This window comes from Triticum aestivum, chromosome 2A (assembly GCF_018294505.1).
Source record: "Triticum aestivum cultivar Chinese Spring chromosome 2A, IWGSC CS RefSeq v2.1, whole genome shotgun sequence".
Taxonomy (NCBI): Eukaryota; Viridiplantae; Streptophyta; class Magnoliopsida; order Poales; family Poaceae; genus Triticum; species Triticum aestivum.
The window spans coordinates 707,013,584-707,084,180 of NC_057797.1; the positions used below are offsets into that span (position 1 = coordinate 707,013,584).

The 70,597-nt window shown below is 48.5% G+C and overlaps 3 protein-coding genes across 3 annotated transcripts; all 3 read left to right on the forward strand.

Moving 5' to 3' along the window:
• The first annotated feature begins 36,577 nt into the window (after positions 1-36,577).
• LOC123191883 (stress-response A/B barrel domain-containing protein At5g22580-like) lies at positions 36,578-37,102 on the forward strand. Its single transcript, XM_044604447.1, has 2 exons — positions 36,578-36,693; positions 36,907-37,102. Exons 1-2 carry the CDS (start codon positions 36,578-36,580, stop codon positions 37,100-37,102), a joined length of 312 nt encoding a protein of 103 aa, XP_044460382.1.
• A 6,784-nt stretch (positions 37,103-43,886) lies between these two features.
• On the forward strand, positions 43,887-45,382 carry LOC123186068 (FCS-Like Zinc finger 2-like). The gene has a single exon (XM_044597860.1). The coding sequence runs from the start codon at positions 44,760-44,762 to the stop codon at positions 45,048-45,050; it is 291 nt and encodes a 96-aa protein (XP_044453795.1). The 5' UTR covers positions 43,887-44,759; the 3' UTR covers positions 45,051-45,382.
• An 8,089-nt stretch (positions 45,383-53,471) lies between these two features.
• Positions 53,472-54,249, forward strand: LOC123186069 (FCS-Like Zinc finger 2). The gene has a single exon (XM_044597861.1). The coding sequence runs from the start codon at positions 53,583-53,585 to the stop codon at positions 53,871-53,873; it is 291 nt and encodes a 96-aa protein (XP_044453796.1). The 5' UTR covers positions 53,472-53,582; the 3' UTR covers positions 53,874-54,249.
• Positions 54,250-70,597: the final 16,348 nt, after the last annotated feature.

A 70,597-nucleotide genomic window follows, 5' to 3' on the forward strand; every position in this document is an offset into this window, starting at 1 on the left:
ACAGCAAGTAAAGCTTTGGAAGGACATGTAACAAGCATAGGCTCCCCCTACATGTATGCACTCATGTAAATATGAAATATAGAGGCATGTGAGAGCATAACCATGACAGAGTAGGCAATGTGTTACATGTATCTTGGCCATACGCATCAGAGCAAAAGATTATCAAGGAAAATACCTTCATGCTCATGAGTCCTTCTTGCAAACAGTATGTATATAAGCAAGAACTCCTCATACTCATGATTTTGATGCATATACTTACCTTGTGGTCTTGAGTTGGCTTAGGATGGAATGAACCTGCACAAACAAAGTTAGATAACACAGGTACATCCACTAGCCAGAGCAAACAAAAGAAACCACAAGAATACCAAGACTGGGATGACATGTAGAGAGTGAGTACAAGGTACCACATTGGATTCGACATGTCCCCAAGAATAAAGATATGCAATGAATTTGACTGATTTCTTTCCCTTAGGTGTCTTGCTCCCCCTGAATCTTACATGGGATATTGGGAGAAGATAGGGAACAGAAAAACAGAGCTGAAAGATACAAATGGATAGAACTTAATGCAAATACATGTCTTTCCCCCAAAAAGGCATGTGACATCTCTCCTCTTGAACATCAAGCATCTGGGATCCTTGAGTATTCTCTCCCCCTGGAAGTCTCTCTCTCCCCCTTAATACTTTCTCTCTTGTAGGTTTGGTCCTTGAGACTTTTTCTCTCCATTGATGTGATCTCTCTCTCCTACAAGCTTTGATGTGATCTCTCTCTCCCCCTTTGACATCAATTTCCAAGAAGGGCTTTCTGGAATCCGTCGTATAGGTTTGGTCCTTGAGACTCAGCACAAAGCAATGGATAAAACTGGGATGCTTGTAGAGGACAAGATTCATTGAGTAGAGCTGGATCAGAAGAAATATAGAACAAGTGGCAAACTGTTTTTCCTGTTGCGAAGTCGGTGGCATCGAGTGGTACGTTTTGGTGGCACCGAAAAGATTCGGTTGGACCAAAAAATTACAAGTCGGTGAAACCGAGTTCACACAGAGAAAAACACTTGTCACCTCAGCTCACTAGACATGTAGGATCTCACAAAGATTTGCAATGAATTACCTGAAGGATTTGCAAGGAATTAAATGCAGAAAATGCAGAACATAAACAGAAAGAAAATAGAAGAAACTGAAAGATCTAGATGAAGCTTTTTTTTGTTTTTTTTAAAGAGAAAGAAACTAAACATGCATGAGATAAATGCAATAACACAGAAAAGAACACAAGAGAACTTCATCTAGAGTTGGGCTGTGACATAGTCACCTATGTTAGAGTATATTGACTTAGGAGTCAAGTGAGAATACTTGATCATAGGTCATACTCATCGTTTAAGCTCAAAATGGGGTTACCATTTTTTGTTTAAGCATCTTGATGTATTCACATCTTGTTGAGTTGCTTTGACTCATGTCTTGGAGTAAAGCTTCTCTAGGATGGAATAACATACCTTGGGTGGTGGTGTGGTTCTTGCTCATGTAGTTGAACTTGTGTGGGTGCTCAAGGTTGATGTAGCTCATCAAGAGTTGGGAGCACCACTTGGAGTGTGAGTTCATCTACCTACATGGGTTAGTTCTTGCAAGGAAGAGCACTTGTGTATCCAAAAATGACAATCATGAAGCTCAACATAGAATTTGTCAAAGGATATGTTTGAATGGTTTTGTGCTTCCTTGTCTTCAACCACCATTGTGTAGAGTCTTGGTGATGTAGAGATTGCTCAAGATGTGAGTGGGTCGCAATCTCATGGAATTAGATTCAACCAAGCACCTACATGGGTTAGACAACATGCAAGGTGCAAATATATCCAAGACATAAGATAGTCATCATAAGAGATATATCATGGATTAGTCATAAGCTGCTCATGTCTTGCATGTATCCAATGGAGTTTCTACTCCAAGTTCGAAGCATCAATGATGTTCAATTCTCCTCTCAACCTGCAAAATACTTTCTCATCAAGAGGTTTAGTAAATATATCCGCTAATTGCTTATCGGTGCGAACGTGCTTAAGATTAATGTCACCCTTAGCAACATGATCTCGAATGAAATGATGACGAACTTCAATATGCTTAGTTCAAGAATGTTGTACAGGATTATGACCAATTTTGATAGCACTTTCATTGTCACAAAGCAGTGGAACATGTTTCACACAAATCCCATAATCTTTAAGAGTTTGGGTCATCCAAAGTAATTGAGCACAACATGAACCAGCGGCAATGTATTCCGCTTCGGCGGTGGATAAGAATACCGAGTTTTGTTTCTTGGAAGACCAAGACACAAGAGATCTACCAAGAAATTGACAAGTACCCGAAGTGGACTTTCTATCAACCTTGTCTCCGGCATAATCCGAGTCGGAATAGCCAACAAGATCAAAAGAAGACCTCTTAGGATACCAAATGCCAAAATTTGGTGTATGGATTAAATATCTCACTATCCTTTTCACAGCCTTAAGATGACATTCTTTAGGAGCAGCTTGATATCGTGCACACATGCACACACTTAGCATAATATCGGGACGTGAAGCACATAGGTATAACAATGAACCAATCATAGAGCGATAAACCTTTTGATCAACCGGTTCACCATCTTTGGTTAAATCTTTATGTCCACTAGTAGGCATGGGTGTAGACATACCTTTGCATTCTTGCATATTGAACTTCTTGAATAAGTCCTTGGTGTACTTTGTTTGAGAGACAAATGTACCTTCCTTAGTTTGCTTGATTTGCAAACCGAGAAAGAATTTGAGTTCACTCATCATAGACATCTCAAACTTCTCTGACATTAGCTTTCCAAACTTTTCACTAAAGAGAGGGTTAGTTGAACCAAATATGATATCATCAACATAAATTTGGCATACAAATAGTTCTCCATTAACCCTTTTAGTAAAAAGAGTAGAATCAATTTTACCAATTTCAAAACCACTTGTAATAAGGAACTTGGTCAAGCATTTATACCATGCTCTAGGAGCTTGTTTAAGACCATAAAGAGCTTTGTGAAGTTAGTAAACATGATTTGGTTTCTTAGGATTGATAAAGCCGGGAGGTTGTTTGACATAAACTTCCTCCTCTATTTCACCATTTAGAAAAGCACTTTTAATGTCCATTTGGTACAAGGTGATATTATGGTGATTAGCATAGGCAAGTAAGATGCGAATGGACTCAAGTCTAGCAACGGGAGCATATGTCTCACCATAGTCCATACCTTCGACTTGTGTGTACCCTTGGGCGACGAGACGTGCTTTGTTGCGAACCACTTGTCCATCTTCATCTTGCTTGTTGCGAAACACCCATTTGGTACCAATAATGTTGTGGTTGTTGTTGGGCTTCTCAACCAATGTCCAAACTTGGTTTCTCTCAAAATTGTGTAGCTCTTCATGCATAGCATTTATCCAATCCGGATCTTCCAATGCTTCTTCAACCTTCATAGGTTCAATGCTAGAGATGAATGAATAGTTTTCACAAAAGTTAGCTAAACGAGTTTTTGAGCGAGTGATTCTCCCGGCTTTAAGAGACTCATTAATATCATGTTTAGGTGGAATAGATCTAAGTTTCAGAGCATCAACATCAAGAGCAATTCTATCAACGTTCCTAGCCAAATCATCAATCTTCAGCAATTTTTCTTCAATCATAGCATTAAAATTCTTTTGCGAAGAAATAAATTCTTTAATATTAGATTCAAAATCAGAGGGTATATTATTATAATTTCCATAAGAGTTGTTGTAGGAATTCCCATAATTATTAGAAGGATTACTAGGATATGGCCTAGGATTAAAATTCCCTCTATAAGCGTTGTTACCAAAATTATTCCTACCAACAAAATTCACATCCATAGATTCATTGTTATTCTCAATCAAAGTACACAAAGGAATATCATTAGGATAAGAGGAAACACTCTTAGTGGCCAAATCTAAAAGATTTCTAGAAGAAAAATTCAATCCGGCATAAAAAATTTGTATAAGCATCCACAAATTCAAACCATGGGTAGGGCAATTACGTATCATTAATTTCATTCTCTCACAAGCTTGTGCAACATGTTCATGATCAAGTTCTTTAAAGTTCATAATAGTGTTTCTAAGAGAGATGATCTTAGCGGGAGGAAAATACTTAGAGATAAAAGCATCTTTGCACTTGTTCCATGAATCAATACTATTCTTAGGCAAAGATGAAAACCAAGCTTTAGCATGATCTCTAAGCGAAAAAGGAAATAGCTTCAATTTAACGACATCATTATTGACATCTTTTTTCTTTTGCATATCACATAAATCAACGAAGCTATTCAGATGAGTAGCGGCATCTTCACTAGGAAGGCCGGCGAATTGATCTTTCATAACAAGATTCAACAAAGTTGTATTAATTTCACAAGATTCATCATCGGTAAGAGGAGCAATCGGAGTGCTAAGGAAATCATTATTATTGGTATTGGTGAAGTCACACAATTTGGTAGTATCTTGAGCCATCGCGACAAGCAAGCAATCTAACACACGAGCAAACAAAAGCAAACAAGCAAAAAGAGGCAAATAGAGTGGGAGGATAGAGAGAGAGGGCAAATAAAACGGCAAGGGTGAATTGGGGTGGGAGGAAAACGAGAAGCAAATGGCAAATAATGTAATGCGAGAGATAGGGATTGTGATGGGTACTTGGTATATTGACTTTTTGCGTAGACTCCCCGGCAACAACGCCAGAAATCCTTCTTTCTACGTCTTGAGCTTGCGTTGGTTTTCCCCGAAGAGGAAGCGATGATGCAGCAGAGTAGCGTATGTATTTCCCTCAGTTTTTGAGAACCAAGGTATCAATCCAGTAGGAGGCCACACTCAAGTCCCTCGTACCTGCACAAAGCGATAGCTACTCGCAACCAAATCGATTAGGGGTTGTCAAGCCCTTCACAATCACTTACGAGAGTGAGATCGGATAGATAGAATATTTTTGGTATTTTTGATATATAGATGCAAGGTGAAAAGTAATGGCAAACTAAATAGCAAAACAATATTAAAGTGATGGAGATTGATATGATGAGAATAGACCCGGGGGCCATAGGTTTCACTAGTGGCTTCTCTCAAGAGCATAAGTATTCTACGGTGGGTGAACAAATTACTGTTGAGCAATTGATAGAATTGTGCATAATTATGAGAATATCTAGGCATGATCATGTATATAGGCATCACGTCCGTGACAAGTAGATCGAAACGATTCTGCATCTACTACTATTACTCCACTCATCGACCGCTATCTAGCATGCATCTAGAGTATTAAGTTCAAAACAGAGTAACACCTTAAGCAAGATGACATGATGTAGAGAGATAAATTCATGCAATATGAAATAAACCCCATCTTGTTATCCTCGATGGCAACGATACAATATGTGCCTTGCTGCCCCTTATGTCACTGGGTAAGGACACCGCAAGATCGAACCCAAAGCTAAGCGCTTCTCCCATGGCAAGAACTACCAATCTAGTTGGCCAAACCAAACGGATAATTCAAAGAGACTTGCAAAGATAACCAATCATACATAAAAGAATTCAAAGAAGATTCAAATATTATTCATAGATAGACTTGATCATAAACCCACAATTCATCGGTCTCAACAAACACACCGCAAAAAGAAGATTACATCAAATAGATCTCCACAAGAGAGGGGGAGAACTTTGTATTGAGATTCAAAGAGAGAGAAGAAGCCATCTAGCTACTAACTATGGACCCGAAGGTCTGAGGTAAACTACTCACACTTCATCGGAGAGGCTATGGTGATGTAGAAGCCCTTCATGATGACGGCCTCTTCCGGCAGAGCTCCAGAACAGGCCCCAAGATGGGATCTCGTGGGTACAGAAAGTTGCGGCGGTGGAATTATGTTTTTGGCTCCTGTTCTGATCGTTTGGGGGTACGTGTGTATATATAGGAGGAAGAAGTACGCAGGAGGAGCAAGGAGGGGCCCACGAGGTAGGGGGCACGCCCTAGGGGGGGGCGCCCCCCACCCTCGTGACCGCCTCTTTTGTTCCTTGGAGCAGGGTCCAAGTCTCCTGGATCATGTTCGGTGAGAAAATCACGTTCCCGAAGATTTTATTCCGTTTGGACTCCGTTTGATATTCCGTTTCTTCGAAACACTGAAATAGGCAAAAAAACAACAATTCTGGGCTGGGCCTTTGGTTAATAGGTTAGTCCCAAATATAATATAAAAGTGGAAAATAAAGCCCAATATAGTCCAAAACAGTAGATAATATAGCATGGAGCAATCAAATATTATAGATATGTTGGAGATGTATCAGTACCAAAGGTTGTTCAGAGTCCCGAGTGTGGTCACGGACATGACGAGGAGTCTCGAAATGGTCGAGACATGAAGATTGATATATTGGAAGCCTATGTTTGGACATCGGAAGTGTTCCGGGTGAAATCGGCATTTTACCGGAGTACCGGGAGGTTACCGGAACCCCCCCCCCGGTAACCTAATGGGCCTTAATGGGCCTAGTGGAGGAAGAGGAGAGGAGGCCCAGGGGCAGCCGCACGCCCCTCCTCCCCAAGTCCGAATTGGACAAGGAGGGGGGCGGCGCCCCCCTTTCCTTTCCCCTCTCTCTCTCCTTCCCCCCAAGTCCTAGTCCAACATGGAAAAAGGGGGGGAGTCCTACTTCCGGTAGGAGTAGGACTCCTCCTAGCGCGCCCCTTGCCTGGCCGCACCTCCTCTCCCTTGCTCCTTTATATACGGGGGCAAGGGGCACCCCATAGACACAACAATTGACCATTGATCTCTTAGCCGTGTGCGGTGCCCCCCTCCACCATAATCCTCGATAATATTGTAGCGGTGCTTAGGCGAAGCCCTGTGACAGTAGAACATCAAGATCGTCACCACGCCATCGTGCTGACGGAACTCTTCCCCGACATTTTGCTGGATCGGAGTCCGGGGATCGTCATCGAGCTGAACGTGTGCTAGAACTCGGAGGTGTCGTAGTTTCGGTGCTTGATCGGTCAGGCCATGAAGACGTACGACTACATCAACCGTGTTGTGCTAACGCTTCCACTTTCAATCTACGAGGGTACGTGGACTACACTCTCAACTTTTATTGCTATGCATCAACATGATCTTGCGTGTGCGTAGGAATTTTTTTGAAATTACTATGTTCCCCAACAGTGGTATCAGAGCCAGGTTTTATGCGTTGATGTTATATGCACGAGTAGAACACAAGTGAGTTATGGTCGATATAAGTCATACTGCTTACCAGCATATGTCATACTTTGGTTCGGCGGTATTGTTGGATGAAGCGGCCCGGACCGACATTACGTGTATGCTTATGCGAGACTGGTTCTACCGACGTGCTTTGCACACAGGTGGCTGGCGGGTGTCAGTTTCTCCAACTTTAGTTGAACCGAGTGTGGCTACGCCCGGTCCTTGCGAAGGTTAAAAACACCAACTTGACAAACTATCGTTGTGGTTTTCATGCATAGGTAAGAACGGTTCTTGCTAAGCCCGTAGCAGCCATATAAAACTTGCAACAACATAGTAGAGGACGTTTAACTTGTTTTTGCAGGGCATGTTGTGATGTGATATGGTCAAGACATGATGCTAAATTTTATTGTATGAGATGATCATGTTTTGTAACCGAGTTATCGGCAACTCGCAGGAGCCATATGGTTGTCGCTTTATTGTATGCAATGCAATCGCCCTGTAATGCTTTACTTTATCACTAAGCGATAGCGATAGTCGTAGAAGCATAAGATTGGTGAGACGACAACGATGCTATGATGGAGATCAAGGTGTCGCGCCGGTGACGATGGTGATCATAATGGTGCTTCGGAGATGGAGATCACAAGCACAAGATGATGATGGCCATATCATATCACTTATATTGATTGCATGTGATGTTTATCTTTTATGCATCTTATCTTGCATTGATTGACGGTAGCATTATAAGATGATATCTCACTAAATTTCAAGATAAAAGTGTTCTCCCTGAGTATGCACCATTGCCAAAGTTCGTCGTGCCCAGACACCACGTGATGATCGGGTGTTATAAGCTCTACGTCCATCTACAACGGGTGCAAACCAGTTTTGCACACGCAGAATACTCAGGTTAAACTTGACGAGCCTAGCATATGCAGATATGGCCTCGAAACACCGAGACCGAAAGGTCAAGCGTGAATCATATAGTAGATATGATCAACATAGTGATGTTCACCATTGAAAACTACTCCATTTCACGTGATGATCGGTTATGGTTTAGTTGATTTGGATCACGTGATCACTTAGAGGATCAGAGGGATGTCTTTCTAAGTGGGAGTTCTTAAGTAATATGATTAATTGAACTTAAATTTATCATGAACTTAGTACCTGATAGTATCTTGCTTGTTTATGTTTGATTGTAGATAGATGGCCTGTGTTGTTGTTCCGTTGAATTTTAATGCGTTCCTTGAGAAAGCAAAGTTGAAATATGATGGTAGCAATTACACGGACTGGGTCCGTAACTTGAGGATTATCCTCATTACTGCACAGAAGAATTACGTCCTGGAAGCACCGCTGGGTGCCAGGTCTACTGCTGGAGCAACACCAGATGTTATGAACGTCTGGCAGAGCAAAGCTGATGACTACTCGATAGTTCAGTGTGCAATGCTTTACGGCTTAGAACCGGGTCTTCAACGATGTTTTGAACGTCATGGAGCACATGAGATGTTCCAGGAGTTGAAGTTAATATTTCAAGCAAATGCCCGGAATGAGAGATATGAAGTCTCCAATAAGTTCTATAGCTGCAAGATGGAGGAGAACAGTTCTGTCAGTGAGCATATACTCAAAATGTTTGGGTATAATAATCACTTGATTCAACTAAGAGTTAATCTTCCGGATGATAGCGTCATTGATAGAATTCTCCAATCACTGCCAACAAGCTACAAGAGCTTCGTGATGAACTATAATATGCAAGGGATGAACAAGACAATTCCTGAGCTCTTCGCAATGCTAAAGGCCACAGAGGTAGAAATCAAGAAGGAGCATCAAGTGTTGATGGTCAAAAAGACCACTAGTTTCAAGAAAAAGGGAAAAGGGAAGAAGAAGGGGAACTTCAAGAAGAACAGCAAGCAAGTTGCTGCTCAGGAGAAGAAACCCAAATCTGGACCTAAGCCTGAAACTGAGTGCTTGTACAGCAAGCAGACTGGTCACTGGAAGCGGAACTGCCCCAAGTACTTGGCAGATAAGAAGGATGGCAAGGTGAACAAAGGTATATGTGATATACATGTTATTGATGTGTACCTTACTAGAGCTTGCAGTAGCACCTGGGTATTTGATATTGGTTCCGTTGCTAATATTTGCAACTCGAAACAGGGACTACGGATTAAGCGAACACTAGCGAAGGACGAGGTGACGATGCGCGTGGGAAATGGTTCCAAAGTCGATGTGATCGCGGTCGGCACGCTACCTCTACATCTACCTTCGGGATTAGTATTAGACCAAAATAACTGTTATTTGGTGCCAGCGTTAAGCATGAACGTTATATCTGGATCTTGTTTGAGTGAGACGGTTATTCATTTAAATCAGAGAATAATGGTTGTTCTATTTATATGAGTAATATCTTTTATGGTCATGCACCCTTGAAGAGTGGTCTATTTTTGATGAATCTCGATAGTGGTGATACACATATTCATAATGTTGAAACCAAAAGATGCAGAGTTGATAATGATAGTGCAACTTATTCGTGGCACTGCCGTTTACGTCATATCGGTGTAAAGCACATGAAGAAACTGCATACTGATGGACTTTTGGAACCACTTGATTATGAATCACTTGGTACTTGCGAACCGTGCCTCATGGGTAAGATGACTAAAATGCCATTCTCCGGTACTATGGAGATAGCAACAGATTTGTTGGAAATCATACATACAGATGTATGTGGTCCGATGAATGTTGAGGCTCGTGGCAGATATCGTTATTTTCTCACCTTCACAGATGATTTAAGCAGATATGGGTATATCTACTTAATGAAGCATAAGTTTGAAACATTTGAAAAGTTCAAAGAATTTTAGAGTGAAGTTGAAAATCATCGTAACAAGAAAATAAAGTTTCTACGATCTGATCATGGAGGAGAATATTTGAGTTACGAGTTTTGTCTACATTTGAAACAATGTGGAATAGTTTCGCAACTCACGCCACCTGGAATACCACAGCGTAATGGTGTGTCTGAACATCGTAATCGTACTTTACTAGATATGGTGCGATCTATGATGTCTCTTACAGATTTACCGCTATCGTTTTGGGGTTATGCTTTAGAGACGGCCGCATTCACATTAAATAGGGCACCATCAAAATCTGTTGAGACGACGCCTTATGAATTGTGGTTTGGCAAGAAACCAAAGTTGTCGTTTCTGAAAGTTTGGGGCTGCGATGCTTATGTGAAAAAAACTTCAACCTGATAAGCTCGAACCCAAATCGGAGAAATGTGTCTTCATAGCATACCCAAAGGAGACTGTTGGGTACACCTTCTATCACAGATCCGAAGGCAAGACATTCGTTGCTAAGAATGGATCCTTTCTAGAGAAGGAGTTTCTCTCGAAAGAAGTGAGTGGGAGGAAAGTAGAACTTGATGAGGTAACTGTACCTGCTCCCTTATTGGAAAGTAGTACATGACAGAAACCGGTTTCTATGACACCTACACCAATTAGTGAGGAAGCTAATGATAATGATCATGAAACTTCAGATCAAGTTACTATCGAACCTCGTAGATCAACCAGAGTAAGATCCGCACCAGAGTGGTACGGTAATCCTATTCTGGAAGTCATGCTACTAGATAATGATGAACCTACGAACTATGAAGAAGCGATGGTGAGCCCAGATTCCACAAAATGGCTAGAAGCCATGAAATCTAAGATGGGATCCATGTATGAGAACAAAGTGTGGACTTTGGTTGACTTGCCCGTTGATCGGCAAGCACTTGAGAATAAATGGATCTTCAAGAAGAAGACTAACGCTAACGGTAATGTTACTGTCTACAAAGCTCGACTTGTTGCGAAAGGTTTTTGACAAGTTCAAGGGATTGACTCCGATGAGACCTTCTCACCCGTAGCGATGCTTAAGTCTGTCCGAACCATGTTAGCAATTGCCGCATTTTATGATTATGAAATTTGGCAGATGGATGTAAAAACTGCATTCCTGAATGGATTTCTGGAAGAAGAGTTGTATATGATACAACGGGAAGGTTTTGTCGATCCAAAGGGAGCTAACAAAGTGTGCAAGCTCCAGCGATCCATTTATGGACTGGTGCAAGCCTCTCGGAGTTGGAATAAACGCTTTGATAGTGTGATCAAAGCATTTGGTTTTGTACAGACTTTTGGAGAAGCCTGTATTTACAAGAAAGTGAGTGGGAGCTCTGTAGCATTTCTGATATTATATGTGGATGACATATTACTGATTGGAAATGATATAGAATTTCTAGATAGCATAAAGGGATACTTGAATAAGAGTTTTTCAATGAAAGACGTCGATGAAGCTGCTTACATATTGGGCATTAAGATCTATAGAGATAGATCAAGACGCTTAATTGGACTTTCACAAAGCACATACCTTGACAAAGTTTTGAAGAAGTTCAAAATGGATCAAGCAAAGAAAGGGTTCTTGCCTGTGTTACAAGGTGTGAAGTTGAGTAAGACTCAATGTCCGACCACCGCAGAAGATAGAGAGCAAATGAAAGATGTTCCCTATGCTTCAGCCATAGGCTCTATCATGTATGCAATGCTGTGTACCAGACCTGATGTGTGCCTTGCTATAAGTCTAGCAGGGAGGTACCAAAGTAATCCAGGAGTGGATCACTGGACAGCGGTCAAGAACATCCTGAAGTACCTGAAAAGGACTAAGGATATGTTTCTCGTATATGGAGGTGACAAAGAGCTCATCGTAAATGGTTACGTTGATGCAAGCTTTGACACTGATCCGGACGATTCTAAATCGCAAACCGGATACGTGTTTACATTGAACGGTGGAGCTGTCAGTTGGTGCAGTTCTAAACAAAGCGTCGTGGCGGGATCTACATGTGAAGCGGAGTACATAGCTGCTTCGGAAGCAACAAATGAAGGAGTATGGATGAAGGAGTTCATATCCGATCTAGGTGTCATACCTAGTGCATCGGGTCCAATGAAAATCTTTTGTGACAATACTGGTGCAATTGCCTTGGCGAAGGAATCCAGATTTCACAAGAGAACCAAACACATCAAGAGACGCTTCAATTCCATTCGGGATTTAGTCCAAGTGGGAGACATAGAAATTTGCAAGATACATACGGATCTGAATGTTGCAGTCCCGCTGACTAAGCCTCTTCCACGAGCAAAACATGATCAGCACCAAGGCTCCATGGGTGTTAGAATCATCACTGTGTAATCTAGATTATTGACTCTAGTGCAAGTGGGAGACTGAAGGAAATATGCCCTAGAGGCAATAATAAAGTTATTATTTATTTCCTTATTTCATGATAAATGTTTATTATTCATGCTAGAATTGTATTAACCGGAAACATAATACTTGTGTGAATACATAGACAAACAGAGTGTCACTAGTATGCCTCTACTTGACTAGCTCGTTGATCAAAGATGGTTATGTTTCCTAGCCATAGACATGAGTTGTCATTTGATTAACGGGATCACATCATTAGGAGAATGATGTGATTGACTTGACCCATTCCGTTAGCTTAGCACTTGATCGTTTAGTATGTTGGTATTGCTTTCTTCATGACTTATACATGTTCCAATGACTATGAGATTATGCAACTCCCGTTTACCGGAGGAACACTCTGTGTGCTACCAAACATGACAACGTAACTAGGTGATTATAAAGGTGCTCTACAGGTGTCTCCAAAGGTACATGTTGGGTTGGCGTATTTCGAGATTAGGATTTGTCACTCCGATTGTCGGAGAGGTATCTCTGGGCCCTCTCGGTAATGCACATCACTTAAGCCTTGCAATCATTGCAACTAATGAGTTAGTTGCGGGATGATGTATTACTGAACGAGTAAAGAGACTTGCTGGTAATGAGATTGAACTAGGTATTAAGATACCGACGATCGAATCTCGGGTAAGTAACATACCGATGACAAAGGGAACAACGTATGTTGTTATGCGGTCTGACCGATAAAGATCTTCATAGAATATGTAGGAGCCAATATGAGCATCCAGGTTCCGCTATTGGTTATTGACCGGAGACGTGTCTTGGTCATGTCTACATTGTTCTCGAACCCGTAGGGTCCGCACGCTTAACGTTACGATGATAGTTTCATTATGAGTTTATATGTTTTGATGTACCTAAGGTTGTTCGGAGTCCCGGATGTGATCACGGACATGACGAGGAGTCTCGAAATGGTCGAGACATGAAGATTGATATATTGGAAGCCTATGTTTGGACATCGGAAGTGTTCCGGGTGAAATTGGCATTTTACTGGAGTATCGGGAGGTTACCGGAACCCCCCAGTAACCTAATGGGCCTTAATGGGCCTAGTGGAGGAAGAGGAGAGGAGGCCAAGGGGCAGCCGCGCGCCCCTCCCCCCCAAGTCCGAATTGGACAAGGAGGGGGGCGGCACCCCCCCCCCTTCCTTTCCCCTCTCTCTTTCTCCTTCCCCCCCAAGTCCTAGTCCAACATGGAAAAAGGGGGAGTCCTACTCCCGGTAGGAGTAGGACTCCTCCTGGTGCGCCCCTTTCCTGGCCGCACCTCCTCCCCCTTGCTCCTTTATATACGGGGGCAGGGGGCACCCCATAGACACAACAATTGATCATTGATCTCTTAGCCGTGTGCGGTGCCCCCCTCCACCATAATCCTCGATAATATTGTAGCAGTGCTTAGGCGAAGCCCTGCGACGGTAGAACATCAAGATCATCACCACGCCGTCGTGCTGATAGAACTCTTCCCTGCCATTCTGCTGGATCGGAGTCCGGGGATCGTCATCGAGCTGAACGTGTGCTAGAACTCGGAGGTGTCGTAGTTTCGGTGCTTGATCAGTCGGGCCGTGAAGACGTACGGCTACATCAACCGCGTTGTGCTAATGCTTCCGCTTTCGGTCTATGAGGGTAAGTGGACTACACTCTCCCCTTTCATTGATATGCATCACCATGATCTTGCGTGTGTGTAGGAATTTTTTGAAATTACTACGTTCCCCAACACCGCCTCCGAGGACCCGGAGACAATGGTCTCCAAACGGGGGAAGAAATCTTTGTCGGAGGGTCCTGCCCTGGGGGCTACCCCGGTCGCACTATGCCCTCAAGGGGATCATCCCTCCACCGAGCTGTAAGTAAAAGGGCAGTTAATAATAAAAATACCTCGCTTTACCTCTGAGGAAAATAACCAAAGCATTTATCTTGCAGTTTGGATCTTAGCCCTTCTCAGTAGAGCTCGTCTTCGGGGGATCTTCTTCCAGAGATGATGGAGAGCGAAACGCCTCCCCCTGCCATACCGCCTCATGAGGCGGGCGACCCCGAGGTGTCGTCGCAGAGGGTTTCTCCTGATCCGGCAAGGCCTAAAGGCAATCCTATGGCCACCCGAAGTCCTTAGTATCCGGCTCTTGAAGAGAGCAATCGAAAGAGTCCGGCGCCGTCTGGTGTGCAGTCGAACGTATTGAGGGATCTGCTAGAGCAAGCGGCTATCTCAGAAGAGCACCGCATGTTGATGGGTACGGTGATTGAAAGGATTTTGTCCGCCGAAAGCAGGTTGCATGAAGCCTTTATGAGTCTACTGACGGGTTTTGAGGTACGTGAAATGATGTACATTTTGACAGTGCCGCACATTTTTAGATGTGCCCTGTGTAGATAGTAGCCCCTGAGACTCTGGTTGTCGTCGAAAACGGCGGCAAACAGAGGATCATAGTCCCAGGTAATAACCATACCGCCTTTATGTGCAGGTGGTTGAAGCTCCGGTGGCTAGCCGGACTGATGGGTTTGCCGAACTAAGGCGGCAACTGGATGCGGCAGATGCCGACATCGTGCTTGTTAACAAGCGGCTTGACGAGGCACATGGTAATTGATTTTTCTGGTGATTGTCACATAATAAGAGCAGCATGATGCCAGTATCTTTAATATCTTGTGACTGCAGATGCAGCTGCCACCGTGGAGACCCTTCGGGCGGAGCTTGCCCGAGCCAAGGAGCAAGCCAGGAGTAGCAATGCAGCCGCTTTAAAGGCGGCCAAAGAGTTAAGGGCCGAACATGCCGTGCATTGCGAGAGCAAAGAAAAAATAGCCAAGATGTTTGTAGAGTTAAAAGATGCTGCTGACCGTTACCAGCTTCTTGAAGAAGAAAACCGGGCGAAGGCGACGGACCTGGAGAAGGCCCGGGTGGCTACCAAGGAAGCCTGCTCCAAAATTAGAGCGACGAAGGAGGAGCTGCATCAAGCTGTGGATATTGTATCTGGGAAGCCCTTCTTGTTGCAGAGTAAGTTCGGGGATCCCAAGTATGCACCTCTGGACCGGCTATGGAGTTCTGCGGACGCCTACGTGGATTTGGCTGCAAGTGCTGCTGATGCGGCCGAGTACTTCAAGGATCGGGAAGATCACGAAGTGGAAAAACTATTTTGGTCACAGTTTCATGATCCAGCCCGTCCGCTGATGTTGAATGAGCAAATGGCCGGATGGGCGGAGCTCCATAGATTATTCGGACTTGCCATGAGGTCCGTTGTGGACAATCTGTGGCCGAGGGGGGCCAAGGCCGAATAGCTACTTTAGCTTAGTGCAACAGTTCCTTAATGTTGTGCCACGCATCGATCCTGTAAAGAGGTCGGCGTGCATAGAAGGCTCGCGGATGGCCCTTGCCCGTGTCAAAACATACTGGGCGGAGATGGATGCCACCACTGTTGCGGCACAGGGTTCGGCCATAGGCCGAGTGGCTGCCGAGCACTACTTTGAAGAAGTTCTTGAAGGCGCTCGTTCGATAGAGGCTCAGTGCTCGAAAAATATTATGTTTAAGTGACATGTATTCCCATTGTAAAAACAATGTTCTATTGAGTTTATCAAGGCTGTATTTACACTTTTGCCCGAAAGTACTATGATGCCTCATGTGCGGCCGTTTATGTATATATGTATATAACCTGAAAGATTGCAGTCATCGGCTTCAGCCCCCATGCATATAATGCGGGGGTGTTCGCAGAAAACGCATGTTCGCACTTGATCCAACGTCTTGGTCCATTGAGGAGGTGATAGCGCAGCGAACTAGGCAACCGGACTATAATGCTTTAACACTTTCACTTAGCCAGAGGAGTTTGACAGTGGGGCTACTATATAGCCCCTGGTGGCTCCGCGCTCATCCGAATTCGGGGCGCGTACATGCCTGGCCGGGAAACGGCCCTTCGTTAAGGCGGAGGAATCCCGAAGATTCCGCTAGGTCATCGAGTGGTTGACCAGTCTCACGCTATATCATGACAGTCAGTTTTCGGCTTTCTCTACTGAGGTGCTAATCCGGATGAACCAGGGCACAATCGCAGTAGTTCTCCTGGTGCCGCCCTAGCCGATAGAGCAGAACGTAAGGCAGCAAAACACAGGAGCCGGGCAAACCCAACATTTGACGAAAGACATGATTCGGAGTTGATGCATATAAGGCCAAACTCGCGACGCCGAACACTCCCTAAGGTATTCGGTCTTCATGATGTAAACCAGGCTAAACAGTTCCCTTTGTAATAAGCCCCTGGTGTCCAGGTACATGCAATATTCTGATGTGGCCACATGCCAATACGTCAGCATCCTTCTTAGTTGTACAAAGAATCTGGGGGATGTGTATCAACAAGAGACAGTAAAAAAGGTTTACGCAGGGTCTTAATCTAAAAAGAATCCTTGGAACGGGTCCCTACTTTACGTCTGCGCCTGTGTCTCCGTTGTGCCGTATCCTGGACGTGTGTAGCATGATGGTCATCTGAAAAAGAGAGGAACTTAGTTGAAAAGTTGTCGTGCAAAAGGTAGGTTATACTAAATAAACCATGTATAGTTCAAGATGAGTAAAGTTGAGCCTAATTGCCACTTGTTTACACGCGTTGATCCCCTTGTATTGTTATAGGGGTATAGCCATCAAACCTGTATCAATTACATATAGCTGCACCGGACTCGTCTAACCGCACCCGTGGTCTTAACGACCTGTCAGATGCTCTAGTTGGTGAGGCCGTTTAGTGTGCGGCTGCCAAGGAAGCCTGTCGGAGTAATGGGCCACGGGTAGGCCAACTCGAGGCCCAGAACCTTTCAAGACATCGGGGCAGGCTGCGCCCCTCAAGACCCCAAGACGAAGAGCCGCCTTCTAAGGAGCCGATGGCAAGATGGCCGACTGACCACTCATGGCCGAGTCCCGGGGACGACTGCAGGGATAAGCCGACTCCTGACTGGCGACTTCCAGAGAAGCCGGCTTTGGGGAGTCGGCCTGCGACTCCAACAAACCCCATGACCTCATCAAGAGGGACGGGGCATGGGAGTGGCTATAGTGAAGCCCACTCCCGCCCCTTACCAAGGGCAGGCATGGCCACAACACGCCGTACCCCAGAAGATCTCCGTGCGGCATGGCACTATTGCCATACCGGCCCTAACATCAGCACCACAGGATCGAGTCCTGTACCCACGACGGCTTGTCTGTACGGCCCAAAGGCAGCAGGTCCCACCAGTCCGTGAGACCCCAGGAGATGGCAAGAGGACCACCAGTCGGACCCGTCGGGAGTCGGCCCCAGGGAGTCGGCCGAGCCCTCCCCCGGGGCCCACGTGCCATTAATCAAGATGTGATGGAGAGTGGCAATAGTGATCGCCCGCCAAGCGGCGGGGCTGTCGCCACGACCCCATGATCAAGCCCGCATCATCAGAAGCATGGCTACAGTAATCAGCAGCCGGCAAGACCCGCCCGCGGCGGACGCGGCATGTCGGCTCTGTACCAGGCCAGTCGGCGGGCCCCAGCGGTCGACGGGGAAGACGGAGGCCAGAGGCGCTGACAGCTGGGCCCGTGTCTAGCCGGATTACCATTGTACCCCTGGAGGGGTAGGCCTATATAAACCCCCGAGGGCACCCATGCAAAAGGTTGGAACCCATTAGCTCTAGACCAGATCATATAGGAGGGAGAGAGCTAGCCTTGCCCTCTCCTACCTCCAGGAAACAGCTCAAGGAGCAATCATGTAAACACTGCCATATTGATCATGCGGAGACCCCGCAGAGCAGCAGTAGGGGTATTATCTCCCTGGAGAGCCCTGAAGCTGGGTAAGATTCGCCGGCGTGCATGTCTTCGCCTCATCCTGTTTCCAGGCACCGGCGACATTCTACTCGCCCCACCATGATAAGCCATCCTTTGGCATATGTCGCACCTAACCCCCGACATTTGGCGCCCACCGTGGGGCCTAGTGCACCGCCGTCCGGAGACTTGTTCTGGACGGGAACCCTTTTCCTCCCTGGCGAGCGCAGCCAGCCAAGCACGCCAGACGGGGTCTACACCGATGCGCTGCAGGACGTTGAGATCACCTGTGCAGCCAGCTGCCTGGCCGAACTGGTCGGCGAGGTTCGCCTCTCTGACGAACCTGCATCCAACGCAGGCACGGGCGGCTCCGAGAGCCTCCTCGCGGGCCTCCTCGATCAACTCCACGTTTCTAGCGAGCCTGCTGTAGACTTGGAGTCTGTAGGCTCCACCGACCCGATGCTGGTCAACTCCGACACTATGTCGCTCGACGTGTTCCCCACCAATGTGGTGGTCTACGACGAACCTCTCCCTCGCGCGGAGAGAAACGGAAGCACCGTCACCGAGGTGCTCGTCATCAGTCATGACGAGCTCCCCGGCGGAGGAGCGCACGACTCACTCGGCGCGGCGTTACAAGACCTAACTGCGCCCATTCCGGAAGACGCTGACGCAGAGGTGTTGGAGGCGCGCCGCCTTCAGCTCGTTGAAGGCGCGAAGAAGCTGGCCAGCATTAGACGCTTGTCAGAAGCCTACCAGCGGGAGATGGATCGCGCCGTCGGTGGCTCGCCGGCCCCGGCGGGGCCCAGTCGCCTTGGCGCGGTCCAGCAGCGCGGCGTAACCGTCGCCAACCTGTTTGCGGCAAGCCGCCCTATGTATGCTACCCCAGCAGAGAACATCCGAGCCGCCCTGGCGGCGGCTGACGAGCTGGACAATTTCAAGGGCGAAGAACGCCGCCTCATGATGGAGCGAGTCCAGCGGCTCCTCGACGCGGCTGCCACGCAGAACGAGGCCGGCTGCCGCATAGAGGCGCCGCAGTGGCAAAACGACAACCTTCGCCGAGATCAAGGCGCGACGTCTCGGACACCGACTGGCGGCGCCCAAGGAAGAAGAGACAAGGATCCGGCTGTCAGCCACAGTCGGACTCGCATTACCATAGAGCGCGACCGAGACGGCCGCCCGAGAGCAGTGGAACAACGGGACGACTGTCCGCCTCCCCCTCCTCGCAAGGAGAGGCGAGTCTCCCTGCCGCCTGTTGACCATCTGACTCTCGGCGACCGCCTTGGCCGCCGAGAGGGAGTTGGAGAGAACGACGCCCGCCACCGGATCGACCGACTTCACCAATCCCTAGCGCTGGAAGAAGAAGACGAGCTGGGTCCGCCTTGTTTCGGGCCCCGCATTCGGGACGAGCCCTTTCCTAGAGGGTTCATGCTCCCAAGAGACACGCCCAAGTATACCGGCTCCGTGAAGCCGGAAGACTGGCTAGTCGACTACTCCACAGTTGTCAGCATAGCGAATGGCAACAAGCGTGTCGCCGTAAAGTACGTTCCACTCATGCTCCAGGGCACGGCCCGGACATGGCTGAACAGACTAAAGCCCCACAACATCAACAGCTGGGTCGATTTCACCGAAGCGTTCGTCCACAACTTCACCAACACGTACAAGCATCCTCCCAAGCCTCGTCAGCTCTCCTTGTGCGTGCAAGGCCCCGACGAGTCGACTCGCGATTACCTCACGCGTTGGGCCGAGCTTCAGAACTCCTGCGAGGGTGTGCGCGAGGTGCAGGCCATCGAGTACTTCACAGCCGGGTGCAGAGAAGGCACCCTCCTCAAGCACAAGCTCCCCTGCGACGAGCCAGAAACCCTCGACGAGCTGCTGATCATAGCGGACAAGTACGCCACGGCCGACTCCTCCATGAAGGCGGAGATTCAAATCAGCACGACTTGCAAAGTGGCCCCTCAAGCTCCAAGAACTCCGGCGGCAGACGCCAACCGGCGACAACAGCAGGGCGACCACAAGCGCAAGGCCCCGCAGCTGGCTTCCAGCAGCCGGCAGGTCGCGACCGTTGAAGCCCAGCAGCCGGATGAGCAGCCTCCGCCCAAGCGACAGAAAGGCGGCAAGCCAAACTGGTTGTCGGCCTTCTCCTACGAGCAGACCCTGGATGGACCTTGCAAGTTCCATAGCGGCGCGAAGTCGTCGAACCACACCACCCGGAAGTGCCACTGGCTCACCAGGATCGCCAAGGGAGATGGCCTCCTGCCTCCCCTGCCTGCTGGGCAGCCGCCTCCGCCTCCGCCCCAGCAGCCGGCTGTCAGGCCAGTCGGCGCAGTACAAGACGAATACCCTGAAGAACACGGAGCCTACGTGGTGTTTACCAGTATGGCTGATGATCGACGCAGCAGGCGGCTGCAGCGACAAGAGGTGAATGCGGTAGCATCAGAGACGCCAGAGTTCATGCACTGGTCCAAGAAACCCATCAGCTGGAGCAGGGCTAACCACCCAGAGGTGATGCCAAGTCCGGGCTCCTATGCCTTGGTCTTGGACGCCACCCTTGCTACGGATAGACGAGCCACGCATTTTTCGCGGGTTCTGATAGACGGAGGCAGCAGCATCAATATCTTGTACAAGGACACCATGGAGAAGTTAGGAATCAAGCAAAGACAGCTTCAGAACAGCCGGACTGTGTTCCACGGCATTGTTCCTGGGCTTTCCTGCTCACCAATCGGCAAGATCCTGATGGATGTCCTCTTTGGAGACAAAGATCACTTCCGCCGAGAGTCTGTTTGTTTTGAGGTGGTGGACCTCGAGAGCCCATACCATGCGCTACTCGGCCGACCCGCCTTGGCAAAGTTCATGGCGGTCCCCCACTACGCCTACCTTAAGATGAAGATGCCCAGTTCCAGGGGAATGCTGACTGTAGCCGGCGACTACCGGAAGTCGTCTGCCTGTGCGGCTGAGAGCAGTCGGCTGGCCGAGTCCCTGGTAATCACGACCGAGAAGCGGCTCCTTGAGCGAGTTGTGGCGATGGCCGGCAAGCAGCCTGAGGTATTGCCCAACCCAAAGGAGTCGGAGGCTGAGGGTTCGTTCAAGCCGGCCAAAGAGACAAATAAGATACCCTTGGATCCGGAGCACCCAGAGAGGTACGCCGTCGTAGGTACAAACCTTGACAGCAAATAGGAAGGCGAGCTCGTCGATTTCCTCCGTGAGAATCGGGACATCTTCGCATGGTCCCCCAAAGACATGCCAGGTGTACCGCCGGAATTCGCCGAGCACAAGTTACATGTCCGATCTGATGCAAAGCCGGTCAGGCAGCCCCTGCGCCGCCTATCAGAAGAGAAGAGAAGAGTTGTCGGAGAAGAGATAGCCCGACTCCTAGCAGCCGGCTTCATTATGGAAGTGTTCTTTCCAGAATGGCTAGCAAATCCGGTCCTGGTACTGAAGAAGAACAAGCAGTCGCGAATGTGTATTGACTACACGAGCCTCAACAAGGCCTGCCCCAAGGACCCATTTGCTCTACCAAGAATCGATCAGGTGATAGACTCCACAATCGGATGTGAGTTGTTGAGTTTTTTGGATGCATACTCAGGATATCACCAGATCAAGCTGAACCCGGCTGACAGACTGAAGACTGCCTTCATTACACCGTTTGGAGCCTTCTGCTACCTCACCATGACGTTCGGCTTGAGGAATGCCGGTGCCACCTTTCAGCGTTGCATGCAGAAGTGCCTCCTCAAGCAGCTCGGCAGGAACGCCCACGTCTACATAGACGACGTGGTGGTGAAGACGGAAAAGCGTGGAACGCTGCTGGAAGACCTCAAGGAGACCTTTGAGAACCTACGCCGATTCCAGATCAAGCTCAATCCCGAGAAATGTGTCTTCGGAGTACCAGCCGGCCAGCTCCTTGGCTTCCTGGTCTCTGAACGCGGCATAGAATGCAACCCAGTAAAGATCAAGGCCATTGAGAGAATGGAGGTACCCAGCCGACTGCTGGATGTGCAAAGGTTCACCGGCTGCTTGGCGTCCATTAGCTGATTCATCAGTCGGCTGGGCGAGAAAGCTCTCCCCTTATACCAACTCATGAAGAAGACCACTTTTTTCGAGTGGAACCATAAGGCAGACGAAGCTTTTCTCCAGTTGAAGAAGATGCTGACTACTCCACCCGTCCTGGCGGCTCCGACTCCCAAGGAACCTATGCTCCTGTACATCGCCGCCACCAGCCGGGTGGTCAGCACGGTCATTGTAGTGGAACGCAAGGAGGAAGGCAAGGCACTACCTATCCAGAGACCGGTATATTACCTGAGCGAAGTACTGTCGACCTCCAAGCAGAACTACCCCCACTACCAGAAGATGTGCTATGGCGTACACTTTACTGCCAAGAAATTGAAGCCTTACTTTCAAGAGCATCCAATCACGGTGGTCTGCACGGCCCCGCTTGCCGAGATCATTGGTAGCCGAGATGCTTCTAGCCGAGTGGCCAAGTGGGCCATAGAGATGGCTCCCTACACCATCCACTACCAGCCCCGCACTGCTATCAAGTCACAAGCACTGGTCGACATCCTCGTCGACTGGGACGAGACCCAGTACCTACCTCCAGCGCCTGACTCCACCCACTAGCGGATGCATTTCGATGGCTCCAAGATGCGCACCGGCTTGGGAGCCGGCGTCGTCCTCACCTCTCCTAAAGGCGACAAGCTCAAATACGCACTGCAAATCCATTTTGCCGCCTCCAACAACGTCGCCGAGTACGAGGCGCTCATTCATGGGCTCCGGCTTTCCAAAGAACTTGGCATCCGCCGGATCTTGTGTTATGACGACTCGGACTTAGTGGTCCAGCAGTCATCTGGCGACTAGGACGCGAAAGATGCAAACATGGTGAGTTACCGTTTCCTCATGCAGCAACTCAGCGGGTATTTCGAAGGGTGCGAGTTCCTTCATGTGCCAAGAAACAACAACGACCAAGCAGACGCCTTGGCACGAATCGGCTCTACCTGCCAAGCAATACCATCCGGCGTCGCCCTTCAATGCCTCCTGAAGCCGTCTGTCAAGCCTTCACCAGAATCAGACTCCATTTTTGTGTCGGCTCCTCCCGAAGACGTCGGATCCGACTCCAGAGCCTCGGCAGTCGGTACGGGGATTTTGGCAGATAGCTCCAAAGCCGCCACAGTCGAGACCGGCCCGGGGACTGCAGCGGCGGACTCGAAGATTCTATAACTCGACCCAAGGGCCGCGCCAACCGGCCTGGGGACTTCATTAACCCAGCAAGTGGTTGTCGACTCCAACCCGCCGCCTCCCAGCCCAACCGCCCTCGTCCAAGTCGCAGTTCTGGCAGTCGAAGAAATAGCAGCACCCTCATGGGCCCAGCCCATCCTCAAATTCCTGGTGAGCAAAGAGCTGCCAACTGATGAGACCTCAGCTCGGCAAGTACAACGCCGGGCGGCAGCCTACACCATAGTCAACAAAGAGCTGGTCAGGCGCAGCGTCACTGGTGTCTACCAATGCTGCGTAGCCAGAGCAAGACCAAGCAATTCTCAAAGACATCCATCAAGGCGAGTGCGGCCACCATGCGGCTTCAAGAGCGCTCGTTGCAAACGCCTTTCGACACGGTTTCTTCTGGCCGACTGCCTTAGAAGAAGCCAAGGAATTGGTCCAAAAATGCAAAGGGTGCCAGAAGTTCAGCTCCAAGCCGCACCAGCCGGCTTCTGCACTCAAGACCATCCCCATTGCCTGGCCTTTCACAGTTTGGGGTCTAGACATGGTGGGACCATTCAAGACAGCACGAGGTGGCCTAACTCACTTACTCATCGCAGTAGACAAGTTCACCAAGTGGATAGAAGCAAAGCTAATCAAGAAGCTGAACGGTCTGACTGCCGTAACTTTCATCTCCGATATCACAATTCGGTACGGCATACCACACAGCATCATCACCGACAACGGCACAAATTTTGCCAAAGGCGCCTTGGCCTGTTTTTGCGCAACACAGGCCATCCGACTGGACCTAGCGTCCGTTGCCCACCCACAGTCAAACGGCCAGGTGGAGCGAGCAAACGGCCTCATCCTGTCCGGCATCAAACCCCGGCTGATCGAGCCTCTGGAGCGCTCGGCTGGCTGCTGGCTCGACGAGCTACCAGCCGTCCTCTGGAGTCTGCGCACGACTCCAAACAAGTCAACCGGCTTCACGCCTTTCTTCCTCATCTACGGTGCCGAAGCCGTCATCCCAACAGACATAGAGTTCGACTCCCCACGAGTCACCATGTACACCGAGGAGGAAGCAGAAGAAGCACGACAAGACGGCGTCGATCTGCTGGAAGAGGGCCAGCTGTTGGCACTCAGCCGGTCTAGCATCTACCAGCAGAGCCTGTGCCGATACCACAACATGAAGGTCAAGCCAAGATCTTTCCAAGAAGGCAACCTTGTGCTCCAACTGATCCAGCAAACAGCCGGCCAGCACAAGCTGTCGGCGCCTTGCGAAGGCCCTTTCATCATCAGCAAAGTACTAGGCAACGACTCCTACTACCCGATTGACGCTCAGAAGCCCCAAGCACGCAAGAGGGACGACTCCGGCAAGGAGACAGAGCGGCCATGGAATGCAAATCTCCTCCGAAGATTTTACAGTTGATGCAGTATGTACCATGCTACCTTTTGTATTAAAGTACCAAGACTTCGGGCCCCCCGAGACGAGCTCGGGGACTGCCCTCTTTTGTCTGTATGATAAAAATTATGCCTACAAGTATGTTACTCTTTTTTATGCCGTTTGGCACCGGGCTCGACAAGTCGGCCCGGGGACTTGCCGCCTTGCACTATGAAATGCTTCCTGCAGTCGGACAAGTAGTGTGTAAACGCCTAAACCGTCTCCTGTCAGAAGCCGAAGCTCGCAGAGCGACTATACGATGGGCAGAAGTAAGGTAGAATGGGCATTCGCATGAAAAATGGCTAAGGACTCAAAGCATAAAGCATAGTGCAAGACGGCTTCCAGCCTTTTTGCAAACCGACCCTCGAGTAGTCGGATTGCCGCCTTCTATCCAACTTGCTCAAAAACTCTTAAAAACGGCTAAGTACTTGCCTTCCCAAAGTAGCCAAGCATTTGATCCAGCGGCAGTCCGCAGAGCGGCTGTCCGATTGGCAAGGCAATCAACTAAGAGAAAGCGGCAAAGGAAAAAAAGCCAAAAGAGCAATGAGCAAGAAAATATAGAACTCGGATAAATATATTTACATAGCATAGGCCCTTGGCCGAATCTTCAAGCAGAAGTTCAAAATACACCCCGCGGGTGGAATTGTGCGAATTAACAAGTTCTTCAAAGACTACTGAAGCAGATAAAATAAAGGTAAAGCGGCAGCTTAGGAAGTAGCAGACGGATTTGGAGGGTCGGAGGAGGCGGCAGCGTCAGGCGTCGGGGCGGCCGACTGGCTAGTCTCGGCTTGATCGCCTCCGGCGGCAGTCGGGTCGGTCGCACGTGGCTCGTTGCTGGAGGTGCGGTCGAGCTGAGGCTGGCTGTCTGCTCCATCTTCTGGTGCCTCCGTCTCGCCTCCGTCCTCCGCCTCGCCTTCCTCCTCGATGCTGGAGCCAATCACCTCCGCCAAGTCCTCGCCGTAGTCTGGGTTCATCCCAAACCACTCCGGCGGTACCTCCTCACCGTCTTTAGACCGCTCAGGGACGAAGATGCTAGTGTCGATGTACTCGGCGATCGCCATGGCACGCTTGACGAGGGCGTCTTCCGCAGCTGCCAGCTCCGGCTGGGCCTCCGACCGAAGTGTGGCCAGCCGGTCTAGACCCAACCCCGGGATACCACACCTTGACGAACTCTAAGGCCCGGCGCGCTCCAGCTCGGGCCGAAGAACCCTTCCAGGCCTCAAGACGACCAGCCGCGACCTCTAGCCAGTCGGCCATCAGGCTGGGGGTGCGCGGAGCCTGCATGTCCGGCCACAGGGCGGCAATCGCCTGGGCACCGACACGCTGAAGCCGGCGCAGCATCCGGTGAGTCGGCCGAAGGCGAGCCTCGATGCTCAGGATGTGCTCGTCAAGGGTTCGGGGGGCGTCGGCGGTGATCACTGCACCCTCCGCCCTCCGACCTTCACGATCAGCCTCGATGGCTTGGATGGCGGCCTGCGAGTGCCCAGGAAAGAAGTCTGCCAAGATGGAAGAAACAAAGAAGCAAGTCAAAAACCAGGAGTCGGCACGACTTATAATCGGCAGCTCGAAGAAAGAAAGTAAAGAAACTCACCATCAACGATGTCTTCAACCTCATGAAAGCCGGAGGCCAGCATCGCCTCCTTATCAGACCAGGAGGAGCGCTCGCTCGCGAACTCGGCTAGGAGGGCGGTCTCCGTCTCTTCCGCCTCCCTCTGCGTCTTCACAAGCGGCTCCTTCTGCTCTGCCAATTGAGTGGCCAGCAGATCGCACTCCGTGGCGAGCTTGCTGCACTCCTCCCCTTTGGCGCGCAATACGGAGTTGGCTTCGCTCAGCTGCTATTGAAGAGCAGCGTTGGCTCCTGAAAAGAAGGAAGAAAGAAGGCGTTAAGTAATCAATAAAGAAGATCGCCGGGGAGATCCGACCCGACTACTCAGCAGTCGGCCCGAATCTTGGGGACTACAGCCCGCGAGTGTGCCAGCACGCCCCAGAGAGAAGAAAAAGGACTTACTCCGGCTCTTCGACAAATCAGCGGTCCGCTTGCCCAGCTCTTCAATGTTATGGTTGAAGGCAGTGACGCGGAGGTTGTGGTAATCCTGCGTCAAGCGTTTCAGACAAAAAGTCAATACCAGAGTTCATCAATTGGAGTTCCGGGCCGCCTGCTCAGCAGCCAGCCCGAAACTCGGGGACTACACCCAGTGGGTGTGCTGGCGCGCCCCCACAGAGAGGAACAAGGAAACAAGGACCAAAGGAAAAAACATACCCGGACGGCTGCCCGCGACGCCAGGTACGCCTTGGTGCAAGTCTGGAGAGCGTTGCCCGCAGCATGAAGCTTCGCCTGGACGTCCAGAAGCGCCTGGTTCAGCGGCCCTGTGCCGCCTCCTCGCACCCACCAATGGGCGCGGTGCTTGTCGCTTCGGCATCTGGGATCGCCGAGCTGGCAGTGCCGGCCTCCAGGGGGCGGGGTGCCGAAGTCGCCTTCTCCAGACGGCGGCGCGTCGGCGAGCCGACTTGGAGGAGTAACCTCGCCACGGCCTCGTCTTCGGTCGGCGGCACCGGAGGGTCCGCTGGCTGCTTGCCTTGCACACTCTCAGACGGCGGCGGAGGCGGCAGCGGAACGATCACGTCCGACGTAGAGGGGTCGCCGCCTTCCCTCTCCACGACGGGGTTCTCGCCGCCGGCTTCCCCAGACTGCCCCGTGAACTTCGGAGGCGGAGGCGCAGAGTTTAGCGGGGTGACAAACACCGCCGATTGGCGGCGTGCGGGCTCCTCAGCCTGTCGCTTCGTTGCGGCGGCGGCTTCGGCCTCTGCCAGTTTTTTCTTGGCGGAGGCCTCCGCCCTATCGACCTCCTCCTTCTCCAGGCGAACGGCCTCTTCTTCATTGCGCTTCTCCTGCGCATTCCGCTCTGTCGCCTCCCGGAGGTCAGCAGCGGGGTCAATCCGCCGAGTGGTGGCGGACGTCTCCGCTGACCCCGTGACGGAGGCGGTGGTGACCCTCTCAAGAGTGACGGGAGCCCTGAAGAAAGGGAAGCAAGCAAAAGACTCAGGCAAAGTCACAAAGAAAGAGTAAAAGCATTGAGACAGAATACTCACACGGAGACCAATGGCGGCTTCTTCACTTCCTTACGGAAGAGGATGGCCTTCGCAGCCGCCTCGTCCCGCCGGGTCGCCGCAGCCGAACCCTTGGGCTTCTTCGGCCGACTGCCAAACAAGGTCGGCACGGCCCTGCGCTTCTTCCCGCCGCCTGGAGCACCCGGCGCGGCAGAAGAGCCCGCGCCAGGCTGGCTGGCTCCTGGTCGATGGCGGGGGGCGACTTCTCCCTCGGCGTCGTCATCAGGCCAGTCGGCGAAAGTGGCCGAAGGCCTGAAGTCGCCTGCTGCTCCTCCTCCTCCCTCGGCGTCGTCCTCCAGAGCCGTCGCCCCCAGATCGGGGTCATCGACGTCGCTCTCCGCCCGGTCGGCGAGGAACTCGCGGGCCGGCTGGCGGGTGGAGGAGGGGATTCTGACCAAAGCCGACTGGTCAAAACAAACTCGGCAAGAAAGAAGACAATCCAAAGAAAAAAAGGAAAGGTAACTCACCACGGGCGGGGGGTTGGCACGGGAGTACGGCTCCTTACCGAACCGCCAATCCTCCAGAAGCTTGCTGTCCGAGAGGTAGTTCACCATGAAGGCCACCTCCTCGTGAGGCATGTCCTTGGTGCACATCCGACTCGGGTCGCGGTGCCCGCTCATTTGGCATATCATATGGAGGCGGCCTTGGAGCGGGAGAACTCGATGCGCCACGAAGGCGGCCAGCAGGTCTGGACCAGTCAAGCCCTCCGACTGCGTCAGCACTCGGAGTCGCACGATGGCGCCGGCTCCCGCAGGCGTCAGTGACTTGGCCCCGTACGACCAGTTGGACAGTCTCCCAGCCGGCGGGCCGGCTTCGAAAGCCGGCAGGTTGACCCAGTCGGCCCTCATGGAGATGCTCCTGACGTAGAAGTACGATCTCTGCCACATCTTCACCGCCTTTATCAGCGAGATGGAGGGGAAGGGGTTGTCGGCCCCCGACCTTCGCACGGCGATGAAAGCGCCGCATTGAGCCGGCATGCCTGTAGCCTGGGTGCCGAGCTTGGAGAAGAAGAACCCCCCCCCCCCAGAGCTCGAGGGTGGGGAGGACTCCGAGGAAGCCTTCACACAAGGCCACGAAGGCGTACAGCAGCACCACCGTGTTGGGGGTGAGGTGGTGCGGCTGGAGGCCATAGAACTCCAGGAAGGATCGGAAGAAACTGCTCGCCGTCAGCCCCAACCCGCGCAAGCAGTGCGAGCGGAAGATGACCCACTCGCCCTCTTGCGGCGCGGGGGAAATCTCCCCCTTCGGCGCAAGACGCACCCGCACGTGATCCTCGCCAGGGAGCCGACGAGTCCGGCGGAGGAACTTAATGTGGTCGTCGTGAACTTCGGAGCCATCCCAAGTGCCGGAGCGCACCGGGGGAGGCGCGGCGGCGGAGGAAGAACTCATCACGAGCTGACCGCCGCGGCGTTCGTCAGAGCTTGGGCGCGTGGCAGAGCAAAGAATAAGAAGGAGGAGAGCAAGGAGCAGTGAGAAGGAGGAGAGCGAGGAGTGGTGGGAAGGAGGAGCGCGCGTGCCCCCCTCTTTCCCCTACTTATAGCCTCGTGGGCTGCGAAGCCGAGGGGGCGTTCGTGGGATTTACTGCGCCCACGGCCCCATGACCCCCACGTTCCACGACAAAGTTACTGCGTGCAGTAACTCCACGGGAATCCCAACCGTCCGCCGGGGCCGCGGCGGATCCGCTCGGGCGCCAAGGCACGGTAGTGGCGGGCCCCGCCTATGGGCCTGTCCCATCGCACGCATAGGCTGGCAGAATGGCCCAGCCACGTGTCATCGCATGACAGGCCTAGAACGGGCGGAGGACCGGAGGCTTAGCAAGCACACTACTTGAATCCCACCGCGACGTTCGAAATCTTGTGCAAGTCAGAGTTGGGCGAGTCCGACTCCTTCTAGCCGAGCGGAAGTCAACCAAGAGACATGTGTTGAGCACCCGGAAAGAGAAACTGCTGAGGCTTCTCGGCCGATCGTCCGCGGCGCCTCACCAGCTTCGGGGACTACTGTCGGAGTAATGGGCCACAGGTAGGCCAACCCGAGGCCCAGAACCTTTCAAGAGATCGGGGCAGGCTGCGCCCCTCAAGACCCCAAGACAAAGAGTCGACGGCAAGACGGCCGACTAACCACTCACGGCCGAGTCCCAGGGACGACTGCAGGGATAAGCCGACTCCTGACTGGCGACTTCTAGAGAAGCCGGCTTTGGGGAGTCGGCCTGCGACTCCAACAAACCCCATGACCTCATCAAGAGGGACAGGGCATGGGAGTGGCTACAGTGAAGCCCACTCCCGCCCCTTACCAAGGGCAGGCATGGCCACAACACGCCGTACCCCGGAAGATCTTCGTGCGGCATGGCACTGTTGCCATACCGGCCCTAACATCAGCACCACAAGATCGAGTCATGTACCCACGACGGCTTGTCTGTACGGCCCAAAGGCAGCGGGTCCCACCAGTCAGTGAGACCCCAGGAGACGGCAAGAGGACCACCAGTCGGACCCGTCGGGAGTCGGCCCCAGGGAGTCGGCCGAGCCCTCCCTCGGGGCCCATGCGCCATTAATCAAGATGTGATGGAGAGTGGAAATAGTGATCGCCCGCCAGGCGGCGGGGCTGTCACCACGACCCCTTGATCAAGCCCGCATCATCAGAAGCACGACTACAGTAATCAGCAGCCGGCAAGACCCACCCGCGGCGGACGCGGCATGTCGGCTCCGTACCAGGCCAGTTGGCGAGGCCCACCAGTCGGCGGGCCCAAGCGGTCGGCGAGGAAGACGGAGGCCAGAGGCGCTGACGGCTGGGCCTGCGTCTAGCCGGATTACCATTGTACCCCTGGAGGGGTAGGCCTATATAAACCCCCCAGGGCACCCATGCAAAAGGTTGGAACCCATTAGCTCTAGACCAGATCATATAGGAGGGAGAGAGCTAGTCTTGCCCCTCTCCTACCTCTAGGAAACAGCTCAAGGAGCAATCGTGTAAACACTTTGCCATAGTGATCATGCGGAGACCCCGCAGAGCAGTAGTAGGGGTATTATCTCCCCGGAGAGCCCTGAAGCTGGGTAAGATTCGCCGGTGTGCATGTCTTCGCCTCATCCCGTTTCCAGGCACCGGCGATGTTCTACTCACCCCCACCATGATAAGCCATCCTTTGGCATATGTCACACCTAACCCCCGACACAGCCGCACGGTCTTCCGCGCGCAAGGAGCGCTCAATATTTCCATTTACTGTAATGATGCCACGTGGACCGGGCATCTTAAGTATGAGAGAAGCGTAATGCGGTATTGCGTTAAAGCGAGCGAAAGCTTCACGTCCGAGTAGTGCTTGATAGCCACTTTGGAACGGAGCGATGTGGAAGGTTAACTTTTCGCTGCGGAAGTTATCGGGAAAGCCGAATATAACCTTTAGTAGCAGGGAGCCCGTACAATGGGCTTCTGGGCCTGGCGTTACTCCTTTAAAGGTAGTATTGCTATGACTGATTTTTGTTGGGTCTATCCCCATTTTGCGGACTGTGTCCTTATATATCAGGTTTAAACTACTGTCGCCGTCCATCAAGACTCGTGTGAAGTTGTATCCATTAATTATCGGGTCTAACACCAAGGCAGCCCATCCTGCATGCCGGATACTTGCCGAGTAATCCCGATGGTCAAAGCTGATCGGTTTGGACGACCAGTGGCAGAACTCTGTGGTGATAGGCCCTGGGGCATGTGTCTCTATAGGAGTGCCGCTTTGTTTCTTCCCTTCATCACGTGTAACATGTTTACTGTTTTGACTTCTGGTGGGAATTTCTTCTGTTCCCCAGTGATTTGCTTGCGAGGCTCGTCCTCGTCTTCGCTAGGCGTATCCTGCCCCTTGTGTTTGGCGTTGAGTTTGCCGGACTGCTTGAAGACCCAACATTCTCTATGGGTATGATTTGTAGGTTTATCGGGGGTGCTGTGGATCTGACATAGTTTGTCCAGAATCTTGTTCAGGCTGGATAGTTCATCTCTGTTGCCTTTGGAGGGCAGCTTTTGCTGACCTGGCCGAGAGCTTCTGAATCTGGCGTTTACCGTCGTGCTCTTCGGGATATCTTCTTTGTTCAGGTGCTTGTTTTTGCTGCGTCGTGGCTTCCCGTTTTCGTCCCTAACTTCGGATGTACTTGGGTCGTTGGTGCTGCATCGGGCTAACCAGATGTCCTCGCCCGCGCAAAAGCGGGTCATGAGGCTTGTTAATGCCGCCATTGTTCTCGGCTTTTCTTGGACGAGGTGTCTGGCAAGCCATTTGTCTCGAACGCTGTGCTTGAAGGATGCTAAGGCTTCGGCGTCCGGACAGTCAACTATTTGGTTCTTTTTGTGAGAAACCTGTTCCAAAGCTTTCGGGATGACTCTCCGGGCTGTTGAGTTACATGACTTAAATCTTCTGCATCCGGTGATCGAACATAGGTCCCTTGAAAATTTGCCCGAAAAGCGTCTTCGAGCTCTTCCCAGCTTCCATTGGAGTTTTCGAGGAGGCTTTTAAGCCAGTGCCGAGCTGGCCCTTTGAGCTTGAGGGGTAAGTACTTGATGGCGTGGAGATCGTCTCCTCGAGCCATGTGGATATGGAGGATGTAGTCCTAAATCCAGACCCCAGGGTCTGTCGTTCCGTCATACGCCTCTATGTTTATGGGTTTGAATCCCTATGGAAATTCATGGTCCCGTACCTCATCGGTGAAACATAGGGGGTGTGTGGCACCCCTGTATTTGGGTGTACCGTGGTGTTCGGATGTTTGTTGTGTTGCATTGCATGCTGGAGCACGCTTGCTTGGCCCGTAGATGGATCTGGTTGCGCCGTCCTTTTGATGCGAGCCCTCACGTGGATCGCGTACTGGCTTGTGTGCAGCGTCGTTTGCCGCTCTATGTTGGCCACGAGGTCGTCTATCCGATCGGGTGGCTGTTTTGTTTTTTGATTGCGGGGGATCTAAGGCCTCCTCATCGAATTCAGGTAGCAGCTTTCACTTCGGGTAGCTCTTTGTGTGGCGACTACCGCCGTACTTTGCTGCAGTGTTGAGTACTGCACTCCATCTAATTCTGAGTGTGTCTTGTGCAGCCCTAAGCCTTTACTTTTGCTTTTTCAGACTCCTCATAGTGGCAACAAGCCTTTGATGGGTATTCTGTTGCTCCGGGTGCCTGTCCGGTGTGATGTCGTCTGGACTGTTATCTTCGACGGAGTCAGGTTGTTCGGTTTGATTCTCCGTGTTGCCGTGGTCGGACGATGGTTCACCCTGCTCTATCGCTAGGTCTATATGATCACTGTTTCTGCCGAGGTGGGATTTGGAGTGGCGCTTACGCCGCCGCTTTGACTGCTTCTCGAGGGAACAACCCTTCGCTGCGTCCTTCCATTCCTCGTCGTCGTTTTCTTTGGGTGTGTCCACCATGTATACATCATATGATGAAGTGGGTGTCCAGTGCCCTATGGGCAGTGGTTCCTGTTCGTCTCCTGCATCATCGTCCATACTGTCGATGTCCTCGAAGTCAAAGTCGAGCATGTCAGTCAAATCATCGACAGTGGCTACTAAGTGGGTGGTGGGTGGGCGGCGAATTTCTTCGTCATCCGCATCCCAATCCTACCGGACATCGTTCGGCCAGGACTCTCTTGACAAGGAGAGAGACCTTAATAAGTTTAGTATGTCGCCGAAGGGCGAGTGCTGAAAGATATCCGCGGAGGTGAACTCCATGATCGGCGCCCAGTCGGATTCGATAGGCACGGGCGCAGGCGGTTCAGAGTCCGTGGCCGGGGAAGAATCCGGCAGTTTGGCGTCACGGCTCTTGTGAAGGGTAAGGTCGATACTCGCCTCAATTGCTGATGAGAATGCGGCCTCTGTGGCGGGGTCTATCCACCCGTCCCTAGAAGGCACAATTGGCTCCGAATTGAGGGTCGGAGCAGTCGGCGGTGCGATCTCCCGAACACTGTCCGATGGTAGAGGTAAATCATGCTCATTGTGACCATGCGGCGCACTCAGTAAGGGCTCGAGTCCGTCGAAGATCAAGTCTACGTGAACGTCGGATGTGTAGTTCAAGTTTCCAAATCTGACCTGATGGCCAGGGGCGTAGCTCTCGATCTGCTCCAGATGGCCAAGCGAGTTGGCCCGCAGTGCGAAGCCGTCGAATACAAAGATCCGTCTGGGGAGAAAAGTCTCACCCTGGACTGCATCTCTATCGATGATTGAAGGAGCCATCAAGCCTAACAATGACGACATAGAGGAACTCTCAATGAAAGCACCAATGTTGGTGTCAAAACCGGCGGATCTCGGGTAGGGGTCCCGAACTGTGCGTCTAAGGCGGATGGTAACAGGAGGCAGGGGACACGATGTTTACCCAGGTTCGGGCCCTCTTGATGGAGGTAATACCCTACGTCCTGCTTGATTGTTCTTGATAATATGAGTAGTACAAGAGTTGATCTACCACGAGATCGAAGAGGCTAAACCCTAGAAGCTAGCCTATGGTATGATTGTTGTTGTCCATCCTACAGACTAAACCCTCTGGTTTATATAGACACCGGAGGGGGCTAGGGTTACACAGAGTCGGTTACAAGGAAGGAGTTCTACATATCCGTATTGTCAAGCTTGCCTTCCACGCCAAGGAGAGTCCCATCCGGACACGGGACGAAGTCTTCAATCTTTTATCTTCATAGTCCAACAGTCCGGCCAAAGGATATAATCCGGCTGTCCGGATACCCCCTAATCCAGGACTCCCTCAATATACTACTTCCTTACAACTTCCTGTGAGTCACACTGTCTTGTACTACAAATTCTGTTTTTGCTTACTAGCTAGCTAGATGTTAATAATTAAGTATGTAGGGTTTATGCTAGCTGATTAGTGTTGTGCACATGCCCGCTTAATTAAGACATGCAAATGTGTGCGCATGCAGTTTCCACTGGATCTTGTTAATCATTAAAGTTGATAAAGGAAAAGTTGAAGTACTGGACTCACTACTTAAGGAAGAAAGTGACTTCGCCATCTTGAAGGGGATAGTCGGCAGGTAATTTAAATCATTATTAACTATATCTCGGCCTATTTAATTAGTTCGTCATTTCCTGATATCAACTATTTAATAACCCCTTTATTCATTTTCTTTGCTGGCGGGCAGGGCTTGTGCAAAGTTCATCAAGGTGACTCCAGGCAAATGGCGACAAAAAATGTTTTGGTTTCGACCCAAGGTAAGTAATTAAGTATTACTAGCTAGCTTACCATCTCTTTAATTATTGTTTCAATACCATTAATTAATTATCATGTTTGATTAATTATTATCTGATTAAATTTCATTCTTGTAAAGGCCCTGAGGCAGGCTCCGGGGACTAATCTGGGTGCATACTACGTTTGCGTGAACATTCGCATGATGGCGTCCGAAAGGAGCAAATCTCAAAGACAGGAATGGGTACGTTTGCCAGAACACTATTCACAATATTTACATCATTATCGATATCTAGTCACACAACTAATACACATGCATATTGATCTCCTTCTTAACAGTTCAAAGAGGTGCGGGAGAAGCTCCTAACAATGGAGCGCATACTAGCACTTCAAGAGGAAATAGCGAGATTTTTGCTCGACCAGGTCATAGATCCCAAAGGAGAATACTATTACCCGCTACCGCTCCCATGAACCACTTGTTATCATGCTCCGAAGGCACCAAGGCAACATGTAGGAAAAATTGTATATATATATACATGTGTATGTGTGAATAATTAATGGTGGTTGTGAGACATTCAATGATATATATATAGTAGCACTATTCTGATCCTGGGATCATAATAGTTATTTGGATCACGGTGCTCTATATAGAGCCCGGTGGATATGTTCCCGAACTGCAGAACCCGCGGACAAGAAAAAAGAAACCCTCACCCCCCACGACCCGAACAGATCGACCCACAACTTACCAATCCCGATCCCCGCCTTCCCCCGATCCCATCGCCGCTGGACCTCCGCCTGAATCGGACGCCACCACCGCACAACCCGCCAGTCCCGACGACCTCCGCTGCCGCCTACGACCACCGCAGGCACCGCCCCGACCACCTCCTGCGCCGCCCTCCACCCCGACCACCTTCGTCGCCGTCCTCCACCCCGACCACCTCTGCCACTCTGACGCGGCCTCCCCTCCCCCTCCGGCTCGACCTTCCCTCCCTTCCTACGCGACCTGCGCCGCGCCGCTGCCTGCATCTCGTATTTGTTACGTGCCGCAGAGATCCCACCTGCGATCTGCACCCTCCGCCTCCCCAAGGATGCCGCCGGCAGAGCTCAGGCACCACTCCCCCGTCGCGTGCAGGTAGACGCGGACCACCTCGCGTGCCATGCTGGCCACACTGCAACAACGAGGTAATTTTTGGTTCCTCATCAAGCAGCAGCCGTCGCCCCCCTAGAAGTTCAATTCTGATGGCGACGTCCAACTCCGGCGAGTAGCACAGCACGACCACGGCTCCCCGGTATCCTCTCTGTGAACCTATTTTTACCTGTATAATTGCCACTGTGATGTGCTGGACTTGTTACAATTTTGAGGAGCTTGTGACTGAATCGCATGTGTATTTTTTTGTTCTACAACAGTTCAGAAGTCCAGACCGACAACACCGAAGTAGAGCTCTCATCCCGTCCATAAAATGGCCAGCGCCGTGGCGTGATGATACGCATCCGCTGCAAAGTGCAAAGCCACCGGAGGAGAAAGCTTGGCGCAGCTTTGCACTTGTGACTTGTTGAGCCATGGAGTTCAAGCACCTGTGCCTGGTAAGGTTCAAGGAGGGCGTGGTGGTGGACGACATCATTGAGGAGCTCACCAAGCTTGCCGGGGAGCTCGACACCGTCAAAATCTTCGGGTGGTATGCATTTGCATTTCATTTGTTTTGTTCCAAAAAAGGGATTCCATCTTTACTGCACGGTACACTTCAAAATGTCTGCTACATCTTTACTGCACCAGTGAACAAAAACTATGTCAGATTTTAATTGAGCAACAACAGATCAGGATTAGGCATCGCCATTCAGAAGTGTTTCTATCTAGAGTTAGGTTGATTGCTCCTTGTGTTGGGTTGTAGGGGAAAAGGCGCGTTGAACCAGGAGGCGCTCACGCATGGCTTCACCCACGTCTTCTCCATGAGCTTCACCAGCGCCGATGACCTGGTGGCGTGCATGGGCCACGAGAAGCACTCTGCTTTCGCCTGCCACGCTGGCCACACCGACAACAGCGAGGCAGTTTTTGGTTCCTCATCAAGCAGCAGCCGCCGCCCCTAGAAGTTCAGAATTCTAATGGCGACGTCCAACTTCGGCGAGTAGCACAGCACGACCACGGCTCCCGGTATCCTCTCTGTGAACTTGTTTTTACCTGTATAATCGCCACTATGATGTGCTGGACTTGTTACAATTTTGAGGAGCTTGCGGCTGAATCGCCTGTATATTTTTTGTTCTACAACAGTTCAGAAGTCCATGTTATTCCCCCGAGCGAACGTGCACCCTCAAGGCCTCAACTCTGTAGTGCCTGAGAAGCCACATGGGTAAACGGCCTAGGCAGAGATGGAGAAGGGGCGCAAGAAGCTACACGCCAGGGGTGCACCTAACTTCTTTCAGCGGGTCATGTTGGAGCAGCTCCTACTCACATTCCCTCATTCTGCTCGGCCTGTTCCACACATGAATTGTTCTTGGTGGAATTGGTCAACACGAAGGAGCTAATACTACACGCGTTAGAACTAGTCCCTTCAACTTGTAGTCGCTTGCTTTTGCAAAAAGTATTCATCTTTATTCTATTTACATGAGTAGCTTTCAGTGGTGGTGGCTCTGATTTTCTTTGGGAGGTGGATGAGAACAAAGGTGTGTGCGTAGTAGAAAAATGATACCCGAACATTGCATTTCTCTTTGTATATAATGTGGTCATTTTGTTACTATTTGGAATATCATTGGATTACTCTGATTCTAAACATGCGGTGTAATATCTTTGGACTGCTCTTATTTTAAAAACAGTTTATAAAAAATGGAATTGCCCATTTTTAAACAAAAACTAGTAGTTCGAGTATAAATCACGGAAAGGTCTCTATGTTTACCAGAAAATTATGATTTTCCCGTTACAAAAAACCCGAGAAGCTCAAATTAAAAATATAGAGCAGTACAAAAATAACAGAGCACTTTGAAGCGGATATTTCACCGTTTCTAAATTAAAAAAATTACGACTGAAGCGACGATTGAATCCAACCTTCCCAGGCATCACCATTCTTCCTTCTCGCCTAGCCAACAACGTGCGCCGCCGTCCACTTGTGAGGCTCCACCCACTAGTATAAGAGACAAGACAATTTTGTACATGAGAACTTCATCTATTACTGCTCAAAATTAAGGGGAGTTCGATTGTTTATGCTTGTGGGTCTGTAACCTTTTTCATTTGACTACCAAAAAATGTGTGGCTGTGATGTGTGTCTGTGCTTAGTACACAAAATGAGAAAAACTATATTTTCTCATGTAGAACGAAGAAAACAACCGAGAAAGAGAAGGAAGTTCGATGTTTACTACAAATTATTGAGATTTTTTCATTAATAAAAGGAAAATAAAACTTAAAAAGGTGATTGTCTCGTTAAAAAAACTAGAAGTCCAAATATATATAATAGAGTGGTTCAATGCTTATTACTACATTAGGATTTTTTTCCGTTACTAAAGAATAACCCAAGAAGGCCAAATTAAAAAAATAGAGCAACTCAAAATTTATAGAGAAAATGGAATTTCCCCGTTCTACAAAAAAACCTAGAGGTTCAAATTTAAATAATGGGGAAGTTCAATGTTTATTACAATATCAAGAAGGTCAAATTAAAATAAACCCGAGCAATTCAAAAAGTTTAGACAAACTGATTTTTTCCTTCTTTTAGAAATAAGACATAGAAGTTCAACTTTAAGTAATTGAGCGGTTCGATATTTATTACATAACCAGGACTTTTCCCCTTACTAATGAATAACACCAAGATGTCCAAAATTAAAAAATATGAAGTTGTTTGATGTTTATAAAAACTTAGATTTTCCCCAATGCTAAAGATTAAAACCAAGAAGTTCAATTTCAAAAAATGGAGTAGTTCAATGTATTTTAAAAACTCATTTTTTCATGTTACTCGAGAATAAAAGTAAGAAATTCAATTGGAAAAAGCGGACCATTTTGATATTTATTTGAAAAACTAGATTTTTCTAGTTACTAAAGAATAAAACCAATAAGTTTAATTTCAAACCAACAAAGAAGTTTGATGTTTCAAAAAAACCCTATAATTTCCACATTTCTAAAAATACAAAAATAAAGTTCAAATAAAAAAAGGTAGAGTGGTTCAATATCTATACAAAACTCAGATATTTTCACGTAAACGAGAGAACTTTAGTTTGATAACTGCCAAAAGTTCACGTACTACGCGGTGTGCATGAAATTTTTGTATGAAAGAATTTTCAATTTATGAAAAAAACGAATGAAAAAGCAAAGGCCGAAAGTTTTGTTGCTAGAAGTTCAACTGCTCGGCGTGAGACAGTTCAAAAATTCTCGTGAGAGAGGTTGAACAAAAATACGTGACAGAAGTTAAAGGTGAAAACAGCAGTAAGTTCAACAAAAGGCTTAAAAGGTTTATTGAAAAAAGTTCAAGGGCTCTGTCCAAGGAAGTTCAAAAATTCTTGCGAGAGAGGTTCACCTTGTATTTCGATGTTCAATTTATTTGTATAAAAATCAAATATAATTATTTACTCAAAATATAAAAAGGTGAAGTTCAAATTGAAATAACAGAGAAGTTCGGAGTTTATTAAAACCTAGGATTTACCTATTCAAAAAATAAAAAACACAACACCATCTTTTGCACTTTTAAAAACAACTCATAAACGAAAAAAATGGTTGAGAAGTTCAAGTGCTCAACGAGGAAAAGTTCAAAAAATTCTTGTGAGAGAGGTTCACCGTGTATTTAGATGTCCAAAATACATAAAAAAAATATGTTGTTTTTTGTGTTTTAAAATAATTCTCTCAAACTAGAGAGAGGTTCAAAGTGATAAACAATCGGAAGTTCATGTACTACATGGTGTGTATTTCATATAAAGAAAAATACAAATAAAGTTAAACAGGGTGAAGTTAAACTACTTCACACAGTGAAAAAAACAACAAAACAGAGTGAGGTTCAAAAAGACATGCCCGCGAAGTTCAACTACTTCACGCAGTGCATTTCCATTCGCGATGAAGGAAGAAATCATGATCTTGTCATTTTCTAATTTACTTCAAAACAACAGGAATATCATTTGTGTAAGTTCAAGTCCCCGGTCGGAGGAAGTTAAAAAAATTATTGTGAGAAGGGTTTGTACAAAAGGAAAATCATTTGTGTAACACTAACAAATGGATGAGGTAAATTACAAACGAAAATACGTCACAGAAGTTCAACGTGAAAACAGCAGGAAGTTCAACTACTACACTGAATGAATTTCACATGAAAATCTTTTAAAACTGTCGCGAGTATGAAAAAATGATCAACACGAGAAACTTGCATGTTTACAACAGCTTTCCATCGGTATATCACCTGCTCAATTCCGGTGAATGGATGGAGAGCTACTTGCAGTGGATGGAGATCTACGAGCAAGAAAAGAACGTGAAAAAACAGAGTGAAGTTCAGGCACACGCGCCGAGAAGTTCAGGTTCTTCACGCAGTGCATTTTCGAAGAATCTGTTTCGCGATAAAGGCAGAACACATGATCCCGCCGTTTACGAAATTACTTGAAAACGGCCAGGATTCGGAGAAAACCATCAACATCAAAAAGTTTCGCATTTTCCGTAGCTTTTCAGCGGTATATTATTTGCCCAATTCCGATAAAGTTTGTAGAAATTACGGCAAAAATACATTTTTAACCATTTTCAAAACTGACATAAAACCGTAATGAATTAGGAGAAACAATATATACAAAACAGTTTCACATTTCTTCAAGCTTTCCAATGCCATATCATTTGCTGCATTTGGACGTACGGTTCAAAAATTAGCTTGAAAATACGAACTCGGTGAAACTTGTACCGTTTTTTAAATTACTTTTAAACCCTTCAAAATTAGAAAAAACTTTTAAGATAAAAAAGTAGAGCATTTTCATAAGCTTTCCAACGCCATATTATTTGCCTCAATTGGATTAGCCATTTAGAAATGGCGTCAAAAATACGAACTCGGGTGTTCGGTTTGTGAAATTTTATGATTTTCTGAATTACTCTTTAACCGTAGGGAATTAGAGAAAACTTTCAACATGTGGAAGGAGTGATTTTGCAGCAGCTTTCTAACGCCATATTATTTGCCTCATTCCGATAAACGATTTAAAAATGTGATCGAAAATATGATTCACGTTTTTTGTGTGAAGAAAAAACGGTTTTCAAAACTGCTCTTAAACCGCTTACATTTTGCCAAAAATTTAACTTGGATCATGATACTGATGTCCATAGCTATCCAACGGTATATCGCAAGCCCTATTTGGACACCTTTTAGCTGAAGTTCAACTTAGTACTCGGGGAAGGTCAGGCGCGTTACTCGGGAAGTTCATGTTGTGATCAGAATATTATTCTGATCCCGTGATCAGAATAGTGCTCATGTGTGTGTGTGTGTGTGTGTATATATATATATATATATGCATAACGTGTACAATACGTAGTATTGTAAAATACCAGCAAACAAAAAAGAATTAAATGGAAAACACAAAATTAATGGGAAATAAAAAATAAAACCAAAACGACCCCAAACATTTAGTGTCGGTTGGTGTTACCAACCGGTACTAATGTCCTACACGCACCCGGGCCTGGCTCGTGCCACGTGATGGCACTTTAGCGCCGGTTCGTGATGAACCGGTACCAAAGGGGGGGACCTTTAGTCCCCACTCTTTAGTATCGGTTCTGGAACCGGCACTAAAGGCCCTTACGAACTGGCGCTAAAGCCCAGTTCTGCACTAGTGTACCAACGTGGTCCTTTGTATGTTCCGCTAATGTTTGTTGTGTACATTCTAGTGCTGCTAAGGTCAAGTGTGTGATCATTGTACTTTTTTATCCTGTTGATGACATGGAGTACACCTCTGTACTTTCCCTTGCCATAACGGAAAAAAGGGATGTCTAGCCTACTAGGACAATATCATGTGCTATCATGCTACCATTTTTCCAAAAACACATTTAAATGTTTCAAAAAATTCGAAAAAAGCGTGAGTGTTCACAAGCAATGGATCTATAAATTGTAAAAATATTCAAATCAAAATTCAAAAGACAAGGAGAAACAACAAAAATAAATTCAACATGAATAGTGTCACAAAAAGGCAAAAGGCAAAATGACATCATTCAGTTGTGTGTGTTTTAACCGTTAGATCTCACATCCACAGTTGAACTCGGCCTGCAGCACATGAGCTTTGTAGCTCCCGTAGCACCTGATATTCTCCCTAGCTTCCTTAGTGTCCCTTCATATTTGTAAATTTGTATATTTTAAACTTTGTCACAACAATACAACTTCTTGGTAACAAACTAAGATTTTGTTTGTTATGGTTGAATTTTACTATGCTCATGCTCCAAAGGAAGGCACTCTCACTCTATCCTTCTTGGTTTGAGTAAATTGCTCAAACCACCGTATTTGTGGCTAGGCTAATGGTTGCCACTGTTTTTGTCAAAAATCTCAATAAACCACCACTTCCGTGGCAAGTGAGTAACAAATCACACTAATTCGGAACTGAGTTGCGTCTAACAGCAGAACTGACCTGTTAGCCCCACATGTCAGGCTGGTCTGGAATGCCTACATGGACAATATGCTAAGGTGGAAGATGGCCCCACTAGTTATCCCCTCATCTCTTTTCATGTTTTTTCTTCTTTTTCCACAGTCATGATAGTCACTTATGTCGTGCCTCCTCCGTCGACCTTCAATGTCCGCCGCCCGTGCGGTGGAGCACACGCTCGGCCAAGCTCCTGCCGCTTCCCCTGTTGGCCGAGCGGCAGCCACGACGGTTCCTATGCTGCCCTATCCGCCCTTCCCAAGCTTGCAACTATGGATGTGCCCATGCTCCCGAAGGATGTAGGGAAGGCTGGTTGGAGGCTCGATGGTCACGGCGGCTGGAGGCGACGGCATTGCTGCCGCAGGTCGACACGACGATGGGCTGGACGAGCGGGGGCTCCATAGCATCGGGCGGCCCGACTAGGAGCAAGTGGCGGCGGCGTTGCAAGGTGGGTTTGCCAGCGGGCACAGGGCGATGGCGCTGCAAGGCGGACTTTCCGGCGGCACGGGATTATGGCACTGGAAGATGGGATTGCGGGGGGTCAGGCGAGCCGCGGCGCGACGATGGGTGAGAAAGGAGCTGAGAGGTGGGCTCCCGTCCACCTCAGCGCACAGTCCGTGTGTACCTACCATATCACCCTGACGTGTTGGCCATATTATTCAGTCCCCCTGTTTTAGACGCGGCTCGGTTCGGAATTAGTGTGATTTGTTTACTCACTTGCCGCATAAGTGGTGATCTTTTATGATTTTTGACACAAATAATGGCAATCCGTTACCCTTGGTTTTGAGCAATGTAATCTCCTAGTTTCATCTACAGAGATTAGTAACGGTTCGCATCAACTATACGTGGCCAACCGCTTGGAGTGGGTTGTTACCTGTCTCAAAAACAATTCAACGACTTAAGTACTTTGCCAAATTTAAGTACGATGCTAAGCAATTATCGAAGAGAAGAAAACGAAGCAAGATTTAGTGTTTGTGAAGTGAGTAAGCAAAACGCTAGATCCGAGAAAAATATCACACATTCCCACGTCATTGGCAGAGCACACATCCGTAATCTGTTTGTTTCGCTTTTTTTCTGTACGTCTCTCACACGACTCATGGCTGAGTCAGACGAATGAGGAGATGATTCATCATGGCTTTGCCGCGTTGGTTGGTGTGGAGTGTCGACATACGAGATACGACCAATGATGTGCGCCGTCACCGCTTTGTAGCCCGTGACTCGGCGAGTACGGCCTCTTTTTGGTTGTTGGAAGCAAGGCCAATACTCCACACTCTGTAGCCAAGGTTTGTTGTGGTCGGCAGTCGCCCGCGAGTGCTTCCAAGAGATACTCTCAAGTTTCACTCCCCAGCTGAAGGTAGATGTCGACCTCCTCCCGATGTTTGCACACCCCGATGATTACGTCCGATGCGTCAGTGTTATACTCGGTAAAAGGTGTGCCCCAGGAGGAGACCTGCCTGCCTCGACGCCAAGAAAGACCGGTGTACTACGAGGTGAGTGCCAATGGAATCTTTGAGTTGATCCCTTCAACGCTCAACGGCAACACCAGCTGCAAGCCTGGTATGATCCCCGAGCTAGCTAAACAAACCTGGCTGGCAACCTACTTGGCTAGTTAAACAGCTGAATAATCTCGTATTTTTTTTTATCTAGCTGCATCCTTGAGCTTGAAGTTTTAAAGGCTGCAAATGGCTGCACGCGCAAACAAGATCAAGATTGCCCTCCCGTACGGCACTTAATTGCTGCTCTGTATTTTCTTTTCTTCATCTTGTGTCTGAGAAAAATATCACGTAGGCTAACCATGTGGGGTACCTGTCTCGTATGTTGGCAAAAGGCCTGGCGCGCTAACAATCAGCACTAAGCATTAGCGCTATTTTAAGCAAAGCTCTGCCTAATCTTATACTCACACAAGTACAGCCGGAATATATTTCAAGTATTTTTGAGAGTTTTCAAATACGGCTACATTTCTGGCCTTCAACAAATATCACAACTTACATTATTCAGGACCTGGTCAACCTCGCCCGGACATAGCACGATCGCCGTCGGTTTCCTGAGACCTCCACTCCTTTCTTCACACAACTCGCTCGCTCTCCTCGCAGCACCAAAAGCAGCAACCAAGCTCACCACCAAAATCTCTGCTCAGCATTTTGCTCGAAAGCCACCTACACACACACACACATACCAATATACCATGGTGCCATCAGTGGCCTGCTCCTTCTTCTTCGACGACGAGCTGCTCGGCGAGCCCGGCATGCCGCCGATGGACGCGTGCGCGCTCTGCACCAAGCCGCTGTCGCGCGACCACGACGTCTTCATGTACAGAGGGGACACGCCCTACTGCAGCGAGGAGTGCCGCCACGAGCAGATGCACCTCGACACCGTCTGCGCCAAGCAGGCCGCGCGGAGGCAGCAGCGGTTCTCGGCGGAGACGGAGTCCCACCGTGGGCAGCGGCAGTCCAGGAAGGTGTCCGTCGCAAGCTAACCGGCTGGCCGTTGAAAGTTTTGCTTGGATCGACAAGATCTAAGGCCTTCTTTGGTTTGGAGGAATTTTATAGGATTTTCATATAATAGGATTTTTATAGGAAAAATTCCTTCAGAGCTCTTTGGTTTGTAGGAATGAAATCCTATTCCTACGAAGGAATTCTTTCTATCCTTCACATTTCATAGGAAAATAAAAATTAGCCTAGACTCAATGAAAAAAATCCTATGGTGTGAATCAAAGGACATCTCCTTTTCTATTTCTATGCATAAGATTTGAGATGCATGTCATCTCGTTTCCTATGACTTTTCTATTCCTATGATTTTTCAATCCTATGAACCAAAGGAGGCCTAAATTCAGAAGAATACAACACCTGTTCCTTCAAAAAAGAATACAGCGTCTGTATTCGGAAGAATCGTCGTCGTCTCCGTCTCTCGGCCGGTGCTGTAGCCTGGTCCGGTGGAGGCACCAGAGGCGACTTGGCGCCGCCTATCGGAGGCAAGGTAGCGCAGCAGCATCAGGCGGCATGAAGCATGTGTCCATGGCAAGCTAATTAGGCTGCCCAGATGGGAGGAAATTGTATACTTTGTTCTCGGTCGAAAACAGAAAAGTAATCGCCATGGATCTGATGAGAGCAATCAAACACGATTAACATTTTTGTTTTGACTTCTACTCCCTCGCTTGTTTAGTTTGCCTTTAATGATTGGATCTGTTTGGTTTTAGGTACCACATCCAGATGCAACAGCAGTGTCATTCTAAATACTCCTTCCGTCTAGATGTGTAAGTCATATTACGAAAATCAAATAGTCCCAAAATACTTAGACATGGTGCATTGACTTCTACATTGTTTTTTGTTTCTTGACACATCAACCAATAAGAGATGAGGGGTGTGTATGCTTTTAATGGCTTGAGATTACCAAACACGACATGCAGTGGTTAGTTCATTGCATGCAATGTTATTAATTAGCAAATAAACATTAAAATCTCTCGTTTTCCCCTCCTCCTTGGTCACGATGCACAACTTAAGATGACTTACTCACCTATAAATTATCTTGCCCCTAAATTTTGTTATGCTTTTCAGATTTATAGCATCTCTAATGTTTCTACTGATATGCCAATACGATTTGAGGCGACATTTTATCCGTATGATTTTACGATACTTTGCTAAATCACAATCTTTTGAGATTTTCTACTCCCTTTGTTCACAAATATAAGTTGTTCTAATTTTGTTTGAATCGAATATATACAGCACGCTTTAATTTGTTTGTTCACTCAGTTCGGTCTATATATGTACGAATATCCAATTCCGAGCTCGGGCTCATCTGCACCCGCTCAAGAAACACTTCATAAAAATTTTCCAAAAAAAATCAATTTTTTTGTGCAAGGTAGATAATTTGGTGCGTGAGGTGCGCTCCAAATTTCACAGCATTTGGACATTTGAGTAGCTCCCGGCAAAAAAAAACAAATTGAGTCAGAACAATATATGAACAGTACACTATTTTACAGACTCTAAATTTGTCTTTTTTGCCGAGAGCTACTCAGATGTCCAAATGATTTGAAATTTGGACCAGACATCACGCATCAAATTATCTACCATGCCAAAACAAAATTGAAATTTTTTGAATTTTTTTAATATTTTTTTTATTGAGCGCAGGTGCAGATGATCCTGAGAGCCAAAACGCCTCACTCGTTTATAGAGTAAAATATTCAAAACCTCTTATATTTATGAACGGAGGGAGTAATTATGTGCAAGTGAATTGGCCTTTGGAGTCTCTGCCTTCAGCTTCCCACATGGTGAACCTTAAGTTTTACTATATCTTGAGGATATTTCCCAAAAATTTATACCATTGTGATAATTTTCTTTTCTTTTGAAATATATGTCAAGCTTACCCAATTTGGGTGCAATAATTCATCACAATATCGATTTTCAGAATGAGAATGATCTTGTCATTCCTAGGCTACACGTCAAACATTTTCACAATGATTTGTCATTCTTTATGGGTTGACAATGCCTAGAACTGCTTCACATAGGCTCTTGCTTCTCCCTCCGACCTTTGTTGTTGGTGCCCCTCTTCTCCACCCAACAGTGTGGATGTCTGGGTGGTTTTAGCTCAAGTTTACAAAAATTAACCAAATTTTGTTAAGTTTTTAGATTTGATTTTTTTTCTCATAAACTAGACCAATTGCCTTTCTCCAATGGAAATTACAAAAATGGTTGCCCACTAACGAGGTTCCTAAAAAATAGATTTGAGCCGGTGAAGTCTAACCTTGATCTACTTGCAGTTGAATTAGTGCACTTTGAGGCAGAATAAGTCAAAGGAAATGACGAAGCCTGTCATCGCCAAATCAACTTAACCATACATTGGTTTCGTTGTAATATCGACTCAGTGGAGAAGGAAGGCAAAGTTTGGGGTTACACACTGGCCACATGAGCAAAGTTTTCGATGCTTAAAAAACAATGAACATCCAATATGGCACACTTAGGTTGCCATGTTCAGATTTACCACTGGCGTACAGTTATGACGTAGGCATGAGGTCGCCCAAGCTTTCCCAATTAGAGATTTTTGTGGTCCATTCTCTCGACATTTCATCTGTGAATTGTGGACATGTTGACATATGCTATTTTCTTCAAAGACGACTCTTGGTGTTTGGACTGCCTGCTTGGTGTTTGCATGATTTCGGTTTGCATTGCATGCACTTACATCATATTTGTTGTGTCAGCATTATTTTTACTATGAGTTCTAGGGAGAACAAATCCACGACCTTGCAACTTTATTTAATATACATGGAACGGTACATAGTATACAACCTCTAATGAGGAGAAATGAAAAGGAGCGAAGATTACAGTACAACTTACCATTTAGAGGTAAGTTGTACAATTAAGCCTAGGCGGAGAACCTACGGTACAACTAACCATAATATACAACCTCTGATGAAGAGAACTCTCATGTGGTGCAATGGCAGGCACACATTGTTGTGAACCTACCCACCCGGGTTCTAGGACTCGCTTCTATCTAACAACGTAAAGTTCAAGGAGGGAGCTTCCCCCTTTGACCACATTTACCATTTAAGGTGGGAGGTAAGATACCCATTACAACAAATCGTCCCTGGACCTAGGCTTAATTACACGCGCCAGCAACGTTGTGTGATGCACAAATCGTCCCTGAACCTAGAGCCCGAGACACACATCACACATGTAGTTCCGTCAGCATCATTCCAACCATTGGGTCAACAGTTGCTCGATGCGGATCATCATTGTTCTTTTCTTTTCTTGTCTAAGCATACCATCGGCTATGTATAACTTTTTTTACCGGTTCGAGGACTCACCCGGGTTTGAGGACTCACTTCTACCTAACAACGTAAAGTTCAAGGAGGGAGCTTCCCCTTTGAGCACACTTACCATTTAAGGTGAGAGCTAAGAAACCCATTTCAACAAATCGTCCCTGAACCTATGCTCAATTATACACGCCAACAGGGTTGTGTGATGCACAAATCGTCCTTGAACCTAGAGTTAAAACAACACATCACACAGGTAGTTCCATCAGCACCATTACAACGTTGGGTCAACTGTTGCTCGATGTGGATCGTCATTGCTCTTTTATTTTCTCGTCTAAGAAGACCATCGACCATGTGTAACTTTTATTTTTTTTACAGGTGTGGTCCTTTGCATCTTCCGTTAATGTTTGTTGTTTACATTCTAGTGCTGCAGAAACTGGTGTTGTGTCTTTTTGAACAATTGTCGGCACTAAAAATAAATTTTCACAAGAGCGAATTGTTTTTCTTTGGGAGGGCCAAAGAGGAACAAGATGCATATCGACAATTGTTTGGATGTGAATTGGGATCTCTGCCTTTCAGTTACCTGGGCATTGGTGTCTGCTAGAACTACGTCGGTATTTCCCCAAAGAGAAAGGGATGATGCAGCACAACGACGGTAGTTTTTTCACTCAGTGATGAGATCAAGGTTATCGAACCAGTAGGAGAACCAAGCAATACTACGTAAACAGCACCTGCACACAAATAACAAATACTCGCAACCCGGCGTATTAAAGGAGTTATCAATCCCTTTCGGGTAGTGGTGCCACAAATTGACAAACAAACATGAGAGAGTTGTAAATATTTATAGATCGAATGTCAAATAAAATAAATTGCAGTAAGGTATTTATAAATCGAACGTCAAATAAAATAAATACGTAAACAACACATGCATACAAATAACTACGGACCCGAAGGTCTACAAAGAACTACTCACGCATCATCGGAGAGGCACCAATGAAAGTGGTGAACCCCTCTGTGATGGTATCTAGATTGGATCTGGTGGTTCTGGACTCTGCGGCGGCTGGAATTGATTTTCGTCGACTCCCCTAGGGTTTCTGGAATATTGAGGTATTTATAGAGCAAAGAGGCGGTCCGGGGGGCACTCGAGGTGGGCACAACCCACCAGGTCGCGCCTGGGCCTCCAGGTGCCCTGGTGGATTGTGCTCCCATCATAGCACCCCCAGACGCTTCTCCGGACCATTGGATATCTTCTGGTAAAAAAGACACACAAAAAGTTTCATTGCGTTTGGACTTCGTTTGATATTGATTACGTTCAATGTAAAAATACATGCAAAAAACAGCAACTGACACTTGGCACTATGTCAATAGGTTAGTGCCAAAAAATGGTATAAAATAACTATAAAATAATTATAAAACATTCAATAATGACAATATAACAGCACAGAACAATCAAAAATTATAGATACGTTGGAGACATATCAGGCATCCGATTCATTATCGTAAACTTACTAATAAAGAGTGAAAATGCATCGAAGATTGATTTGAAAAAAAACTAAGCTGCCGGAAGGGCAAGCTAATGTCTTATGGAGGTCATTTGGTGCTCATTAATTCAGTTCTAACTAGTATGTTGATGTTCCCGTTATCATTCTTTGAAGTACCTTAAGGGGTACGGAATAGACTTGATTTTTATCGATCTCGATTTTTTTGGCAGTCAGATGATGTTAAGACAAAATGTCGACTGGCAATATGGGATATCATTTGCTGACCCGAGGACCAGGGGGATCTCGAAATTGAGAACCTAGAGATTAAAAATAAATGCCTAATGAGTAATTGGCTATATAGGTTATCAGTAAAGACTGATGGTATGTGGGCACCGATATTACCAAGCAAATATTTACAATCTAAATATCTGGCCCAAGTTACCGCAAGACCTAACGATTCGCCATCCTGGAAGGGACTTATGAGAACGAAAGATATGTTCTTTCATAGGGCCAAATTCTTTGTAGGCAATGGGATGACAGCAAGATTTTGGGAGGATACGTGGTTAAGGGAGACGCCTCTAGCCCTACAGTACCCCATCTTATATAATAGTATTGTACAACGTAAGAAGGATTACGTGGCTACTGTACTACATGAGGTACCCTTAAATATACAGTTTAGGAGATCTTTAGTTGGGGAGCGCTGAAACTCCTAGCTACACTTGGTGCATAGGTTGATGAAGATTCAACTATCTGACCAACCTGATTTCTTTCATTGGAAATTAACCAGAAGCGGTGTGTTTACGGTCAAATCTATGTATATGAATCTAATTAATTTTGGTCCAATCCAAGATCGGTACATATTTGAAAAATTAAGGTTCTCTTGTGTATCAAAATTTTCATGTGTTTTGTCCAAGAGCAAGTGATTCTCACCAAAAATAATTTACTAAAGCGATGTTGAGTAAATAGTGCATGATGACAGATTGGCTGAACACACATATCTGTAATCTGTCTGTTTCACTTTTTCTGTACGTCCCTCTCACGACTCATCGCTGAGTCAGACGCATCAAGTGATGATTCATTATGCCTTGACGCGTTGGTTGGTGAGTGTCGGCATACAACCAACGATGTGCCCTGTTACCGCTTTGCAGCCCGTGACTTGGCGAGTATGCAGCAACAACTATCGTGCACGGCCACCTTTTTGTTCCTGAAGTCGACCGCGAGTACTTCTAAGAGGGAGATCGCCGTGCGTGCCATTATTACGTAGTCAGATAACTACTCCCAAGTTTCACTCTTGTCCCAGCGAAGATGTCGACCTTCCCCGACGTTCGCGTACTCCAATGATTGCGTCCTATGCATCAGTGTCACTGCTCGCGGAAGCCGTAAAAACAAGTTGCACGCAGATCTCGAGAAAAGCTGCGCCCCAGTACGAGGCCTGCCTGCCTCGCCGGCAAGAAAGACCGATGGACTGCGAGGTGAGTGCCAATGGAATCTTTGGGTTGATCCCTTCAACGCTCAACGGCAACAGCAGCTGCAAGCCCAACCGCAAAAAAAAAAAAAAAAAAACAGCTCAATAATCTCTTATTTTTCTCTAGCTGCATCCTTCAGCCTCAAGTTTTTAAAAATAATCTCTTATTTTTGTGAAGCCCAACAAGGAGGATGTCTCCTGTTTTGCCTCCATCTTAGACGCCTTTGGTGAGGTCACGGGCCTGGTCACCAGCTGCACCAAAAGCCTCGTCGCCCCAATTCGGTGTGCCGGCCTTGATCTTCCTGACATCCTGCAACTTTCCCCCGCCAAACTCACGACCTTCCCCATGACGTACTTGGGGCTGCCACTCTCGGTCAAGAGGCTCAAGGCTGTACACTTCTTGCCTCTGGAAGACAAAGTTGCGCGCAGGCTTACCCCTTGGATTGGCCACCTCATGGCCGCCCCTGGGAGGGTTGTGCTGGTCAAAGCGGTTCTCACTGCCATTGCTATCTACAACATTACTTCGCTGGTCTTGCCAACCGAGGTGATGAAGCGTATTGATGCCTTGCGACGTGCATTTCTCTGGGTAGGTTGCAACAAAGTCACCGGGGCCAAGTGTAAAATCAATTGGGAGCGAGTCTGTAGCCCCAAAGCTATAGGCGGCCTGGGCATTCTAAATTTGGACAAATTCGCCGATGCTCTCCGCTTGAGGTGGCTTTGGAACGCGTGGGCGGACCCGCCAAAGTCGTGGTTTGGACTGGGCATTCCTTGCACCGAGGCCGACGGGGACCTTTTCGCGGCTGCTACGAAGGTCGTGGTTGGCAATGGGGCCAAGGCTTGCTTCTGGACATCTCCCTGGCTTGATGGCCTAAGGCCGATGGACATTGCCCCGAAATTTTTTGATATCTCAAAAAAGGAAGGTTCCTCTGTGAGGAAGGCACTCACTGATGATTTGTGGATATCACAAATTGACATGACAAATGGCATTACCGTAGGACATATACATGCATTTGTCACCCTTTGGGAGAAGTTGGATGGGATAATCCTGGATCATGACACGCAAGATACGATCACATGGAAGCTTACGGAAAGCGGAACTTACTCCACTTCTTCAGCCTATTCGCTACAGTTCGAGGGACGCACCTCAACACCACTCCTAAAGACCGTTTGGAAAGTCTGGGCAACTCCGAAATGCAAGCTCTTCGCTTGGTTAATCATTCACAACAGAGTATGGACGGCAGACAGGCTACAACGAAGAGGGTGGCCGAACTGCGGCTTGTGTCCTCTTTGCAGCCAAGTTCAGGAGTCTGCAGCGCACCTCCTTTTCCAATGCCGATTTTCGGTTGCGGTTTGGAATGCGGTAAAGGCGAAGATCGGGCCGAGCAATATTGTCACGGCGGACTGGTCGGCTATGCGAAGTGTCAGACTTTGGTGGACCGAGATTGCGCTCGCGCGCTCGCCAAATGGGAAAGGGATGGCCTCCCTACTCATGCTTATCTCTTGGGAACTTTGAAAGGAGAGGAACGCTAGGGTCTTTCAGAACGTCTCCGCGCCCACGACAATTATTGTGGAAAAAATCATGAATAAGGCGACACTGTGGACGCTGGCAGGTGCCAAAGGGCTGGGTGTAATTTTAAATCGCGAGTAGTTGCTTTATCTTCGCCTTTGTTTGGCTGTGGTCCTCGGACCTTGTTGCAACTTTCTCTTAATTAATGAAATGGCAAACATTTTGCCTCATTTTTAAAAAAAAGTTTTAAAGGCTGCACGCGCAAACAAGATCTGCAAGTGCGCGCGCGAGTCCACGGTTCACGGATGCGCCACAGCTCAAGATTTTTTAATTTCTGGTGTCTGAGAAAAATATCAGCACTAATTATCAGGCAGTTGTGTCTATTATTGGCGTGGGCTAACCATGTGGGGCATCTGTCTCGTATGTTGGCAAAAAGCCTGGCGCGCTAATTATCAGCACTAAGCATTAGCGCTGTTTTAAGCAAAGCTGCCTAATCTTATACTCACACGAGTACAGCCGGAATATATTTCAAGTATTTTTGAGAGTTTTCAAATACGGCTACATTTCAGGCCTTCACAAAATATCACAACTTACATTATTCAGGACCTGGTCGACCTCGCGCGGACATAGCACGATCGCCGTCGTTTTCCTCTCGGTAGAGCCCGACCGCGCACCATATATACCTGAGATCTCCACTCCTTTCTTCACACAACTCGCTCGCTCTCCTCGCAGCAACCAAGCTCACCACCAAGATCTCTGCTCAGCATTTTGCTCGAAAGCCACCTACACACACATACCAATATACCATGGCGCCATCACTGGCCTGCTCCTTCTTCTTCGACGACGAGCTGCTCGGCGAGCCCGGCATGCCGGCGATGGACGCGTGCGCGCTCTGCGCCAAGCCGCTGGCGCGCGACAGCGACGTCTTCATGTACAGAGGGGACACGCCCTACTGCAGCGAGGAGTGCCGCCACGAGCAGATGCACCTCGACGCCGTCTGCGCCAAGCAGGCCGCGCGGAGGCAGCAGCGGTTCTCGGCGGAGACGGAGTCCCACCGTGGGCAGCGGCAGTCCAGGAAGGTGTCGGTCGCAAGCTAACCGGCTGGCCGCTGAAAGTTTTGTTTGGATCAAGAAGATCTGAATTCTGAAGAATACAACATATGTAGTATTCTGAAGAACCATCCATATCTCTTTCTCTTGGGAGGCGTCTGATGTCTCCGCCTCTCCGGCCGGTGCTCTAGCATGGACCGGTCGAGGTAGCAGATGCACCTCTGGCGCCGCATCAGGTCGTAGGTGACCGTAGCTTCCCATATGTGTCCATGGCATGCTAATTAAGCTACCCGGATGGGAGGAAATCTGTACTTGTTCTCGGTCTGTCTATGCTGTGCCGATGAATTTGATTTGATTCGAAACGAAATGGCCAAGGATCTCAAGAAAGCAATCAAACATGATGCAGGTTTTGTTTTAACTTCTACTGTATTTGGGTCGCTCTTCTGCGCCTCCTCTCTTGTTTTGTTTCCCTTAATGATTGGATCCTGTTTGGTTTTGGTAATGCTAGGGACACTGTTCAAAGCACTGTCACTGTAAAAACATCATGGCAATCGACCTACACATTATTGTGCTCCTAAATTTTGTTATGCTTTTCGGATTTATAGCGTCTCTATTGTTTCTAGTGACATGCCAATATGATTTTACCTGGGATTTTATCCATAAGATTTTTTTTTTGCTAAATCTGAATCTTTTGAGATTTTGTGATTATGTGTGAATAAATTGGCCTGTTTGGTGCCTCTGCCTTGAGCTTCCCACATATGGGTGAACCTTACAATATTACTATATCTCAAGAAAATTTCCGCAAAATTTATACCATAGTGATATTTTTTTTCTTTTGAAAATATATGTCAAACTTACCTAATTTCGGTGCAATAATTCATCATAAAATATTTAAGGATGAGAACGATATTGTCATGCCTAAGCTACACCGTTAAAAGATTTTCACGGTGATTTGTCTTTCTTGATGGGTCGAAAAGGCCAAGAACCGCTTCACATCGGCTCTTGCTTCTCCCTCCGACATGTGTTGTCAACACATCTACAACGGCGAGTAGCTAATTCAGTGCCATAAACTTCTGTGGACATGTCCGTGGATCGTGACTGGCCATTCCAAATTTTACCGTCTTTATAACCGTCTTCCTCATATCCGAATTAATCTATGCAATAAATGAACATAATTCATATACTAGCAAACAAATAGTCATCAGACAACCAAAAGATCAAAGTTCATCGCCAAACAATGCTAACTAAAAATTAAAAAAACTAGAATGAATGGACAGGCGGAGAAGGGCAGACGAAATCATCATTTCCTCACCGGCCCCTTTGCCCCGCGGTCGCCAGTGCGGTTGTACCCCTCAGTGTAGGCCTCAGCGGAGCTGGAGCAATCATGAGCTCCGAGTAGTCAAAGGAGGAGATGTAGCTGGTCCTACCCCTTCGCCTTGGCCACCGCCTTCGCCATAGCTTCACGCTCCGACTGCTTGATGGCGAGCCAGAGCACTTTGGCAGTTTTTGCAGTGGAGCCATCGTGTGTCCGTCTCCGCCGTCGTGAGGGAGCGCCAGAGGACCGTCGCGATGATCTGGTCCTCTGGATCCACGGGGGTGCACAATTGCTCGACGTATTACCAACGCCTCCCCCGCCACTGCCCTCTTCCTTACTCGTTGCCGCTCGCGCCGTGCGGAGTGCACTTCGGATTCTGGCGTCCTCGTACGCGCCAGCGAGGGTACGAGGACCCAACAGTTGCCGAGGACGCCCTCCGGAGCTGGTAGAGCGGGTGGAGAGGGGCGCATGGCGGCCTACCTAGAGGGGTACAAAGCGCCCGGAGCTGCGTGAAGGACGGGAAGGGCAGTACGACGGGGACGGGCAGAACCCGAGCTAGCGCTACCTACTTGGTCCAGCCGCGATCGGAGCAACACGATGTGAAGGGCGATCTCCTCCATGTCATCCGGCTCCGCGTCGCGCAGTAGCGACTCTGAGTCGTCGTCACTATTGGATCCACCATCATACGTGGCGTTGTTGCCGTTGCTTGCAAAATATTGAAAGCAGAGGGGACTTGGAGGTGAGAAGACTGGGAGAGAGTGAAGTGGAGTTTGTTGACTTTCACCCGAAGTGAGGGTTATATGTGGGGTCGGTTGGTCTAGTGTGGGCCGGTCTGATGTGGTAGACGTGTCCGAGCGCGTCTGGGCTTCTCCATACCCACTCTATGGGCTAGGGTTGAGGAGCTGATTCACACGGGATTCCAGGTGCCCATGCTACTCGGGTCAGAGTGTAAGCTAGTGATGCTTTTGAATACTGAACTTTAACCATATAGGATGCGACACTCAAACTTCACCTAGCACCACAACACCCTAAAAAAACACTAGTTGCTTAAATTTAAAATAAAACAATTTTTTCTTGCATCGGATAGAGGCATCATTCGAGGAGTCAGATCTACTTACTTTATTCTTCTTTCCTCGAGTGAGGTCCCTTAAAAGTCCTTAATAAATCTTTGAATTCATCCTTATTCGAAGACTCTTATTTCAAAGAGATGCCATACTCCCAGGAAAAAAGCCTGAACGACCTTCAGCAAAAGGGTACTTGTATGCAAAACGGCAAGGGAATTGATACAGGGAAAGCTTTCTTCATATTATAAGATGTGATTTGGCCGAATCATTCATGTTATGTTTTTCTACATCCTTGGGCCGTGTGTTATCTACAGGATGTTATATGATGAGGTAGAATGTAATGGAAATAGAAACAAGGATAGCGAAAGTGTTACCTACTCCTTAATACTCCTAAGGGTCAAAGCAAGCCTTTTAATTCACTTCTTTATTCTTATATTAAAACTCTTACATTAAAGAATTAATAAAAATCTCCCCAAGTAGGATTTGAATCTACGACCAGTCAGTTAACGGCTGATCGATAAATGTGATACGAGCCTATGTGTTTCACGGGCAGCCGACCAATAGGGGAAGATTGTGAATCTGTGGAACCGACCACTTTAAGAACATGATTGTCTTCTCTCACTCAGTTATTAGTTAGCAAAGATGACCAATTCCTTTAAGCCCTAAAAACGACAATGGCATCGTACTTTTAGGAATATTTTGTTTGATTATGCTTACTACTAGGTTGGATCAGATGTTAGGAGTCCGTTGATGAAAAGGGGCTGGGGAGAACAAGAGAAAAAAATAATATCTTGTTTTGGATTTTAATTAAAATCCCCTTTATGAGTGTTTTAGGTGGAAATATTTAAAATAATCCATATTTTGCCCCTTTTTCATGGAAAAAGCAAATATGAATTTCTCCATTAATTTAATCCTAGTTCGAGACTAACGGGGCTCAAACCTGTAACTTTGGTCTTGAGAGGGCGGTGCTCTGACGAATTGAACTAAAATCTAATATTTTAATAATATTGCCGTGATCTGTCATTGATCTCACCTGAGTCGTCCCATCTATCCTCCTAAGGAGAACTTTGTTTGGTTTGTTGCATTGCCAGAACCATTGTTCCATATTTGAAGCGGGTTGGCCTCCAGAGCGTGAAAGAGGTTCAAAAACCCGTTATATTTTTATAAGGGCTAAATCACTTGTTTTTTGGCTTTTTGACCCCATATTGTTGACAATTGTTTTAATTCTAATTGTCCGGGTGTTTCAACTTTTCGTCAAAGAGTTATGACCCACCAAGGATCCCATTTGTTTAGAACAAACCAAAGTGCTGCTGAAACGTGAAATCCATGCACCAATAAGTTCCAGTCCATAGTTCAGGACTCCATTTGCAAGGTGCTCGGATAATTTCATTAACTTCGTGAGCAAGATCGTGCCCTTCATTACGAGCTTGTACACAGGCTCGTTCCAAGTTCGAAGTACATTTTTGCGAAAGAAAAACCCGCTTCCTGACATGACTGTTAAGGTTCCATGGAGGTATGGTGACCATCTTTATGGAAAACAGGAATATGATGATGCCATGTCCCAATATATCCACACCATTGGTCATCTTAAACCTTCACTGCTTTTTTACATTCATAGAAGGAGATAAAATGAGAAATCTTTGCCATTCAAACTAACTAGAATATCATAAGGCCGGACAAGAGCAAAGGTTTCAAACTGCTTCGTCCTAGGAACTGTTCGAGCTACCATGCTTTTCAAACACCTAAGAACGCTGGCTCTGACGGTGATGTCCAAAGGAGCAAGCTTGGGAGTTATAATAGGACTTTGAGGTTGTAACTAGTTTTGTAAAAAGATTGGAAGATCCGGCAAAGAAGGTGGCGTTCTCCGGTAGACATATTTCGCTACGAGATATTGATTGTTGTCCATGTTAAGTAAAGGTTAGGTTAGCTCAGATGGTGGGTCCTACATGATAAAAAAACTAAAAGGTCTCGCGAAGAAAATAAACTTATTTGACCATGAGTTGGGTTTAGAATGCCATGAGACGGTTCGGTCTGTATCCTGTATGGGTGTTAGAGCATTGAGAGGAAATCTGGGCCTGGTGCTCTCCTCTATCTTTTGAGTTATTTAACCATCTCCCTCAGAAAAGTAGACAATAAAAGCCAAAATTGCGAAACACAATGCAAAAGAGGGTAAATCGACCCCAATGATGAAGCTATGTACCTAGGGCAGGGCCATGGACCTGTCCAAACTAACCTACCCAAGGACACCTCCAGAAGAAATCACATTTCAATCGACTTGGCGGTGTTTCACTCGACGGACTCGAAGACACTCGACCAAGAAGCAACCACTCGACCAAGATCCAACCACCCAACGGCCAGGAGACCTAAAGTCACTCCGCACGCTAACGGTCGGTCATTAAGTAGCTTTTATGGTCATCATAGCACTTTATTAGGGGCGTTACCAGTAACGCCCGACCTTAATGTACTTAAAACCCTGCATAACTGAGGGCCGGAGGGGTCTGGCGGACTCTATATAAGCCACCCCCTTCCTTAGTGTAAAGGGTTCGCACCCCTGTAATTCATACTCTCATAATCAAGTCGACCGCCTCCGGGCTTCGAGACGTAGGGCTATTACTTCCTCCGAGAAGGGCCTGAACTCGTAAACCTTGCGTTCTTACAACTTCTCCATAGCTAAGATCTTGCCTCTCCATACTTACCCCCCGTACACCACTGTCAGACTTGGAACCACGACAGTTGACGCCCACCATGGGGCGGGTGTTTTAGCGTTTGTTGGAGGAGTTGCGACCTTTTCCGACCCGAATCATCATGGTTTTCGGCGGAGTTTTGGTGGAGGGCCGCGAGATCCGTCTCGGTGCGCTCACATTCATCGTCGACGACTCTGCTTGGCTCCAGGAGGCTCCGCTCGACGTGGATGCACTCCCTATTCGCGGGGCAACACACTTTATCGCGTGCGTCCGCGGCGTTCTCCTGCGGCAACCGTCGACCCCCTACCGGTCGACTCCTGTGTTGTCCTTCCTCCCCGTTTCCCGCCGGCGCAAGCGCTCCGGTCGGTCGAGACTTCAGCGGTGGGTGAGACACGCGGTGGCACGTCAGTCGGCCACCTCGCAAGTCGCGGCGATCGAGCCCGACGAATCCCTCTACGGCCTGTTCGACCTGTCGACTGGCTCCGCAGAGACCGCATTCGAGTGCGACAGCAGCGATCCGGCGGCGGAGGTTCTGATGGTCGATGGACCGCCCAGTCCCCCCGGTTTTCCCCGCACCGACGGAGGCGCGGGTGGATGCAACCCGTCGCGTCCCCATGAGGAGTATCTTCCCGAGCCTCTCACGTCGCTGCAGAGAGAAGAACTTCGCCGCCGGAACGTGGATGCACTGCACACTCCTATCATTGGAGAAACCCCCGAGGCTCGCGCCTTGGAAGACGCGCGCCTGGCAAACTTGGCCGAGCGCACTCGACTGGAGAACCTCCAGCGAGCACTCGACGAGCATGCGCGACAACGGGTTCCCGAATCCAATCGACATCAGCTCTTCCCGCCCCCGCAGGTATATCGAACTCCGATTCAGAATTTAGCAGCTGGGGCCCGTATAGCGGAGTCGATTTAGCCTTTCCAGTCGGAGACTGGTAGAGGCTTGCTGCAGATCAGAGCGTTACTCCGGGCAGCAGGAGACCAGAATTCCGTTGTTTTTCAGTCGCGGAACAGGATTCATAGCAGATCCGTTGCCGCAGACACAGTCCAGTCGGCTCACAGCCCGAGATCGCCCCCGAGGCGTGAGGGACGTGGAGACCGGCGTGACCAGTATGGGAACCATGAGCAGTATGATCACCGAGTCGATCGTGATGGTCGACGTCGAGTGCCCACGCCTCCCCCGAGGAGCGGGTCGTATGTGCCTCGCCAACAGGATGACAGGCGCCCTCATAGTGGTGGGTGAAGGATTCCAGTCGACCCCAGGGGGCCAGGCTTTGATGCGAGATCCATTCTCGTCCAAGGTTTGGTCGACAGGAACAGGGCTCACCGAGAAGGTCACGACAGAGATGCACCTACCAGCAGCAGACTACATGTTTCGGGGCCAGAGTGCTTTAGTAGAGCCATCAGGGCCGCTGTGATTCCTCCCAACTTCAGGTTGGCGACTGGAGTCAGTAAGTGTTGGGGAACGTTGCAGAAAACAAAAAATTTCCTACGGTTTCACCAAGACCCATCTAGGAGTTCATCTAGCAACGAGTGATTGGATTGCATCTACATACCTTTGTAGATCACGCGCGGAAGCGTTCAAAGAATGGGGATGAGGAAGTCGTGCTCGACGTGATCCAAATCACCATAGATCGTAGCGCCGAACGGACGGCACCTCCGCGTTCAACACACATACGGTCAGCGTGACGTCTCCTCCTTCTTGATCCAGCAAGGGTGACGGAGAGGTTGAGGAAGATGGCTCCAGCAGCAGCATGACGGCGTGGTGGTGATGGAGCTGCAGTACTCCGGTAGGGCTTCGCTAAGCTCTATGGAGGAGAAGGAGGTGTTGGAGAGGGAGAGGGAGGCACCAAAGGCGTGGGGTGATAAGTCCTCCATCTCCCCACTATATATAGGGGGGCCTAGGGGGCGGCGGCCAAGGGAGGAATCCCTCCTCCCCAAGGCACCTCGGAGGTGCCTTCCCCCTTTGGGACTCTTCCCTTCTTGAACCCTAGGCAGATGGGCCTCTTGGGGCTGGTGCCCTTGGCCCATATAGGCCAAGGCGCACCCCCTACAGCCCATGTGCCCCCCCGGGGCAGGTGGCCCCACCCGGTGGACCCCCGGGACCCTTCCGGTGGTCCCGGTACAATACCGGTGACCCCGAAACTTGTCCCGATGCCCGAAATAGCACTTCTTATATACAATTCTTTACCTCCGGACCATTCCGGAACTCCTCGTGACGTCCGGGATCTCATCCGGGACTCCGAACAACATTCGGGTTACTGCATATACATATCCCTACAACCCTAGCATCACCGAACCTTAAGTGTGTAGACCCTACGGGTTCGGGAGACATGTAGACATGACCGAGATCGCTCTCCGGTCAATAACCAACAGCGGGATCTGGATACCCATGTTGGCTCCCACATGCTCCTCGATGATCTCATCGGATGAACCACGATGTCGAGGATTCAAGCAACCCCATATACAATTCCCTTCGTCAATCGGTATGTTACCTGCCCGAGATTCGATCGTCAGTATCCCAATACCTCGTTCAATCTCGTTACCGGCAAGTCACTTTACTCATACCGTAATGCATGATCCCGTGACCAGACACTTGGTCACTTTGAGCTCATTATGATGATGCATTACCGAGTGGGCCCAGTGATACCTCTCCGTCATACGGAGTGACAAATCCCAGTCTTGATCCGTGTCAACCCAACAGACACTTTTGGAGATACCCGTAGTATACCTTTATAGTCACCCAGTTACGTTGTGACGTTTGGTACACCCAAAGCACTCCTACGGTATCCGGGAGTTACACGATCTCATGGTCTAAGGAAAAGATACTTGACATTGGAAAACTCTAGCAAACGAACTATACGATCTTGTGCTATGTTTAGGATTGGGTCTTGTCCATCACATCATTCTCCTAATGATGTGATCTCGTTATCAATGACATCGAATGTCCATAGTCAGAAAACCATGACTATCTGTTGATTAATGAGCTAGTCAACTAGAGGCTTACTAGGGACATGTTGGTGTCTATTATTCACACATGTATTACGATTTCCGGATAATACAATTATAGCATGAATAAAGACAATTATCATGAACAAGGAAATATAATAATAATGCTTTTATTATTGCCTCTAGGGCATATTCCCAACAGTCTCCCACTTGCACTAGAGTCAATAATCTAGTTACATTGTGATGAATCGAACACCCATGGAATTCTGGTGTTGATCATGTTTTGCTCTAGGGAGAGGTTTAGTCAATGGATCTGCTACATTCAGGTCCGTATGCACTTTACAAATATCTATGTCTCCATCTTGAACATTTTCACGAATGGAGTTGAAGCGACGCTTGATGTGCCTTGTCTTCTTGTAAAACCTGGGCTCCTTAGCAAGAGCAATAGCTCCAGTGTTATCACAGAATAGCTTGATCGGCCCCGACGCATTGGGTATGACTCCTAGGTCGGTGATGAACTTCTTCACCCAAATTGCTTCATGCGCTGCCTCCGAGGCTGCCATGTACTCCGCTTCACATGTAGATCCCGCCACGACGCTCTGGTTGCAACTGCACCAGCTTACTGCCCCACCATTCAAAATATACACGTATCTGGTTTGTGACTTAGAGTCATCCAGATCTGTGTCGAAGCTAGCGTCGACGTAACCCTTTACGACGAGCTCTTCGTCACCTCCATAGACGAGAAACATTTCCTTAGTCCTTTTCAGGTACTTCAGGATATTCTTGACCGCTGTCTAGTGTTCCTTGCCGGGATTACTTTGGTACCTTCCTACCAAACTCACAGCTAGGTTTACATCAGGTCTGGTACACAGCATGGCATACATAATAGAACCTATGGCTGAGGCATAGGGGATGATACTCATCTCTTCTATATCTTCTACCGTGGTCGGACATTGAGCTGAGCTCAATTTCACACCTTGTAACACAGGCAAGAACCCCTTCTTAAACTGATCCATATTGAACTTCTTCAATATCTTATCAAGGTATGTGCTTTGTGAAAGACCTATGAGGCGTCTTGATCTATCTCTGTAGATCTTGATGCCTAATATATAAGCAACTTCTCCAAGGTCCTTCATTGAAAAACTCTTATTCAAGTAGGCCTTAATGCTGTCCAAGAGTTCTATATCATTTCCCATCAAAAGTATGTCATCTACATATAATATGAGAAATGCTACAGAGCTCCCACTCACTTTCTTGTAAACACAGGCTTCTCCATAAGTCTGCGTAAACCCAAACGCTTTGATCATCTCATCAAAGCGAATATTCCAACTCCGAGATGCTTGCACCAGCCCGTAAATCGAGCGTTGGAGCTTGCATACCTTGTCAGCATACTTAGGATTGACAAAACCTTCCGGCTGCATCATATACAATTCTTCCTTAAGGAAACCATTAAGAAATGCCGTTTTGACGTCCATTTGCCATATTTCATAATCATAGAATGCGGCAATTGCTAACATGATTCGGACGGACTTTAGCTTCGCTACCGGTCAGAAAGTCTCATCGTAGTCAACCCCTTGAACTTGTCGATAACCCTTAGCGACAAGCCGAGCTTTATAGATGGTCACATTACCATCCGTGTCTGTCTTCTTCTTAAAGATCCATTTATTTTCTATGGCTCGCCGCTCAACGGGCAAGTCAGTCAAAGTCCATACTTCGTTTTCATACATGGATCCTATCTCGGATTTCATGGCTTCTAGCCATTTGTCGGAATCCGGGCCCGCCATCGCTTCTTCATAGTCCGAAGGTTCACCGTTGTCTAACAACATGATTTCCAAGACAGGGTTGCCGTACCACTCTGGTGCAGAACGTGTCCTTGTGGACCTTCGAATTTTAGTAGGAGCTTGATCAGAAGTATCTTGATCATCATCATTAACTTCCTCTCTTGTCGGTGCAGGCACCTCAGAAACATTTTCTTGAGTTGCGCCATTTTCCGGTTCAAGAGGTAATACTTCATCAAGGTCTACTTTCCTCCCACTTACTTCTTTCGAGAGAAACTCCTTCTCTAGAAAGGATCCATTCTTGGCAACAAAGATCTTGCCTTCGGATCTGAGGTAGAAGGTATACCCAATAGTTTCTTTAGGGTATCCTATGAAGACACATTTTTCCGACTTGGGTTCGAGCTTTTCAGGTTGAAGTTTCTTGACATAAGCATCGCATGCCCAAACTTTTAGAAACGACAGCTTAGGTTTCTTCCCAAACCATAATTCATACGGTGTCGTCTCAACGGATTTCGACGGAGCCCTATTTAAAGTGAATGCGGCAGTCTCTAAAGCATACCCCCAAAAAGATAGCGGTAAATCGGCAAGAGACATCATAGATCGCACCATATCTAATAGAGTGCAATTACGACGTTTGGACACACCATTACGCTGAGGTGTTCCAGGCGGCGTCAGTTGTGAAACTATTCCACATTTTCTTAAGTGTGTGCCAAACTCATGACTCAAGTATTCTCCTCCACGATCTGATCGCAGGAACTTGATTTTCCTGTCACGTTGATTCTCAACCTCACTATGAAATTCCTTGAACTTTTCAAAGGTCTCAGACTTGTGTTTCATTAAATAGACATACCCATATCTACTCAAGTCATCAGTGCGGGTGAGAACATAACGATAGGGACCGCGAGCCTCAACACTCATTGGACCGCACACATCAGTATGTATGATTTCCAATAAGTTGGTTGCTCGCTCCATTGTTCCTGAGAACGGAGTCTTGGTCATTTTACCCATGAGGCATGGTTCGCACGTGTCAAATGATTCGTAATCAAGAGACTCTAAAAGTCCATCAGCATGGAGCTTCTTCATGCGTTTGACACCTATGTGACCAAGGCAGCAGTGCCACATGTATGTGGGACTATCATTATCAATCTTACATCTTTTGGTATTCACACTATGAATATGTGTAGCATTACGCTCGAGATTCATTAAGAATAAACCATTCACCATCGGAGCATGACCATAAAACATATCTCTCATATAAATAGAACAACCATTATTCTCGGATTTAAATGAGTAGCCATCTCGAATTAAACGAGATCCTGATACAATGTTCATGCTCAAAGCTGGCACCAAATAACAATTATTAAGGATTAAGACTAATCCCCAAGGTAAATGTAGAGGTAGCGTGCCGACGACGATCACATTAACCTTGGAACCATTCCCGACGCGCATTGTCACCTCGTCCTTTGCCAGTATCCGCTTATTCCGCAGCTCCTGCTTTGAGTTACAAATGTGAGCAACTGCACCGGTATCAAATACCCAGGAGTTACTACGAGTACTGGTAAGGTACACATCAATTACATGTATATCACATATACCTTTCATTTTGCCGGTCTTCTTGTCCGCTAAGTATTTGGGGCAGTTCCGCTTCCAGTGACCACTTTCCTTGCAATAAAAGCACTCAGTCTCGGGCTTGGGTCCATTCTTTGGCTTTTCCCGGTAGCTTGCTTGCCGGGCGTGACAACTCCCTTGCCGTCCTTCTTGAAGGCTTTCTTACCCTTGCCCTTCTTGAACTTAGTGGTTTTATTCACCATCAACACTTGATGTTCCTTTTTGACTTCTACCTCTGCTGATTCCAGCATTGCAAATACTTCAGGAATGGTCTTTTCCATCCCCTTCATATTGAAGTTCATCACAAAGCTCTTGTAGCTCGGTGGAAGCGACTGAAGGATTCTGTCAATGACCGCATCATCCGGGAGATTAACTCCCAGCTGAGTCAAGCGGTTATGCAACCCAGACATAGTGAGTATGTGCTCACTGACAGAACTGTTTTCCTCCATCTTACAGCTGAAGAACTTGTCGGAGACTTGATATCTCTCGACCCAGTCATGAGCTTGGAAAACCATTTTCAGCTCTTTGAACATCTCATATGCTCCGTGTCTCTCAAAATGCTTTTGGAGCCCCGGCTCTAAGCTGTAAAGCATGCCGCACTGTGTCGTGGTTCTAAGCCTGACAGTAGAGTGGGGAGTAGGTATGGAGAGGCAAGGTCCTAGCTATGGAGAGGTTGTCAGCACAAAGGATGTACGAGTTCAGGCCCTTCTCGGAAGAAGTAACAGCCCTACGTCTCGGAGCCCGGAGGCGGTCGAGTGGATTATGAATGTCTGGATTACAAGGTGCCGAACCCTTCTGCCTGTGGAGGGGGGTGGCTTATATAGAGTGCGCCAGGACCCCAGCCAGCCCACGTAGGAGAGGGTTTAAGGTGAGTTAAGTCTGGGGCGTTACTGGTAACGCCCCACATAAAGTGCCTTTATTATCATAAAGTCTACTTGATTACAGGCCGCTGCGGTGCAGAGCGCCTCTTGACCTCCTGGTGGTCGAGTGAGTCTTCGTGGTCGAGTCCTTCAGGCCAGTCGAGTGAATCCTCGTTGGTCGACTGGAAGGCGACCTCTTCTAAGGATGTCCTAGGGTAAGTTACCTGGAACAGGTCCATGACCCTCTAGGTACATAACCCCATCATTAGCCCCCGAATGGATTGAGGCTTCGAGTGAAGAAGGAGTTGACGTCGTTTCCGATTAACCTTTGCGCTCTAGTTGTGCGCTATTCTGGATCAAAGAATCTCTTCGTTGACAGGGAGCAATTTGCCTTCGGTCGACTCGATCCATTCTACTTTTGCGTCGAGTGATCTTTCGAGCTTCGACGATCTCCGAGCGACGGATCGCCGGAAACACCGCGTCTGACAGACTGATTTGTTGCTCGCGGATTCCGCGGGATGCGAAATTTGGGGGCGCGCGCGAAGCGGGGCACACCGCGGCGTTCGGATGGGACGGGGCATAGACGCCTCGATCTCCGCGCCGCCTTTTTCGCCACGTATCCAGTCTCCATAACTGCTCCCAGATATGATTAGATCGACCGGGCCCACATGTCAGCCACTCGGAAGGGACCTTATAAATGCGCCCGGCGAGGATTTCTGTGCTGCGCCTCAGCATTCTACCTCTCTCCCTCTGCTCCCTTCCTCCCTGCTCAGCGTGCTCGCTCTCGCCCCCGCACCACTTCCCTTCGCGCATCTCACCGGCGACCATGGCCAAGGAGAAGACGGCAGCGCTGGAGCGTGCAAAGAAGGCGTCGGCATCGGAGAAGGCGAAGGGGAGATCCACCAGCCGCAGAGGGTCCTCGTCCAGATCCCGCCTGCCGAAAGGCTGGGTCCAAGGAGACTGGATCCAGTCGACCATCACGGAGAAGGACCTCCTCGACATGGCCAACGAGGGCTTGATCCCTCACGGAGCTGCGAGGTTGCCGGGGAAGGAGTGGCAGCCACAGCCAGAAGAGGGTGAGTGTGTGCTTTTGGCCACTCATGTTGATCGTGGGTTTTCCTTGCCGCCAAGCATTTTCTTCCGTGGCTTCTTGAATTTCTTTGGAGCGCAGCTCCACCACTTTACCCCAAACTCCATTGCCTATCTTGCTGCATTCGTGTCCATGTGTGAGGGTTTCTTGGGCTGTCGACCGCACTGGGGTTTGTTCAAACGTATCTTCGCGTGTCGCTCTCAGACCGTGAAGAAGGCGAGCCCGGGTGATGAGAAAACCCGAGTCGTCCAAATGTGTGGGGGCCTGGGGATTCAGGTGAGGAATAATAGCACCTTCCCGCCCATGACCTTTCTCGAGTCCGTCAGAGGCTGGCAGTCGACTTGGTTCTACTGCCAGGTCCAGTCGACGCCAGGGCAGTCGAGTGGACTCCCTCCGTTTACCATGGACCGAGTGAACAAGCCCTCCCCTCTGAAGCTGATTCCGGAGGAGAAAGCCGACGTGAAGATGTTGATGGAGCGCGTGGTGCAGTTGGTTCGGGAGGGGGTGACGGGCATGGATCTTCTGGAGGTCTTCCTCAGGCGTCGCATCCAACCCCTTCAATTCCGGAGCCACTGCATGTGGTTGTACTGTGGGACCGAAGACGAGACTAGAGTCCATCCAGAAGAAGTCGACGACGTCACTCTGGAAAGGTGGATGGTAGCCGTTACCGGAAACAAGGACAACCCACGCGGAGCCAGAAGGATTCCTCCACTCGACCACAACAGCGACCCAAACAAGGTACACTTGCTCTGCTCTCCACTGCGCTCTTGTCGTATTCATTTCTGTTAACCCTGCCGACTGGTCGACTGATCCTTGTTTGTGCATCTGTTAGGCCCTCACCGAGCTGTACTCGATGCCCAATGGGGCACAAGCTTCGACTGAGGAAGGCGAGGCGAGCGGGGGCGAGAGCCAGGAAGAGGGGGAATGGGACTCGGATGCTGCAGAGGATGATGACGACGATGATGATGATGAAGGTGATGAAGATGACATCGAGGACGAGGAAGAAGAGGAGGAGGAGGTCGTTCCACCGCGCTCAGAAAGGCGGCCGAAGCTTGTCCACGACCCTTCGACCGAACGTGGTAAGGGGGTTGCGACCGCCACTCAGTCGACCAAGCGCCCTCGGACCACCTCTCCGGCGCCGACTGAAAAGGCGCTGAAGCAGCCCAGGGCGGCCTCATCGAAGCCGACCAAGCTCCTGCCGAAGATGAAGGTGTCCATCCCCACCATATCAGGGTAATTGTGTTGTTCATATTTTCTTATTCTGTGCGAACTTTATCTCTGGTCGACGCTGAGGTTAGTCGACTGATCCTTTGGAGTTGCAGTGCTGCTACTTCTGAGACCTCGGCCCGGGCCGATGACCACGAGATGGAGGATGCAGCAACTTCGAATCCAGGTACTGTGTTTTTAATACCATCCTTAGTCGACTGACTCGCGATCTCTGATCCTGATCCTTCTCCGTAGCTCCACCCAACACTGTTATCGATCTTCCTGATGATGATGAGGATGAAGAGCCGCTGAAGCACAGGAGGAGTCGGAAAGCGTCCGCCAGTAAGGTGCCTCAGGATGCGACGGCGCCTGAGATTCTGACTGTGGAGGAAGAGAACACCACTCGACACACGGTGTCCTTCGCAAATCCACTGACGAGTGCTCAGCAGCCCTCCCTCTTCACGACGCACCACGTCCCAGAGGACCAAGCTGGCGCAGCGAAGGAGGCGATACGCCAGGCGGGACTCATGATGGAGCAGCTGAAGACCATCCGGGACGCGAGCCAGGCAGCTTATGACGCCAGTTCTGCCCTCCAAAGCAATGTTCAGGTCAGTCGACCACCGTTTGTTCTGTTGGATATGCTTGCCAAAAACTTTTCCTTTCCAGAATTTATATTAGTCACCCACTGGGTGTGTCGAATAAACTCCGTGTTAGCGGGGGCACGCTGAGTGCACCCGCTGGGTGTAGTCCCCAAGGCTAAGGTCGACTGCTGGCAGTCGGCCTTAGGCTTTATGACGTCAATTTTTTTGTCAGTCGACTGGTCGACTGGATTTCACAAACCGGTGGGGGCACGCTGAGTGCACCCACTGGGTGTAGTCCCCGAGACTGTGGTCGACTGCTTGCAGTTGATCACAGTCTTAGAGAATGCATCTCGCACACTGTTTTTTTTTGAGGTCGACTGGTCGACTTTGTCTTCAACAGGATTAGTGGGGGCACGCTGAGTGCACCCACTGGGTGTAGTCCCCGAGACTACGGTCGAATGCTTGTATTCGGCTGTAGTCTTAGAAACGTGTGTTTTTCCCTTTTCACTCGGAAGTGAATTATTTTTGACATTTAGTCAATTGGTTCTTCGCAGAACTCTTGTGATCTTGTGGCTCGCTACTCAGAGCTGGAACAGAAGCATACTCAAGTCGAGCTGAGCTTGAAGCTGGTTCAGGAGAAGCTGACAAAGGCAAAGGAGGAGACCGAAGGTATGTTTGGTGAGACCCTGACGACTGTTTTTCCCCTTCCTTGTTTCAGCGTCTGATCTTGCTGTAACTTGTAGGTAAGGTAAGGGAGGCCCAGCAGAAGAAAGACCTTGAGCTAGCTGAGAAGATCAAGCTTGCTGACGAGAAGTTAGCTTCAGTCACCAAGCTCGAACAAGACAACACCAATCTGAAAACTGCTCTTGGGATTGCCAACAAGGAGGTCAGTCGACTGAGAACTGACAAAGCTGCCCTGACCGACCAAGTCAGCAAATTGACTGAGAAGAAAACTGAACTGGATGCCTTCCTGAGTGGCCTTGCCAAGAAGCTGTTTCTTATGCTTGAAGGTAAATCTCTATGTTTGGCAAATATTTCCAATTGTGGCTTTTTCCATTCGACTATCTCCTTGACTTAGTGATCATCCTTGCAGAATTTTGTCAAAACTTTGAAGAAGAAACCAGCCGACTGGAGCCAAACCTTGACCCCGTCAATTCTCCGGTGGACGACGAAGTTGCTATGGATGTTTTCCGACTGGAGTCTCGTGTTGCAGCTGTCGTGGACTATCTCGCAAGGCTGAAGGCTGCCACATCTCGCATCGACTCGACGCTCTGGCCTGAGGAGACACTTCAGAATGACCTTGAGTCGCTGATGGCCCGCTTGAACACGATCCCTGGTCGAGTGCAGGAGTGGAAGAAGTCCTCGGCTCGGTGTGGTGCAGATGTCGCTCTGTGTCTGGCCCGGGTCCACTGCAAAGATGCGCGAGAAGAGAAGCTGGCGGCCCTTCGGGTGGCCAATACCAAGAAGCACGACTTCAGGTCCTTTATGGAGACTTTCCTTGCAGCTGCCACTCGGATCGCCGACGGAATTGACCTTGATGAATTTGTTGCACCTTCCAGCCCTCCACAGGAGGGGTAAAAAACTTCTTCTGGCTCGACGCTTTAAATTTGCCTCGGTATGCCGAGTGGAATTGTAAC

Excerpts from the sequence above, each read along its gene's own strand:
- LOC123191883 (XM_044604447.1), top strand. The coding sequence starts at position 36,578 with ATGGAGTTCAAGCACCTGTGCCTGGTAAGGTTCAAGGAGGGCGTGGTG. Across the intron at positions 36,694-36,906 it reads ACCGTCAAAATCTTCGGGTG|GGGAAAAGGCGCGTTGAACC; the intron begins GTATGCATTTGC and ends GTTGGGTTGTAG.
- LOC123186068 (XM_044597860.1), top strand. The coding sequence starts at position 44,760 with ATGGTGCCATCAGTGGCCTGCTCCTTCTTCTTCGACGACGAGCTGCTC.
- LOC123186069 (XM_044597861.1), top strand. The coding sequence starts at position 53,583 with ATGGCGCCATCACTGGCCTGCTCCTTCTTCTTCGACGACGAGCTGCTC.